The 72,089-nt window shown below is 34.6% G+C and overlaps 1 protein-coding gene across 1 annotated transcript; it reads right to left on the bottom strand.

Moving 5' to 3' along the window:
• Positions 1-24,842: 24,842 nt before the first annotated feature.
• On the bottom strand, positions 24,843-52,543 carry LOC149538856 (putative ADP-ribosylation factor GTPase-activating protein AGD6). The gene is made up of 4 exons (XM_089800197.1): positions 52,097-52,543; positions 51,427-51,929; positions 40,067-40,156; positions 24,843-25,852 (listed from the first exon to the last, which is right to left on the bottom strand). The coding sequence occupies exons 1-4, from the start codon at positions 52,410-52,412 to the stop codon at positions 25,217-25,219; spliced, it is 1,545 nt and encodes a 514-aa protein (XP_089656323.1). The 5' UTR covers positions 52,413-52,543; the 3' UTR covers positions 24,843-25,216.
• Between the last annotated feature and the right edge of the window lie 19,546 nt (positions 52,544-72,089).

The raw sequence follows: 72,089 nt of genomic DNA, 5'->3' as shown, positions 1-72,089 counted from the left end.
ATGCTCTGCAAATCAGCCTGAGACATTCTGAGCATATATTCAACTTGCAAAAAACATTTCAGAACCAAACTCTAAGCGTTTTAAAAGATATGATCAAATCTTTAAACCAACTAAGTTTTTGGCCTTCAAACCAATTTACTTATGGCTTGGCCTTAAAACCAAAGTGATAATTCTACAAAAGCATTTGATTAAACCCAATATGCTTCTGTAAAAAACCAGAGATAAGAAATGAAAGCAAATGGAGCTGAAATTTTGATTCAAGCCCCACGGTGGGCGCCAAAAATGTACACTCAAAAGTGTCCCACTCTAAACCCTTCTATCCAAACGATTCCATGAGTTGGAATGTTCAGATGCCGGCTTAGAGCTCCCTATCCATGGAGTGCAAGAGAGTATATTTCAAGAATAAGAAAGCTCTCAGATGAGCCTTAGAGATACTCTTCTGGCTAGTAAACCATGCAATGGGAGGTTCCAAAGACAAGATGCAAGAATGCAAATGTCTCAAGGAGTTCCTCAAGAATGCAATGCAACTAAAGATTAAGCTAAAATGAATATGAAAAGTGCAGCTATTCTAAGAATGGATGAGAGTGTTACTATCCAACTATTAGACTATGTGAGATTAAGCTACATGTAAAAATGAAAGCTAAGCTAAGATGCTATGGTATGAGAGAATGTAGACAAGAAATAGAAGTTCTCCACAAAGCTCCAAAGAAACCTGTTAGAAAACCTGCAGCATAACAATGTTCAAAAGATGGATGGATGCTTTGAGGGGGAAAGCTCTCTCCCTTTTAAAGATGTATGGACAGTAGAGATCAAGATGAAGATGGTGGATAATCAACGGTGGAATTTGAAAATAGGAGTGATCCATGTGCACACACAAGTCAACCAATAGAATATAAGTTGACTTGTCATATAAGACAAAAGTCACAAAGCCTTTTCTTTTAATTGCAAAATAGAAAAAGGACTTTATGTGTGCACTTTAAGTGGGTTAGAAGAATGTGGTCTTTTATTTAATTAAAAGGGGACATGTTCTTTTAATCAAATAATGAACTTAGGATAGCATAGTCAAACTATAGGTTATAATCAAATAAATTGATTATTAGCAATTTGGTCTAGGTAAATGATTAAATTAATTTAGCCAAAATGCTGAGAAGGGGGCTAATAGTCTAGATGACCATTTTTAGGTGATTACAGCAACTACTAGTTTAAAAAAAATTATGCATATGATTCTTTCTCTTCGTTCAAATTTTAAGCAAAATTTAGGGCACTTCTAAGTGACGGTGATGAACATTGATGACTTGTTGGATGTACACTCAAGACAAGATCACTCGCAATCTTGAGAACTCTTGAACTTAGACTTTACCAAGTCAATTTTTTCTAAGTACAAATTTGTGAGACATGGAAATAGTAGACAATGCATGGCTCACGAAAGGAAATATTAATCACAAGGACAAGATAGTTTCTTGGAACAACCTCAAAATATAAATCCGAAACACAAGAAAATACCATTCATTATACAATGCTAAAAAAGTTTATGCAAACTTTGAAATATAAATCCTAAACATGAGAAAATACCATTCATTATACAATGTTGAAAAAGTTTAAGCAACATTGATGGGTTGTAGAGATGTACAACTGAGACAAGAGACCTTTCAAACTTTTGAACTTGACTTTCCTAAATGGATATTATTAATTTCAGCTTTGTGTTCAATTTTTGTAACATGTTGATAAGAAAACATTATTATATAATAACTAGAACTTGCATTCAAAGAAGATGCAAGAGTTACACCGATAGACACTCAATGGTGAAGTCATCTTATTTTTATGATCATTCTATGGCCATTAATTCTTGAGGTCAATCAATTTCTCCTTACCATCCTTTTCCCTTCTTACCGTAATGAGTTGGATTGACCCTATACAACTCTTAATTTCCTACCTCTTGACCTTCATTAAATTTAATAAACTTGTAATTATATTACATTATATTTTATAAGAACTTTTTTAATATTTTAATTTTATTTTTATTTATCATTAAAGTCTACTTTATAGACTTTTTTATAGACCTTGAATTTCTTGTCATATCTTATTCTAGCATAAGAAATATTTCTTGGAGGTATTGCATTACCACATGCTAGGCCTCTCACTTATCCAAAAAGTTCTTGTTGTGATATAAATTTGATTCATGAATTAATGTGAAGTCCACAAATTAATTCATCAAAATAGATCACATCTTCTCACGCCAATTGTTTCTTTGATCCAATCCCTAAATTCTGTCTCTTATAGCAAGCAAAATGAATGCAAGTTCTCACATGAATTATTTGAGAGTTATCATGAATATGTAATATGTAAAGAAGCAATGACTATAAGCAAGAACTTAAACAATAATAAGAATATAAAACATCAATATAATCAAATAAAACCAAATAGAAAAAAATTCAAAAAAGTGGGGTGTTGTTCCTCCAGAAGACGTTATCTTGTGAACTATTAGAATGGTTTCTTGCCCAAAATGAGACCTTTCATCAAATTCATTGCCCTTGTAAGGAATATAACCCTCCATGATTCATTATTACGCTAATGTCTTAGTCATTTTCCTATAACATCCCTTAAATAATTTGAAACAAATTAAGTTAGCCCATAAATGGGTTTTGATTAATCTCCTCTAATTCTAGTCAACTCCCTATTTTTAGAGGTAATTTTGATAATCAAATTCTTATAATTTAGTTGGCCCTAAGAATAAATTATTGTTTATCTTTCCTAACCCTAGCCAGTCCTTTTTTTGAATGGCCATGGTATTCTATGACTCTCCAAGCATGGAGACTCGTCATCATGGCCACAAGTGGTAGGAACCTTGGACATCCAACATAGGGTGGTCTACCTAGTGGGATGCTTGTATGTGTGTCCCTTATTTGGCCAATTTTTTGAGGTTATTCAAAAAAATATTGTTCTTTATATTTTTTCATTAATTTAAATAATCCTAAAAAGTCTCAAAAATAGATAAATTTAAATGATTTACAATTAAACAAGATAAAAAGATAATTGGTGTAGCCTCCAATGATATGAAGGTAGCCTAAAGAAGTATTAATGTCAAACAAGAATAAAAACAGTAGTTTAATGGCATTGGATTGGTAAGTAATAACAATATCAAATGAAAATGATCATTTTCTTACAAGAGTATGATTGTAAAATTGATTGAGCATAAGAAAGAAAATATTGAGAGCATACCTCAAACCTTTGCAATTAGAGATCCATAATAGAATGCTATTAGCTCTTTCATTTTGAATTTCCTAACTAGCTAGATTTAATGATTTAAATCTATTTGAATGCATGTTAAATAATATTTTATGAAGGTTTATAAAAGTATTAGACATACAAAACAACCTATTAGAATTAATTAAGGATTGCAATCCTATCATGATAAGGCTTGAAGTTAAGAATTAAATAGGATTAGGATAATTGAAGTATTAAAACACAAATTATTAATTATTAAAAAAAATCTTAACTATTAATTTTTTCTTTTCATATAATCACTCAAATCCAAACTTAAATGTAGTTATCGCTCTAAATAAACTTAAAATGGCAACCTACACAAGGTAAACTTTTCAAATTTCTTACATAGATTTTCAAATCATAGATATATAACAAATAGAATAAAAATATAATTATTATTTTTCAAATACATATAATCCTTTTTTTTTTAAATTACAAGATTATAATTACTCATAAATGCATTCATAAAATAGCTCAATATACCTATTAAAAAGTTGTTGGCAATTGAGAGTTTCTCTCAAATTTGACACTCACAAAGACTTAACCCTAGTAGGCTCATTCCACTTCTACTTACTCTCATTTCAACAATGAATAAAATATTTTTCATAATTATAGTTATATTTTTATATTCATAATTTGTGAGCCTCTCATGTGGAAGGTTTGATGCATTTGTATCTTTGAACACTTTCTGATTAGAGCCCAATGATTCGCGATGATCCATGTCAAACTCACAATCCAACTCTAGCATCTTTTATAAATTACCATGATTAACTCCTTTTAAGATTTTTTTTCAATTCAGTGTACAACCATCACTACTTTACTTCAAATATTATGCCACTAAAATTCAAGAATATAAGAAACTAGAAACCCTAAGAATAATTACATACTTCTAAGAATGCTTGATGTGCTATGGATGACAGATTCGAGTCCTAAAATTTATTGAATTTAGATGAAGAATATGTTGTATAGAAAATCTTGATGTACTATGGATGCTAAAATCTGAGAGCTAAATTTGATTGAATTGAGATGAAATATTTCTTATGACACATCATACAGTTTTAAAATGTTATTAGAAAATTGCAAAACAACCATTAAAATTGTTTTTTTTTTTGGATTCTATTGCCTTTCTCTTTCTCTTTCTCTGGAATTTCAGAAGACGGATCTTTTAATCGTTCATTACTATCAAGCAGACAAGTTACCAATCTAGCCTACAGTTGGGGAAAACTTAAGTAGCATAAGACTTGTGGATATTTTGTCTCTTCAAAAAAAGATGGGGAAGAAGTAGAAAACTATAATATACTCTATGATGAAAGGCTCTAGTAGTTGGACTTTTTTGCACCGTATAAAGATGAAGAAAGAAGTAGTTGTTAGTGAAATCGATATCCTCTTGACTGGTAAAGCTCTAGAAGACCTTCAGCTTCTGAAGGAAGTCTATCTAGTCTAGTATCTTGCACCAAATAGGCCTGGCTAGATGACCATTGAAGGGAAGAGATGGCCTACCTCACTATCTCCAACATGGAGAGCCAAGTAATAGAACATAATGAAAGAATCTAAGAGACTGAAATACTAGAGATGGATCAAGAATGGAGTTACATTGTGATTGACTTACAACGTTCCATACACATAATTCTCTTTGTACCCAAATTTTGTTAGAGTTGTTAAGTTTCTATTAAATCCTTTGTTTCGATCAAACTTTTAAACCAATGTAGATCCAATACTGAATATTTAACCTTTTACTGTGATGGAGAAACTCATATATAAATTACAGGATGTACAATGCTTAGAGGAGCAGACTGATGTAATTGTACGTCCTCTAAACTACATTTACAACCTATATATACCCTTTCTAAAGGGTATGTCCCTCAAGATACATAACCCTTGGCACTAACCATATTATTATTAATCCTAAGTCATCGATCTATAACACCCCGCCAAGGGGTCCAAAAGAATTAACCTAAAGTTTTACTAAGTTTGCTAAACATTTTTTTTTTTAAAATAAGAAAGTATAACATACACATCAAACACATAGTAGCGGAAGCAATAACATGTAATCATCAACAAACATACATAACAAGTTACATTCCTTAAGGATCCCAAGACGTTGAGTCACATTTAAATTTAATTAATTTTAAGTCTAACAACTACCACATCCACATGAAAGAATAATAAGAAAGTCCAATGTCCATAATATACATTTGTTTCGAATGCCTCTTGGCAAATTAATTCAGAATGCTCAATCATCCACTGTACATGTCACAAGGTATGAAAGGCTTTAAAAAATATACATATGTAAAAATAAAGATACATCATCCTCAAATCCATGATACAAAGTATAGTAAAATAAATGAAATCCTCCACCATACATGATACATCCATACATCCATAATGATAAAACATTCATCATAAAATCTAACCATCCATCATAATGATCCAAGAACATAGTGAAGGTAAATGCCAAACAAGAAAGCTCCAGCCACGGCGACTATGGACGAATCTCAATGGTAAGAGTAAAAGCACTACCACCCGACCACGTGGAACCTAAATGGTCCACTCCCACTGCACTGAGGAGATAGTCTCAAGTCCCAAACAAGGTATCAAAACACAAAACACAAGTACTCTCTAAGTCTGGGAAATCCTAAAAGTATACTAACTCAAAGGTCCCAACATAGATAGACATCTAGACCCAGAGGCACACAAGACATGTAGGGAACCTACTATGCAAGTAGAAAAGTGTCATCACATGAATCACATTGGAAGTTACCCGAGCAATCCCTCAAGAATCTCGGGTCCCCAGTAATCCTGCGGCCATTAGTATCCTCTCGTACTGATGAGGCATACTATGGAAATGCAAGGTCGCAACCAAGCATTCTCTCTAACCCATCGTAGTCTGTACTAGCACTAAAGGCATGGAAGAGAACATACAGTTATCTTATTAGGTTCATTTAAGTCAGTATTTAGGTGAGATATTTTCACTTATTAAAACAAACAACTTACAATGAGTCATCCCCAGAGCCACTTCGGGTCTCTCGTCCCTCATTGCAAGCCACTTCCTGACACTACACATAGATAACCTACCCTAGGCTCATGAAATCACAAAACACAAAATCACCTTAGTCCTATACAAGCGACTGGAAAGCATCAAAAGATAAACCACAATAGTCACATCAATTCTCCACAAGAAACTCGAAAGCATCAAATAATAATCATAATGACCACAACAGTTCTCTATTAGCAACTGAAGGCATCAATGATAAGTCACAATATCCATCAGTTCTTAGCAAGCAACCGAAAAAACTATCCCAAAATAAAACACAAAACTGATCGAAGACTCCAAAATGGTCAAGTCAAAACATGTCACATCATGACATCATCAAAAATGATCACTTTAAAACACCTCAGCTTCACACAAAGAAATTGGAAATCAGTAATAAACAGTAAAAACATCCATCATAGAGCATATCGACACATCACTATGGTTGGGTTTAGAAAGATCGAGAACAAATAATCATAACGTCACAATTGCATAGCGCCCAAGCCTCTGGTAACGTCCTAAACTGGTCAACATCTGATCAACCCAAAAACCCCAAACATAAATCACATAAAGAAAACAGAACAGTACAGTACAGTTCATAGTTTGGGTTTGTTTTCACAATACACACTAAGGTTTAAGTTGAAATTTTCAGTTTGAGTTTCAATGTACATTTTTTTTAATGGAAAGGTTTCTCACTATTACCCTTATAATTTAACCAAATTATTTAATCATAAATATAAAGTTACTCTTAGATTAAAAGTCAAATTTCCTATATTAATCTAGAATAATCTTTATTTTATTAAGTTATCAAAACTAACCAATAATGATTTTAAATAAAATAACTGCAATGTTAATAAATCAATAACTTAATCCTTTAAAAAAAACTTTCATTATTAATAAATATTATTACATCATATTTAATTGTTGAATTAATTAAAGTTTATTGTGATGGCTAAGTTGTTGCATTGTTATTCTTGCCATCAAGGTTCAAATCTCATGGGGATGAGGTCCCCCGTTTGTGGCCTCACTGGTTCATAGCTCCAAGTCAAAGCGTTTACCCCTCTTTAAGAAAATTAAAGTTTATTTATATATATATTACATTTTTTTATTATTATTATAATAAAATATTAGTTAAATTTAATATAAAAATTAATAATAATATTATTATTATTAATTTAATTTAATTAAAAAATTAATAAAAATTATATTTATGCAACTCAATTTCCACCCAAAAAGGAGGTCATAAACTAAGTTTTTAAAATTAAAAAAAACAAGCAATTTAAATATCGCTACGGCAGTTTACATTACTGTCGGCCTGCAGTTGCAGGGTATTGCTGCTGTCGCAGCAGTACATACTGCGACACGCAATGGTGTAAAGATGGGTAGGGGTGTGGGTCATCGACCACCCCCCCCCCCCCCCCCCCCCCAATATTATTATATTTCCTTTTTTTTAAAAAAAAACACTTTATCATATGTTAAAAAATTTATTTTTTTATTTTTTTAGAAAGAATGATTTATTTAGTTTATAAAATTTATAATTATTTTAAAATTATTAAACAATTTCTTGAATATAGATCTATTTATTTTGTTTCATTTATTATTTATTTTATTTATTATTATTATTTTAAATTGATTACATCTATAATCTTATGGAGAAGACATTATCAATCCTCCAAATTTAAAATTTCATTCTTAGATTCTACCCTTTCCCGATTAAATATTATGTTCTTTAATTTAGAAACTCGAGATTTTTCTGATCCCTTTTCTAATCCCTACGTATACAAAAAATTAATTAACAAGCATCTGTTAATTTTCAATATTAGAATGTTTAAACTTTCATCACAGAGATTCTACAAACACGAAGAAGACAAGAAGTAGAAAAAATGCATAATTAATCAGTGATCACAAGACCCTACCTGATCCTAATGCTAATTCAAAAACTCCGAAAAACTGTGAGAGAATTCACTCCTCTAAATAACTTTCCTCTGAAAACTTTCCTAAAATTCTCCTTCTGAAGTTCGCTGCCAAAAGATGTCTCCAAAATTTTTGTCTCCCCAAAATTCTTTCCCAAATTCGTTGTCCCTCCAAAAATGAATCCCAAAGTTGTGATAAGGAGTTTTCTCCTCAAATTGGGGCACTAATTGTGCATTCACCTGAGAGGACTCTTTGCTCACAAGACTCAACTCAAAATTAACTTTTATTAACCTTTGTTTTTATCTTTTAATGCACCTTAAATGAATTATTAAATAACTTTATTTAATATTCCACTTGACTTCTATTTTAATCTTTATTACTTTTAATCCCATGTGCACTATATGAAATTAAAATAACATTATTATTTTCACTTATTTTATCTTTTAATTTATTTCTTTTATTTTCAACTCAAGCTCACATCATGCGATCTAGAAACTTTAATAATTTAATATCTTTCAACTTTTAATTTATTTTAGAAACTTAATTGATAAAATATTTAATTAATTTAAATAACAATAATATTTAGCATTTATTTAAAAATTAACTCTAAAGATATTATTATTAAATTAAATAAATATTATCATGTTCTAAATTATCCTTAAACTTTTATCTCCAAATTTTAATTCTTTTATTTAATTAATTTCTCAATTAATTAAATATTTAAAGATATCATATTAATTCTCCATTAAATTAAATCATTAATTAATCTTTTTAATTAGACTTAATTAATAGAAAATACATCAAGGACTCATAAAGCAACATACGAAAACCCATCATAGAAAAATACATACTAAATCAAACAAAAGGGTTATAATCACGAAATAACATCATTTGATGCATTTGGAGGGTACTTAACTCAAATACTTGTCCTAATTATCAATTAGGACAATTGGCTAAAGGGTTTAGGATTTGGACTTAAGAGTTTATCTCCCCTCCCTTACCATTGAGATAATGCCATAGGGTACGCTCATCTTGGCAATTCAGGAAAGTCGATACCTGGTACTGCAACCTGCATAAAATCCACGCATGTACACACAATATTCTAAGCTAAACAGACAATGGCAGGAAGTGGTGCATCGTGTAGATTCCAACTAGCAGGTGACTACGACTCCCTTCTTTAACCACATCAGAAACACCATACATAAAGAAAACAAACACACACACCATACACATGCAGTATGGGGTAAGTATCTATAAGAAAGCACATGTGATAATAAACCATCTAACTAATCATCATCGATAACTAAAAACATTGAATAATCATCATACATGCATGAAATATAGAGTACCAAGTAATCTCATCATATAATAAACTGAATGTAAAACAATATCTGATAATCTGAAAGTAATGCTACTAAACATCAAGTATAAAACTAGCCTAAAAGAGTTTGGCAAGGATAACTGAAATGCAACTTAGGGGCAGGCACTACATGATCTAGCAGATACAGATTAGTCATGACTAACTAATTGTTAGTTTAGTCAAACACCAAACAAGGTATCATCCTAGAAATTGTCGGCACCTCTAGAAGAAATATATATGTAAATTAAATGTTAATCATTAGACATATATATTAAGAGAAAGTATGGTCTGTACTATCAGACCTATAGGTTTATCTTGGTTATATTCTTAACACTCCCTCTTAACCTGATAATCCTACAAAGAGATATTATATCTAGCAACACCACTACAGATGTATAAGCAAGAATTAATACTCTATATCTATCTGTCTCTTCTTAGTATGTGGTATCATAGAACACATGATACAAAGTCATATTACAAAACCTGTGATATGAAAAATCACTGCTACTAGTGATAAGACATAGATTGTGACTCATAAAAACTATTATTTCTATATCACAACGAGATCCTAAGTTTAAAATCTACTAGAATACAGGATAAACCCAGAAAATATTAAGATTCTTCCTTTATGCAATTTGTGACCCATGAGCAATGTCAACGTCACAATATGATCTAAAACTCATCTAGATCTAGCCCTCCCTTATACCTAACTCAAGGGGCATGTTCATTGATTGGACAAGTCCATTGAATGGACATTTCCCTCTCTAAGTTGGCCTAATTAACAACATAATTGTTTCCTCAAGATTGGTGCCCATTCCAACAGTTACTAATGGTTAGTAACTAACTAACCACACTAGTAAATAAGAAGACTTATAAAAGCCACAAGGAAGATGTCGATCTGTCTAGAGGGAACAATATGTTCTATTGATCAATACTTTAAGGGAACTCATGCATCTAGATCAGACTGATCTAAAAATTAGAACACTTGTCTTGTCAAAGTTACAAGGAATTAACATACCTTTCTGAATTTCAAGCATGATGTATCATTATACAAATGATACCTGAAAACACATCATATTACAAATCTTGTAATATAAGTTATCACCAAAGCTTGTGATCAAATCACTAAGCATCGTTCGTAATACAAACTATCAAATCACCTAGTCTTGTAACACAGGGTGTTTGACAAGGCTTGTGATATGAAGTATTACCTGAACTTGTGATAAGAGTGTTGCATAGAATGCAATACTCAAGATAAAAACTAGAGAATAACTAAATTCTCCCTTTACCTGAGTTGTGATGTCTAGAGTTTTAGAAATGTCATTGTCACAACATGATCTTGATTTCGTCCAAGATCTAGATTCTACCAGCAATCCATTATTAGAATGCCTTACACAGGATAATATCTGGAGAATCATTAAATTCATCCAAATCTGCCAGTAATTCTCTACTAGTCAAAACATTATCTTAGAGATTGTCACCTCTTATAATGTCTTTATACAAGTGTTTATTATTTCAAAGATCGTCACCTCTTAAATAACAAACACAAATGGTGAAGCCCCATAACAATCAATATCCTAACAATAATATAAATTATCATAAGAATACAAAACAATTCAATCATACCTGGATCTTTCCTGAGATGATCACTCTCAGAGAGGTTTGACAAGAATACCTGTTGGAAATCTAATTGAAAAGATCACTGTGAGAAGAAGATTGAAGATCAAAGAGGGAGATTGTTGCAAAGAAGGAAGTTGGTTGATAAAGAATGTTTTCAATCATTGTTTTGTCATTGATGTCAAACCTGCTATTTGTAGGAATGACAATTTCTTATAAGATTTAGGTACTATCACTTAGTTGACTGATGAAGAGGATTTGATCAACAAGATGTAACAAGAACACCTAAGGGAAAGTTTGAGTTATGATATTGTAATGAAGTGCAAGGATCAGTTAAGACAATGGTTAAATGATGTATTGGTAACATACTTGAAGATATAGAAGTTGGTCACACTAAGAAACACTAAAAGTATAAGTTAAAACAAGGTTGATTGCAAAGCTTAAACTAAGTTCATTAGTGGGTGCCAAGCAAGCTAGTTGAAGCCAAGCAAATTCTCAATTGGAGCTGAGTAAAAGGAAAATCTAGTGTGTGTCGAGTGATCTTTAGGTGTCGAGTGAAGTTCAAGTGCTGAGCAAAGTAACAGGTGTTGAGCATCAAAAAATATTAGTAGGTGTTGAGTGAACTTCAAGGGTCAAGCATCAATAAAAACATAGTTGATGCCGAGTAACACAGTATGTGTTGAGCACTAGTAGTTCAATAGTGCCGAGCTACTGCATTATTTTAAAAATTGAAGATTGCCAAATCTGAGCCATCAAAGTTGTTACCTTGAATTTTGTGAACCAGTTACAGGATAAGGATGATGAGCTGGTGGCACAAAATTCTATGTAAATCGTTTTTGAGTGAATTTCAGAGGATTCTTCATCATGTTTCTAGAAGAAACATACTGTGGGTTAGATACAATGAATCCTACCTAATCCATACGAATTGAAATTAAACGAGGTAAGAATTGAATGGGACAAGGAATTTCAAACCTCTATTTAAGGAGTCACAGACCAAGAAGCAAGAGTTGCTGGAGTGCCAAATTGTGAAGTGGTCAAAAGGGTGTCAAGGAGAAGACATCTAAGAGAAGGAAGAACAAAGAATAGAGGCTCTACTTTGACAAGTGGTCAGAGAGAGATTATTGCACTGGTACATTGAGCATGAAGACTCATGGAGACATAGCTTGAAAGGAGGGCAAGCTGTCAGATTTGTAGAGACTGAAAGCCAGGCAATGGTATGAGTTGAGAAGTGATCTGAAATTTACAAGTTGAGTTGTATTCTGTAATCAGTTCAAAACCCCTAATTGTTACTCTCTAGCAATTGTATCAGTTAAGATAGAAGAAAATCCTATGGACTTAGGTTGGCCTAACAGTCATTTGTAAATCTTTTAATAAGGTGGCATTCCAAGTGAATGTTCTAAAGTCCTCTAACCAGACCCACTTCTAAAATAGTGGTTAAATCTTTTAACCAGGTCACATTTAACAGTGTGTTGTAAGCCTTTAACAGGGCAGTCCTTTTATAGGGCATCACTTCATAAGAGTGAGAATTGAGTAGCATGTTACTGGTGGTTTTTTTCAAATTGGATTTCCACGTAAATCACTGTGTTATGTGTTGATTTTACTTATGTGTTATGCTTGAATGTTGATTCACAGTAACTTGTTGATAAGAAATCTAAAGCTTGGATGAATGATTGGTTGAATGGGCTTACTACACTTAGTGAAAAGTCAAAATTGGACATATGGACCTTGAATAACTTATTCACCCCACACCTCCACCCCTGCCCCTCTCAATTATTCTAAAGCATTTCTAACAATTGGTATCAGAGCCATATGTTGATTTAGTTTCAAGGTACTAGAAGCAAGAAGATCAAGATGTTCAAGACAGAAGTTCTCAAGCTCAACAAAGACAACTTTGTTGCATGGCAGAGTCGGATGAAATTGCACTTTGGATCAATAGGTGATTATGCAAAAACTTCAATTGGAACAGAGTATGTAGGCCTAGCTGGACCTCTTATTACAGTTGATTTGAACAAAAGGAAGGAGCACAATCAGGCAATGTTGGAGATTGCCTCTGCACTCAGTTATGCTAAATTTGATGACATCAAGGAATGTGACACTGCATTCAAGATGTGGAAAGCTCTAACAGATATCTATGGAAGAGATCAGAATGTTCAGAGAGCAAAGAGAGAAAGCCTCAAACGAAATTTTGATGACATGAAAATGGAGGAAGGTGAGAATGTTGCCCAATATGGCTCTAGAATGAAAGAAGTGGTAAGTGCAATAAGAAGTCTAGGTGGTCAATTGGAAGAAGAGACTGTTAATAGCAAATACTTGAAACTCTGCTCCCTATCTATGCTATTAGAGTTTTAGCCATTCAAGAGCTGACATGTGTGTACAAGGAAACACACTAACCTTTGAAGGAATTGTGGGAAGACTTACTGCATTTGAATTGTCAAATTTTGATAACTACAGACCTAAGAACCTTGAATCTTCTTTCAAGGCCGAGCTGACATTGAAAGACACTGAGGATGTGACATCAAACAAGAAGAGAAGAAAAGGAAAATATGCATCAAGTGATAGTAGCACAAATGAAGAAGATGTGGAACAATTGGAAGCACTATTGGCTAGGAGATTTCATAGAGGAAAAGAAAAATTCAAAGGTAAGCTGCCTATCATTTGCTTTAACTATAATGAAGTAGGTCATATTGTTGCAAGGTGTACACAAAAGAAGAACTACAAAGAAGGAAACAAATACAAGAACAAAAAGGAAGATGATAGCAGAGATTACAAGGACAAATGCAAAAGATGCTACATTGTTGAAGAAGATTCTGATGAGAATGATGATGAAGTAGTTTATGTGGCCATGAAGGATGAATCAGATGAAAATGAAGCAACAACATTGGTGACATGTGTGAACAAGAATGATAAGTGGATCATAGACAGTGGTTGCTCGCATCACATGACAGGAGATAAAAGTAAGTTCATTACCTTTACTCAATATGATGGAAATAGTGTTAGATTTGGTAATGATGCTCCATGTCAAATCAAAGGAAAAGGCTCAATTAAACTTACAGAGAAATATCATGTGATAATGCATACTATTTTGAAGGATTGAATTACAATATATTGAGTGTATCACAGTTAGGCAATGTAAGTTGCAAAGTAGAATTTGGAAACAAAACTACCAAGATTTATGACACTAATCGAAATCTGATAGGAAAAGGTGAACAAACAAGAAGTAATTTATTTTACCTAGATATGGGAGATACAACTTGTCTTGTTGTTAGACTTGATGATGTGTGGTTATGGCATAAAAGATTGTGTCATGTTAACTTTGACAATCTAATTAGCATCGGCAAAAAGAAGAAAGTCAGAGGTTTACCTAAACTGAAGAAGCTTGAAAATACAATGTGCAAACAATGTCAACTAGGGAATATGACTAAATCTAATTTCAAAATTAAAACATATACTTCCAAGGAAGTACTAGAGTTAGTCCATACAGACTTATGTGGTCCAATAGAAGTGCAAAGTTACCTAGGAGACAGATACATAATGTTATTTGTAGATGACTATTCCAGGATGATGACTGTTATGTTCTTGAAGCAAAAATCTGATGCATTTCAAATGTTCAAGTGGTATTTGGCCAGAGTTGAGAAAGAAATAGGAAAGAGTCTAAAGTGTCTAAGATCAGACAGAGAAGGTGAATTTACGTCAAAAGAATTTGAGATATTCTGCAATGACAAAGGTATCAAAAGGCAAACATCAACACCAAAAACTTCACCTTAGAATGGTATTGCTGAAAGGAGGAATAAAGCAGTGATAGATTGTGCTAGAACCTTGATGATGGAGAAAAATGTTGCTCTAAAATACTGGAGAGAAGTTGTAAGCACTATTGTTTACACCTTGAATAGAGTCCAAGTCAAGAAAAGTACAAATGCAACACCTTTTTAACTATGGTATGGTCACTCATCTAATGTAAAACATTTCAAAGTCTTTGATTGTAAATGTTATATTCTTAAAGACACTAAAAATGGAAAGTTTGATGCAAAGAGTGATGAAGGCATATTCTATGGATACTCCACTAGAAGTAAGGCACATAAATGTTTGAATACTAACACTAACAAAATTGTGGAGAGTGCAAATGTAAATTTTGATGAGCATGCAGAAGTTCAAGTTGATGAGTCCAAGCAATCAAAAGATTATAGATCATTTGTATGCTTCTATGAAGGAATGACCGTTGAAGATAATGTTGTCAATCAAGTTGGGAATCAGCAACAAATTTTAGTATCAGTCGAGTCATAGCCAGTGAATGTCGAGCTGCATTCAGAAGCAGAGTTGTAAAATGAAGGAAATGCACATTCTGATTTTGAAAATAGTATACATGAAAGAGATGATATAGTACTAGATGAAGAAGAACAAAATGATTGAACCTGAAGGATCAAACATGGAAAGAAGGACAGAACCAAGGTTAGCCAAGTAGGTGAGAAGACATCACCCTGCAGATCAAATCATTGGTGACAAGGATGCAAGACCAATGACAAGGAACAGACTAAGGAATGAATCATGTATGTTGAGAAAAGTTGAGCCTAAAACAATAAAAGATGCACTACAAGATGATGACTAGTATAGAGCTATGAAAGAGGAGATAGATCAGATTGAGAAGAGCAAAACATGGATCCTAGTTCCTAGACCAGCTGATAAGAATGTAATTGGTACCAAATGGGTGTTTAGGAACAAACTTGATGAGAATGGTGAGATAACAAGAAACAAAGCCAGACTAGTTTGCAAAGGATATGCATAAGAAGAAGGATTGGATTATGGGGAAACGTTTGCCCATGTTGCAAGAATGGAAGGAGTAAGAACATTACTTACATATGTTGCTTACAAAGGTTTCAAAGTCTACCAAATGGATGTGAAGTCTACTTTTCTAAATGGTATACTGGAAGAGGAAGTTTACATTGAACAACCAGAGGGATTTGTTGATGACAACAACAAGGATATGGTTTGAAAACTACATAAAACATTTTATGGTCTAAAGCAAGCACCTAGAGCATGGTATGAGATACTACACCAATATCTTGTGAAGATAGGATTTGAGAGAATAGATGACAATAGCAACCTGTACATCAAGACAAAACGAGGTAAAGACATTTTGATATCAGAAATCTTCATTGATGATATAATATTTGGAGGAAAAGATGTTATATGTAAAGATTTTGCTGATCAAATGAAGCATAAATTTGAGATGTCAATGTTTGGAGAAATCAAATTCTTTGTTGGATTGCAAGTACATCAATTGAAGCATGGCATATTTGTGACCCAATCAAAATACATCAAAGAGATACTCAAAATATTTGAATTAGAAGACTCAAAACCAATTAGCACACCAATGGCAACAGGACACAAGCTATCAAAGAATGATGAGTCAGCTGAAGTGAATCAAACATTGTATAGATCAATGATTGGAAAGTTGCAGTATGTTGTACATGGTAGGTCAGACATTGCATTAGTTGTTGGAATAGTGGCAAGATTTTTTGCAAATCCAAAAGAGAACCATCTGATGGCAGTAAAGAGAAATACTGAGGTACCTAAAAGGAACTGATGACTTTGGTTTGTACTACAAGAAAAGTGAAAAGTTTGAACTAAGAGCCTACACTAATGCAGATTGGAGAGGTAACATTGATGACAAAAAAAGCACCAGTGGAGGATTACTTTTTTTGGGAAAAAGATTGATTACATGGACCAGCAAAAAGCAAAGTTGTACCTCACAGTCAACAACAAAAGCGGAATATGTTGCAGCTGCTATAAATGGAACCAATATTGAATGGATCAAACATTTTTTACAATGTATGAAGGAAAAGATAAATGAGCCTGTGATACTCTATTGTGATAATACAAGTGCTATCAACATGTCAAAGAATCATGTAATGCATGCTAAAACAAAGCATATTGCAATCAAGTACCACTATGTAAGAGAATTGGTGGAAGACAAACAAGTGAAGATGGAATATGTAAGCTCAATCAAAAGCACTACCTAAAGATGCTTTTGAGTATCTTAAAGGTAAGTTAGAGGTGATACCCCTAACCAAGGCTACTTAAGCAAAAGCAAGACTGCCCTACATCAGAGGAATTGATTGTTGAAATATTACACACTGATGCCGAGGATATCTACTTTATGACTCATGCCTAAAGTAATTGAAGTGATGAAGTTCCAAATCAGTCACAAGCAAGGTGACAGAGGGAGAAATTGAAAGAACTTGCAAAAGTTATACTTGCATGATAAGATGTTGAAAAAGTATGTTTTTGGCATTGTTGTCAAAGAGGGAGAAAGAGCAAAAACTAATCAACAGTATTCAATAGCTAAAAGCTCTAATCAACAATAGAGGGAGATAAGTAAGTAAAAATTGATCAACAACTGATGAGAAGATAAAGAATAAAGAGGGAGAAAATGCAGAAACTAATCAAAGTAAAAATTGATCAACAACTGATGAGAAAATAAAGAATGAAGAGGGAGAAAATGCAGAAACTGATCAATTGAAGCTGATCAGAACAGAGAATAGAAAAAGATGAGCAATGCATACAGAGGGAGAAAACAAAGAAAAAGGATACAACAGCTAAAAGGGAGAAATAGAAGTAAAGCAATCAGGGTAGTAGATCAAGAGAGGGAAATGTGAAAACTGATGGTAACATAATTACTTTTTGGCATTTGACTTACTATTCTAACCTAGTTAGCATTTAGTTAAATATTTTAGTCTGATGGTTGATCGGTTTAGTTTGCCATCAATGCCAAAGAGGGAGATTGTTGGAAATCTGATTGAAAAGATCACTGTGAGAAGAAAATTGAAGATGAAAGAGGGAGATTGTTGCAAAGAAGTTGGTTGATAAAGAATGTTTTCAATCATTGTTTTGTCATTGATGTCAAACCTACTATTTGTAAAAATGACAATTGCTTATAAGATCCAAGTACCATCACTTAGTTGATTGATGAAGAGGATTTGATCAACAAAATGTAGCAAGAACACCTAAGGGAAAGGTTGAGTTATGATATTGTAATGAAGTGCAAGGATCGGTTAAGACAATGGTTAAATGATGTATTGGTAACATACTTGAAGATATAGAGGTTGGCCACACTAAAAAACACTAGAAGTATAAGTTAGAACAAGGTTGACTGCAAACCTTAAACTAAGTTCATTAGTGGGTGTCGAGTAAGCTAGTTGAAGCTGAGCAAATTCTCAATTGGAGCCGAGTAAAAGAAAAATCTAGTGTATGCTGAGTGATCTTCAGGTGCCGAGTGAAGTTCAAGTGCCGAGCAAAGTAATAGGTGCCAAGCATCAGAAAATCTTAGTAGGTGTCGAGTGAACTTCAGGTGCCAAGCATTAGTAAAAACGTAGTTGATGTCGAGTAACACATGATGTGTCAAGCACCAGTATTTCAATAGTGCCGAGTTGATGCATTATTTTAAAAGTCAGATTCGCCAAATCTAAGCCGACAAAGTTGTTACCTTGAATTTTGTGAACCAGTTAGAGGATAAGGATGATGAGCTGGTGGCATAGAATTCTATGTAAACCATTTTTGAGCGAATTCCAGAAAATTCTTCATGATATTTTTAGAAGAAACATAATATGGGTTAGATACAATGAATCCTACCTAATCCATACGAATTGAAATTAAAGGAGGGAAGAATCAAGTAGGAAAAGAAATTCCAGACTTCTATGTAAGGAGTCACAGACCAAGAAGCAAGAGTTGTTGGAATGCCAAATTGTGAAGTGGTCAGAAGGGTGTCAAAGAGAAGACATCTAAGAGAAGAAAGAACAGAGCACAGAGGTTCTGCTTTGACAAGTGGTCAGAGAGAGATGATTGCACTGGTACATTGAGCATGAAGACTCATGGAGACAGAGCTTGAAAGAAGGGCAAGTTGTCAGAGTTGCAAAAACTGAAAGCCAAGCAATGGTATGAGCTGAAAAGTGATCTAAAATCTGCAAGTTGAGTTGTATTCTATAATCAGGTCAAAACACTTTATTGTTACTCTCTAGCAATTGTATCAATTAAGATAGAAGAAAATCCTATGGACTTAGGTTGGCCTAATAGCCATTTGTAAATCATTTAATAGGGTGGCATTCCAAGTGAATGTTCTAAAGTCCTCTAACCAAGCCCACTTCTAACAGGGTGGTCAAATCCTTTAACCAGGTCACATTTAACAGTGTGTTGTAAGTCTTTAACAGGGCAGGCCTTTCACAAGGCATCACTTCAAAAGAGTGAGAATTGAGTAGAGCATGTTACTGGTGGTTTTTTTCCAAATTGGGTTTTCACGTAAATCACTGTGTTATGTGTTGATTATGTGTTATGCTTGCATGTTGATTTACAGCAACTTGCTGATAGGAAAGTTAAAGCTTGGATGAATGATCAGTTGAATGCGCTTACTACACTTAGTGTAAAGTCAGAATTGGACATATGGACCTTGAATAACTAAGTAAAATGTTTATCTTAATGATCTATAGTCTCATGATGTAATCTTTATCCATGTACATCTCATCGAGTTATCTTCAATAATGAACTCCCTCTCAAACAAAATAATCAAGTTTGTCTAAGATGATAGAATCATTTGTTCTTATTCCAAGGTTCCCTTTTATAGTGGATCAAACTTATTATGAATGGGAGTTTCCAGCATTCAGCTTACTTGCTATAAATTCTCCAAACGTCTCCATATCTTATGATTAAAAAATTAAAAAAATTAGACTCTAATTCTAAGTCTTGTCGAGTGCCAAGAAAACTTTCTAACTAGATGCCATCTCCCCTTTTAAAAGAACACGTAAGCAATTTCCAGGAACTGACACACAATTCCATATACTACTGATCACAGAATGAAATTCATCAATCAACCTGGTACGTCAATTAATTATTCGCATTACTTTGAATAACAACAATACACGTCCTTTCAAAAATTTTGTGACAAATGAATATATAAGTTCCCCTTTTTACTTCACAATTTCAAATAAGGCTCCTTGGCTTTATGTTAATATTGAAATGTCAATATAAATTCCTTCGAATATTTAGCAAAATATAATGGAGCCTGCCACAAAGAATCGTGGCCATTCATCAACATCAATATATCATCTTTCAGAAATATTATTCCCATCCTTAGCAAAAATTGACTCTTGTACGGATAATTAATAATGTCCTCAACTCAATATTTCATTATATTTTCTGAATATGACAAGGTCCATATCAAATCACTATATGCCTTCAACTTGTAATTCTAATATTTCCACTGAGTCAAGCGTACACCCATTTTGTACGTCAATGTACACCTTGACATACTTGCTCTACAAAAAAACTTGATGAAGATTCACACTGAATTCTACAAGGAAAGATCACAGTCTCTATTATGTCACAAATAGCTTTAAAAAAATCATTCGACAATATCCTCATTGTGTATGTTAGCGTACACCCATCTGCAAGCCGCAAGTTCAACTCTCAATAATACCAGTCACATAACAGGAGTGAAACTGGCAGACATCAAATCTTGTTACGATAATGACTTCCTACTTTGACTTTATTTTCTCTATCAATGGTAAGTTCTACTTAAATGTTCTTCCCATAAATCATTGTCTTGCCCATCTAAGATCAATGTATTTATCTGATGACTCACTCCGAATAATTTTTGCAACTATTCACAAATTATACAGAAATGACTTCTTTGGTAACGGTTAAGGCTTCTGCCAATTGTACTCTTGGCAACTGTTGTTTGCAAAAGCTCTTCATAGAGTGGTAATAATCTTGCCCAAATACGCAAAATGTGATTCAATTCTTTCAACTGCTACTCGACCCTTCCAACTACGAATTCACCAGATGGGCTCTATAAAGTGTCGAGAATTAAACAAATAACTCATCTTTCTTTTATTATATATGTATGCAAAGAGGCTATCCTGCAATACCACAATTTACACTGCCTGTGAAAATGGACCACCAATATTAAATATTTCTCATACTAAGGTCTGATATTTGTGTCGTTGTGCATAACTTGTAACTCGAATATTCCCTAAATATCCACAGCCATGCACAAATGACGTAATACTTGACAATGATTTCCTTCTCAAACTTATTTCTTCAGATCTACCTTCTAGTTTGTAATACTAGTCTGAAAGAACATGGCTCTGATACCATGTTAAGTTTCTGTTAAATCCTTTGTTTTACTCAAGACTTTTAAACCAATGCAGATCCAATATTGAATATTTAACCTTTTTATTGTGATGGAGAAACTCAGATATAAATTGCAGTATGTACAATGCTGAGCAGACTGCTGTAACTGTACGTCCTCTAAACTACATTTACAACCTATATATATACCCTTTCTAAAGGGTATGTTCCTCAAGAGACATAACCCTTGGCACTAATCATATTATTATTAATCCTAAGTCAGCGATCTAGCAGATACAGATTAGTCATGACTAACTAATTGTTAGTTTAGTCAAACACCAAACAAGGCATCATCCTAGAAATTGCCGACACCTCTAGGAGAAATATATATGTAAATTAAATGCCAATCATTAGAGATATATATATTAAGAGAAAGTACGGTCTGTACTGTCAGACCTGTAGGTTTATCTTGGTTATATTCTTAACAAGAGCAATTACACAGAGGGTTATTTGTGATCCAAGTGCTTCACCAAGGGCGCCATAATTGATTTCTCAAGAAAAAAAAGTCCATTTAAGGCACTCAACACTAAATCGCCTTGATACATTCTATTAGGAGCTTCTCAACATCTGTTCTACCAATACCTTGGCAGCAGGGAAATTGGGCTTGAATGCGACTCTTATGAGTTGGCTCTTCTGCTCTGTAACCACTGTGATTTCCATGATGACAATGGCTGAATTATCCTGCAAAGCCCCTTCCCCCTTCTCTGGTATATAATTGCAAAAAAAGAGCAAAGCCTAGAACTCTGTAATGGTAACGAAATTCTGTCGGTGATGATTCTTGACAATGTTAGCCTCTATGAAAATCAAATCCGAGTTCCCAAATGTGAAGATGTAATTTTTTATTCTGATCTACATTTCATTTTCATCACTAAAAGATTTAATTTTACAAATATCAGTGGGAGATTTGATTTTGCAAAGATATAATTTTTGGGCCAAAAGATCTGATTTCTATTAATGATTTTTGTGAATCCTATTTCTTGGAAAAAAACAATATTCCCACTACCTATATTTTTTGAGGAATAATTGTGGCAAACACACAAGGGATTCTTAGAAAGGTGAGAATAAGTAGATTTAGAATCACACGGGCAACAACAAATGCAAGCATAGCCTGTAGCAAAAATTGTCATCCACTTACAAGATTTGTGCAGACGTTCTCCCTTTACTTCTCTGGTAGGAAGTGATCGTATGACAATTTCATGGATTACAAATGATTTTGATGTGCCTTTTTCAGGTTAAGTACTGAACATCTTCAAGACAATATACATCCTTTGCAACAGGGGAAAGCACTTCCTACTCCTTTTTACTATATTGATCAGTTAAAATTCGTCATACTGTAAGTGGGCCTCTGGAAGCAAATACAGTCTACTATTACTGTTGCAGTGGAATTGTGGCGGAGTATAATTTCATAACCCCTCCGTCAAATTCATAACAGGAATAATAATTACAATAAGCAGCTTTGATTTTCCTTTTCTAAATGTGTTCCATGATTTGCTTGGGAGAACTTGTACTTAGGTGATCCGGGAAAAAAAGATTATACAAAGTCCACCTTGGACCATGTTAGAAATACATTGAGCATGATGTTTTCCACATGCTAGGAGAAATTTCGATTGCAGATACACACCAGCCTCTGGGACTCTTTTGGTGACTTGGTTGTGAGCCTCTGGCGAGCCGCAGGCCATGGATGATCACAGAAGGAAACCAGGAGATTGAGACGATTCCCATCATAATGAACCGTGCATTCAGAGTGTATAATGCTAGATGGAGAATGTCATATGAATAGAGTGGCTCAAGTTTGAATCTCTGCATTTGGTTGTGTAGACATTCTACCTCTATTTCTCTCTGCTTCTTTTGCCACGATCTGATCACTATGCTTAATTTGATGGTAAAAACATTATTTGATTCCAGGAAGATTTTATTTTATCCCATTTCATTTATTTTCTTGATGACTTAAAATATTTGTTGACAATTGAAAACCACCGACCAACTTACCACCACTTGGATTTCCAGTGAATTTCAGGCGTGAGACAGGTATTGGTGAAAAGCCAATACAAAATAGCCAATAATAACAATAAAAGAGGTGATATATAGCTACTAAAAATATACTGTAATCTAGATCTGTCAAATGCTTTCAAAATAGCCATGTCTATTTTTGTGTTTTCAAGTTCACATGGTGTAGTTACAATATGACAAACATTTGATTCAGGTCCAATATTAGCTTCTGTTGACACATACTTCAACTCAAAGTGGATCTCAAGGAAACTTTTGGCATAAATGAGTGGGACCCTGGGGAAAGGCCGGGATGTTGGGATTCGTGACACCGAAGCAAGTGCACGAGAACCCCTAGTGCCCAAGAGCTTAACAGTCCCACCACATAGAAAAAATTAAGACACTTCAAAGAGACTGTAAATTGGTATTTTGAGGGGATACACCAAGAAGTCCCCCATAGTTCTACCAACTTTTGGACTAGAATATTTTTAGTGGATTCTTGACTGTTCAAATTTTTGAAAAATATGGGGACTTGTTAGACACAACATGGAAGGCACTACAAATGACAAGAGCGAGAGAATTAAAACTGTGAGTATGCATCCTAATCATGAGAAACATCATTACATAAAACTTGGAAAAGGAGATAGAACGCTACTGCAAAAACATTGCAACTCAGATCTACGAAAGCACCAAAAGACTCAAGATGTAATCTCTGTGTTTTTGTTCTCACATGTATGGTTTTTTGGGAAATATGTTAAATATTAAATCAGGCCTGTTTTCACCTTCAGCTGACTCAAACTTTAACTCGGGAGGATTGGCCAGCTAATCTCACATGTGTAGAGTAAACCCATCCCATGCACAGCTTTGATATACCAAATGAACCCTACCAAAGACAAAACCCCATCCAAGACTGATACAACCAATTTAAGCCTACAAATTCAAGATATGAAACCATAACTTAGTATGGATCTAGGAAATCCATAAGATACTGATGAGTTAAACATTGTAATAAAGAATGCTCAAAAAATTGAGTCAAATGTATTTACACCCTTCATCATTTATAAATAAGGTACAAAGTAATAACCAGTCAAAAGTTGATGGAACTAATGTATTCAATTGTAAAAACGCAGAGAGATTGCAGAAACATATAATTGCATCTAATAAGTAACTAAAATTCATTTTTCCAGCATAACATACACAAGTGACATATTTATATAAATATTTCAATCTCAACCGAGACAAATAAGCTCACTCAGGCTTGCTTAATTGAATCCCTTGAAAAAGTAGGACTTGAATTCATCCTGAACCTGATGGCTGGACATTGACGACATCAAAATAAACTTACACAGCAACATCTGGCTGAACAGTTAAAATATAAACCAGGCCTGGAGATTAAAAACCATGGGTAAAATGAAAACATATGTACCTGTCACTGATCCGTACTAGAAAACATTTCAAAGGCCTATCTTATGAAAAATAGAGTTAATGCCACCATTATAAACAATTTGAACTGCCATCAAATAGAATTCAAACCCAAAAAGAACAATTGAACTTCTAGGGTACAAAAATATAAGGGTGTCAGTCTCTTAAAGAATTCCAAGGACTGTCATTTGTGATGTTACAAATATCTACTTTGACATAATCAATGAATAATCTATCCTTCCAAAAATTAAAGACCGTCTCCAATCCCTTTGTCTTCTCCATATTTCTAATTTTATTTGTACTCCAGAACTTGAAACAGGGAGAAGTAGGATGGAATGAAGCGGTATCAGAGTAACAGCCTTAAATAAACCCATCATACCTTTACACTAATGTGCCTATGAGAATATGCAAGAAACCATGAAGAATGTAGCTATACCTATAATGAACTATTTGAAACCAGCATCTGACCAAAAGGATCCTGCATCTCCATTCTTGTCAGAATGTCTACCTGTTGATCCCTGAAAAAAGTCATCCTTGTCATTATCCTGAACATCATCCCATCCAGCCCAATTATCACTTCCTGCCCCAGATGTGTCACCCTTTGATACTTTTACAGGGTAAACTGCTTGCTCCTTAATAGCAGTCTTTCTTGTAAATGAATCATTTTGATTCTCCACTTTAGGACTGTCACCCCAATCATCCCAGCCTTTAAAACTGCTATTGCCACTGCCCCAATTATCAGAATACTGTTTACCTGAGCTCTTATCACCACCATCCCTGAAGTCCTGTGAATTCTGTTGCTTATTCTTAGTATTTCCCCAAGGATCTGAGGAACTTCCACGCCCGACCTCCCGATAATCTCCTCCATCTGCATCATTCATAAAGCCATTTTGGTTTTGCCTTTGGTAATCTCCTATAGTCCAATTCACTCCTCCTTCTTTTGCATAAGCTTCTACTTTTTGGGAAGCCATCGCAACAACTCCCTTCATTATTCCCCATGTCTTGGAACCAATCTCTGTAGTCTTTGCAGCTACAACAGAGACTGTTTCATTAACCTTTTGATCATATCCTCCTTCCCGAACCTATGCACAACAACAAGAAACAAAATTATTATATAAAGAATGATTGCAATTTTGCACTTTTCTGTAAATTTAGACAAGACATATATCAGAAATCCTCTTTGCACACTCGTCTATTTAGGCAGCTATTACATAAAAGCTAGTAGCTTGACATCAGCTTATAAAAGATAAGATAGCCTGCCACATAATTTTTATTAAATGTACATATTTGTAGTCAGCCAATGAGCAATAGGCCTAAGGCTACAGGCAAGAGTTTAAAAAAATGAAATTGCTCTTTTACATCATCTATTCACACAATAAAAACAAATCTAGAATCTAGACCGTGTTTTGCTTGACAAGATTCACTTTTTTAGAAAACAATTTGTATGACATTTAATTGAACTTAAAGTAGCTTGATGTCAACTTATAAAAGATAATTTAAAGATAGCCTGTAAGAAATATTGTAGTTCAGTTTACATATTTATTCATATTTGCAGGAAGCCAATGAGCAATAGACCTAAGGCACACACGGGCAAGAGTCTTCCCAAAAGAAATTGCTCTTTTGCAACATCTATCCACAGAAAGAAAAGAAATCTAGAATCAAGACCATGGTTTTCTTGAAAAGATTCACTTGCTTAATAGACAATTTAAATGACATAAATTCGATCTTAACGTAGATTGATATCAACTTAGAAAAGATGAATTTAAAATAGCCTTCAAAAAAAAATTTAATTTAGTTTACATGTTTATCCGCATTTGTGGTCAGCCAATGAGTACTGGGCCTAAGACAGAGATAGGCTCTACCTAAAAAGATATTGCTCTTTTGCATCATGTATTCACACAATGAAAAGAAATCCAGAATCTAGACCATGTTTTGCTTGACAAGATTCACTTTTTAATAAAACAAATTATATGACGTTCCCCAAGGATTATAATCAAAATTAACTACAGAAAGGTTACTGTGATTAGATGTTTTTTTCCTTGTTGAACTCACCTTAACATCCTGTGTAATGGCTATCTTCTATTTAAGCAAAAACCAAAACTTTTTCCTAACTTGTCAACCAGTGATTAAAAACAAAAATAACACATATAAGATAAGCACAATGCAATGCATTGTACGAAGAAAAGAATGCCATTTTCTATTTAAATAGTACATCATATCTATAGGAAACAAAAGGGGAGGAAAACAATTCAGATTGGATCTTTGGACCCTTTCGAAACTGCATCAAAATCAAATGAAAAGGAGACTAAACAGACTAATGCATTTTGATAATACATCTAAGAGGTGAATACCTGTATTCAGAAGTGTTCTGATTTCAGAAAGCAGATGCCACATTTTGTACCTTAAAAGAAAAAATCAATTTGACCACTATTACAACAATAACAAAGAAATTATTTAATACATCTAAGAGGTGAATACCTGTATTCAGAAGTGTTCTGATTTCAGAAAGCAGATGCCACATTTTGTACCTTAAAAGAAAAAATCAATTTGACCACTATTACAACAATAACAAAGAAATTATTTGGGTGCCTGTATCAGGCACCTCTGCAAAGAGGAATGCCAAAACTTGAATTTTGATCTAAAAATGTACAACCATTAAGGTTGCAAGAGCAAGACAACCTAGGTACCGAACAAATGAAAAGTTGAACTGAAATCTTATGGTGCAACTGAGGATTTATACATGGGATGAACACAACAATAGTACTCAAAACCACAGTTACAATGTTTGATCTTGAATCAACATGGGTTTACAGAGATGTTTTCATTTTTTTAAATTAAACGTTAAAAGTAAAGTCAATGAGAACCTGACAGGAACTAATACAAACCACTTTCTCCCATCAAAAATATCCAGATCATGGTAACCTAACCAGATCCGGTAAGATCTGTTAAGTATGCTGAAGACCCAAAGAGTGGACATGCTTTGACTAACCCATGTTAAAACTTAAACAAGAAGCCAGAATGCTTGCTGAACAATTACTGTGATTCACCAATCAGTTCAGCAAAGAGAATGATTAGGTTGATTTGCAATTGTTAAGTCCAACAGACAGGATGAAACGACACACAAGACATTTTCTCAGTGACATACTATTATTTCCGGGACAAGAAAATCTACTTCCAGAGGAACTAGAATCACGAAATCTCATTAACAGTAATGGTTAAAGGTATATAAAGAAAAACAAATTTCTATTAATTTGTACTACCTATGAGAAGTCATTTAACAGTCTATTAAATGGAAAACTACTGCATAGCACCTCTCATGGATGTGGATACCCAACAGATTCTATAATTAAACGGCTGAACCTGCAAACTTATAACAAAGCTGTTATCAATGAGCTCAACCCCAAAACATCCAGCCGGTGTGATGTTTTGATAGACTGTTTTGAATATAAAATACAAATATACATGTATTTATTTTATCTATTTGATATCTCATCCCAATAGATAAAACAAATGATCATCTCCCATTAATGATGAAATAAGAAGGTGAAATAGAACTTGGATGCCCTACAAATATCTGAAAATACACACCTGAACCTGCTCTAAACTCATCACTAACTATTAGCTAATCTGTAATAGCACTGAGCTCAAACTCTAAATATCTAGCCCATGTAACCTCTTAGGAGACATACGTGTGTGTAGTTATATGCACACACACATAAATACAAATATACACATTATATATATATATATATATATATATAAAGTTACCAATGCTAGTTCAGGTTGAATGGTTCAATTTGCAGATTTGGTCTGAGTTTCTTTAAAATAAAAACATATATATGCACACATACTTCTAATTCAATCCAAACTCCCATTATATTCTCTAAATGTCTACATTTAAAAAATTTTAACAATAAGAAACCTTTACTAAATAAATAGCTTGTCTCTATTTAATACTTTAATATTTGTAGTTCATTCCTTAATAAATAAACAAAAAATGTAAACTTCTAAATTGCCAGTACAGGTACCAGCACAAGAGCCCAGTACATGGGTACGAGCAGAAAAAATCTGCCCATGGGTGCATGGATTTGGGTATGTCCATGTGTGTGTGTGCATATTATATCCAAAAAATTTAAAGAAATATACAGAATTGTAAAACTAAACACATATGATAGTATGATACCTCATCATTGACCAATGCAAATGCCAATTGATAGCTCGGAATTTCAATACTATGTCATATCATATCATGCCATTTTAGGGTTTTTGACAAAAAGGTGTAAAATTGTTTTTTTAATTATATCGTGCACTTCTGTAAGTGCCTGGGTGTGGGTTTGCCACAAGTACCCCTGAATGCACCCAGGGTGCCCCAAGCACCACAGGTACACTGGGTACATAGCGCACGCACAGCATACCTGGCGCACCTGACGCATACAGTGGTCATACCTGTACTCTGAGCACACCCAGGAAAACCCGGCATGGCTGCACAGGGTCGCAGGTGTCAAAACAGTAACTAAGATTTACTTGAATAGTTTACAATTTTAAATATGTATCGTACTTTTACATAGACACTGCTGACGCTTCAAACAGAGATAAGCTTCTTTGTAAATTTAAAAGTGTTATTTTTGAAAGGATCATTTCTGCAAATGAATTTAAACTGCCATTGTTATAGGTGTGTTTCAAATGCAGATCCCTATCTTTTAAAAATATAAGAATAGCAGACATGTCTCACTATGATTAATCATTATTAGTTAATAAATTAACAATATAAATCACAATACAACATATGTATTATATATAGTATATATATGTATAATCTAATATAATATAATAGATATAATATTATATATTTATAATATTATATATATAATATATTATATCAACATTGTATGTTAAGATCAAATCAATCCGACTATAACTATAATCTTAACACTCCCTCTTAGTTAGACAGGTGTGATATAGAACACATTATGCTCTTAATGTATATGAAGGGATATCATCTCAATATGATATTCCTGGAATGGTATATTTAAGGATATCAATATAAATCCATCAACACACACATATATATATTAACATATATTACAAATGGAATTTGCTTCAATTCACTACGAGGCTAAATTTCTCAACACTCCCTCTTTAGCAAAGAGAGAATTAAAGCAATTATAATACAAGATTTGATCACCACCTTAAGTGTGGTCTATGATAGATTAAAGTTATGGTGTCCAGCAAGATCCGGCCCGAAGAACCATAAAAATTGATTTTCATGGTGTCCGGCAAAATCCGGCCCGAAGAACCATGACGAATTGGTTATCGAGGTGTCCGGCAAAATCTAATTCAAAGAACCATGATAACACTTGCTCCTACACATGTTGGTGTTAGGAGATAGATTAACTATTGATAAGGTTGTCACCTTACAATGGTTACCTTTTGGTTTATACATTCGTTATCATGACTTCCAGCTCTCTAGGACAACTTAATGAAGTTTGTCATGATAACAGGTCTACCATTTATAAGATCATCACCTTACAATGGTTACTTTCTATTTATATATATCAATGAAAGATCATCACCTTACAACAGCTACCTTCTATTTATATATGTCAAAGAAAGATCGTCACCTTTCATTACATATCATATGTGGAATAGTAACCACCATGAACCCAGCTAGAGGGTGGTACAAAGGTTTTCACCTTAATTTTCTCTCACAGAAGAGAATGCATTACAAGGAGTTTCAGTTAGAACTTCTCCTCATAGAGAAGATATCATTCAAAAAAGATTGCACCTTAAAAATTCTCCCTCTGAACAATGATCCTGGGAAGTCAGGTCCGATAGTTACTCCCTTAGAGGCTCTCTTCCCCCAAGGATTCTTGTCAGACTCACTCTAAATTTGATATCAATCTTCTGATTTTCTAGTGATAAGTCAATAATTCCTCATGATGCACTCAAGAGTAGGCCCATCAAAATCATGCAGTCACACATATGTATTTCTACACTCCCTCTGAGTATTAATCCTCTAAGCTCCTGTGTTGCCTTCAAAGAAGTGTTATACTCCCTCTTAATGTAAAAAGGTACTCATAATCTCAATCATCAAAGATATTTGCTTCAAGAACCTCAGTTTATCCAGCCTGATCACAACTTCTTTTAAGCTATTGTCATAAGTTGTCTAATGTATCATTCTTATTTTCCTACAAGATCAACTTCAAATACAAAGGAAAAGCTCAAGGCAAATAACTCTTTGGGCCCGTTTGGTTGCTGGAATACGATTTAGGAATGGGAATCTGGAACCCTTGATTTGGGATTGTGGAACTTGAAATCTAGATTACGGTTTCCAGATATACGTTGGGACTGTTTGGTTCAAATTAAGAATTCTGAGTTAGTGTGCTTTCCTTACTATATGTTCTGTGACTGGAAAGCGAATTTGTATGGAAAAAATATATGATGAATGCCTTAATTTGGAGCATCCTTAATATTTCCTGTTTGGCATTACTGTTCTGCAACATTGGAAGACTGTATTTAGTGTCTGGCATTACTGATTTGTGGTAAGGGATTACAGGTTTCTCACGCCAATATTGCCCATTGTTTAGCATGGGTTTGAAACTGCAATTTGACTCTTCGTAGTACCTGCCTGGGCATTATTTCTCATGCCATGTTTTGGCATCAGCATTTCCACTTGTAATGCTTGCAGCAGCTGACTGTTGGTGTGGGAGGAACTCTGATTTTGTGTGTTCATCTGGACCAGGTTGTGGCTGGAGAATATAAGTGTAAACTGCTAGGAAAGTGCCAACCATTTGGGCATTTACACCTGCTGCTGTTGTGATGATACTCTTGATCAATTGAATGTTTCCCCCCTACATCTGTCAGTGTGGTATTTTTCCAGGGCCTGCTGTTATCGCAAACAGATCTGCATTTGTTACTGAGGCCATTGGAGGCTTTCCACAGTCACCTACAAGTTCATCTATTTGACTGTAATTTCTTAATAGCTGAAGCAAATAAATTGCAAATATTTGATATTCAAAAATGGGTATGTGGATGTCAAACCAATTAAATTTCACTTTATTTTGAATCATCATTTTCAAAACAAATGGGATTTAAAATGGGAATCCCAAATAACATGTATTTTGGAGGAAATATGGAATTCTTGTTTTGGGGTTCAAATAGGGATACCAAATCCACATTTGCCTAAATTCCAATTCTCATTTTGCAACCCAAACAGTGGATTAAATTTTTTTAAGAATTTCAAATTCTAATTCCTGCTCAAATCCATGATCCAAACGAGCCCTTATAGTATGTGAAGAATTACAAATAAGAGAGAGACTACAGTAAGCAAGTAAATATAATAATAAATAATTATCTGCACATTAATGTTCTTGATACAAGTTGCTCCAATGAAGGTCCATATGCATCAAATAAGATGATGTCTTTGTATAAACATTTGTCAACCAATGGGAATGAAACATGGGCTATTATCCCCCACAATGTAAGATTCCCACTCATTCCATCAACATTGTTGGGTGATAGTATTTATTTAGTGATAATTAGTTCTCATGAGCGATAATTTCGTTCTATGCAATTTGTATCTTGAGGAATGTATTCAAGTTCTACTTCCATGAATGATCCATTGTTGCTATTATTCCTCATATCATCATCTCTTTGGTGTGAGTATGTAATGTTCCCTCAATACAGTTACTTTGATTCTATCTGATTTGCCAATTTCAACAGGGTCCTTGTAGTTTCCTTGTAGAATATTTCTCACTTTTCACTTTGATATGTAGTAGGGTTTGCCTTAGTTTTAAGGAGATCGTATATGTTTTACTCTTCAAAATACATGTTTTCTCTACTTTCTCCCTCTCTTTCAAGGTTGCATCTAATGACAATGTCAAGCTCTCTCCGAATCTCAATCTCCATTTTTTTTTCTCTGCAAGAACATTATCGGAGGAAAAGATCAAGGTATATTGCACTTGGTTGTATAAATATGAATGTTAGTAATTTAACGCATGATCATAACATCTCTTTATTTTTCAATAATAGAACTAAGATAACTTAATGTTCAAATTTTATCTTACATACTCCCATAATGATTCTCTTTATGCTTAACAAATATTCTATCAAATTTGTCAAATATCATTCTTATATGTGAACATAATGTCATTCTTATCAACACCAATTAATGTATATAAATATAAATTTATATAGTGTTAACTAATAACCACAACACCCAATTACATTTATAAAATATACCTTTGTAAATTATACCTTTTCCTTTCACGGTGATGGGTCTGTTAGAATCTGATAAGATTAATAACCCAGAAAACTAGTGCAAAGAATAAATATCTAAACTATGAATGCAAATGATACAAAATCAAAATAGCATCATAGAGTTAGTCTCCAAGAGAGTAATACAAATGCTGGAAGCAAAATAGCATTAAGAGGATGCAAAAACAAGAGATACAAATACAAGCCAAGTAGCATGCTTATATAAGCTAGGAAGAGGGAGGAAGTGACAACACCAACCAATGAGGAGCAACCATCTATCGGACTAAAGATAGCAAAGTATCTTCCCAAGATAGCTAATGGTTGCTCACATGTAGGAAGGTGACACCTCACAACCATTCACCTAATAAGACATGCTTTATTAACTTAAGCGAGATTATTAAAAGTGTAGAAAAAACCTAGCAAAATAAAAAAAATAAAAAACTACACTAACACCCCCCCATAAGCGAAGCTTAGGTGGATGCTAACCTAGCAAAGCTATGAAAGCAGGAAAATGGGTCCCGGCAACAAGGCCTGATCAGGTACCCAATACAAGAAAAAGAACTAGATGAAGGAAACTAAGCCTCCAATCTAGGAAATGTCCCAAAGAGAGGAACAAAAAAAGAGCATGAAGCATCTCCGAAGCATGAAGCTGCAAACACTGTCAGAAGAAACTGCTGGAACCCCCACTGAAATAGTGCATGACCAGGTTGAGAAGACAAAGTCTAAAGAGCTGATCAATCGAAGAGGTGACCTCCAAAGGTAGGAATGAATGAGTGTCTATATAGTAGATGAACCATCTCACCGAAATGCATAGGTGCCTAGCCATAGCATCCGCCTAGTACATAGGAACAAAAACTGAATACGTAGATCACTCAACCGAACCAAGGAAGCAATAGAGCCAACAGGTGAACCCCCCCATAATGCTGAACAGGGAGAGGGGTGACAGGAACACTGAAATGCAATGCCAAAAACATCTGCAAGAAGAAGAATCAGGAACACCAATAGTGCAATAGAAGTACAAGCACAGGATAAAGGGCGGTGTCACCGACACACTGCATGGGCTAATGTCGTGGAAGAAAAATTCACTTGACAAAGGTGGATGAGCACAAAATGGCAAAACATCATAAACCCCCCATGGCACTTTATAACTAAGTGCGAGTACAAACAAACAAAAGGTGTACAAGATCCCAGATATGCAAAAGCATGCACTTTATCTCAGTGCGTTTACAAAAAAAGGAATGCAACAGAATAGAAGCATACAATGCTCAGAAGTCAAAAAGAAGAGTGAGCCAAAAGAACAGAAGAAGAGATTTCAGGACCTGTAGAATCCAAGTAATCCACCAGAGTGCGAAAGTGCAAAACTCGAAGGAGAAAGAACCTAGAGTAGAATCTGAATAAAAGACCTCTGCAACTGAATAACTCATAGAACTAGCTTTCCAACGATATCTGGCGAGCCCAGAAAAGAGTCTGAATGAGCGAGATATGGCTCCCGAAAGGCAAAATAGAACATCTAGCTTTGACTGCCAAAACAGGCAACCAGACTGTAGCAAAAATCAAAAAAACCTGTACCATCATCTTCGTCTCAGAACCAGCTTTCTGATGCATTTTTCGGATTGGAAAAATACGTTCGTATGCTCAAGTTATGGAAGAAAAACCGACAGGGCCTCCTCATGAAGAGCATATGCTAAAAGTGAAACTTGGGCACAATAATCAAGGAAACAAATAGCACCACTGCGATCTACTCAAAAAATCATGCACTTTCAAAAAAAGAATCGCCTCGATACGAGGTCGTATGAGAAAGTTATGATCCTCCGAAGTTTTCAAAACGAGAACTGTGCACAGTCACGGCTGAGAATCTGCAATTTCTGAAGAATTCATGCATGAAAATCAAAAAACAACTCCACTAGTGGATAGAGCACAAAAAAATAGCCAAGTTCATAACAAGAATCATCAAAATCGGAGTCCGTATGAGTAAGAATGAGACATTTGAAAACTGCGTTCAAATCTGCGACTGCCAATGGAAAAGGGTATGGCTGTAGCTTTGCATGCTCGATTCTGCAAAATATACAGCTTGCATGCAAAATCTAAAAGATACCCAGATGGTTTTTCGAGGCTGCGAACAAAACCCAGAAAGCATTTTCCTTGCTGATGTACAGAAGATGTTGCTGTAGTGTAAATCAGACGCCTTTAACAGTAAAAAACGGCTCCAAAAATTAAAAAACGACCCCAGCAACCAGAATATGACATGCAAATGTTGGAGCAGCTTCTTAAGTCCATCAATGGCATGCTGGAACCTGCAAAACTGATTGAAAACTCCAAATATGCAAGTTGGTTATCAGATTTGAGATTGAAATCCCAGAAAAAAATTGTTTTTGTCAAAACTTTTCTAATTCTCAGGATCATCCAAAGATGCAAGAGAGGAGCATACTTCGTTTTTCAAAAAACTACAATAAAGTTTATTTGCCCCCACCCAATCTCTCAAATAAGGAAACTAAAATCTACTCTTGCACATAGAAAAGCTCTGATACCATGTTAGAATCTGATAAGATTAATAACCCAGAAAACTAGTGCAAAGAATAAATATCTAAACTATGAATGCAAATTATACAAAATCAAAATAGCATCATAGAGTTAGTCTCCAAAAAAGTAATGCAAATGCTGGAAGCAAAATAGCATTAAGAGGATGCAAAAACAAGAGATACAAATACAAGCCAGGTAGCATGCTTATATAGGCTAGGAAGAGGGAGGAGGTGACAACACCAACCAATGAGGAGCAACCATCTATCGGACTAAAGTTAGCAAAGTATCTTCCCAAGATAGCTAATGGATGCTCACATGCAGGAAGGTGACACCTCACAACCATTCACCTAATAAGACATGCTTTATTAACCTAAGCGAGATTATTAAAAGTGTAGGAAAAACCTAGCAAAATAGAAAAAATAAAAAACTACACTAATAGGGTCCACATCTTGCCTGTTGCCTTGGTTACTTATACCAACCCTTCATTCCATTTAATAGTGCCAACCCCTAAGAACAATCTAATATATATGTCTTTGTCTTGCATAGCTCTCACAATAGGTTTGGCTAATAATATACCCTTCACAAATTGCTAGTTGTTTAATAGCATCATCGACATCTATGCTTGGAGTAGTCTGCCACCACATACTCTATGTTGATACCATATCAATTAGATGTAGGTGAATGAATGATATAGGGGCTTAATCTGACACTAAGACAAGGTTTTGTGATTTTGAAAATGTCACTTGATATGAAAAGCCACATGTAAGCGATGCTACTCCAACACAGTAAATTCAATCAAGACGCTACTTCCATCACTCAATTTTATATCATGTTATTACAGGCATACACCATTAGTCAAGAATATGAAGATGGATATGTAATCTCCTCTTTCCTATGCTTAAAAATTATGCTTTTCACTTATATAATATAATTTATGATATGATAACCTTCAATGAAGTTGTTCTCTAAAGTCTTCATCCCAATATTTGCTAACCTTGGAACTAGGTTATGTAGATTATATTTATTTATGGCACAGAGTTGATAAGCTAAATCATCGCGTAGATAAACATGGTGATAATAGGCCCACAAATGGAGATGATTATATTTATGATGATTGATGGAGGGCAGCCAAATAATTGTCTTCATGATGATGTGAGTCCTTCGGCAATGCCCTCCATTATTATTACATTCTTCTTCATCGAATCATCACCAAAAGAAGCAGAAACATAATAACCAAAATCTTTGCGTACTTTGTTGAGCCCATTTGAAATTGATTATGAGGATCTTGGTAGTTTTCTGAGTATATATTGTTTATTACTAAAACATATTTGATGCCTTCCAGAAATCTCTAATGAACCATTTACACGGTGTGCTCGAAATTCTCTCATGCGAATGACCAAAATATTACTTCTGCCTAGCAATAAGACTTCATTTTATTCCCTCGTATCGAACACTAGATGTTCTTTCATGTACACATACATCTCTATAGATATGTTGATTTGATATTATTCTCCTCTATTGTAACTACTCTGGTGCAAGGCTCAATACCAAATGTTATCAAGGACTGTATTGTACCACTATCAATGTCATATATATTCATTTTCTTCAAACTCGAATTATAGGATTGAGATGGAAACAGGTCATCTGCCAGACTGGGTTTTCCCATTAAAAAACTAACACAAATAAAAGAGCTCAGTGTTAAATGAGCCCTGGGTGATCCCTATTCAATGAAAACAATGCAAATCTCTTAAAGATGATGCAAATGCAAATGTTATTTAAGCCAGTGATTTGTGCTTAACAGAAGCGGTCATGCTCCATACAATACCAAAGGAATCCTTCATCTTTTTATATAATTGTCCCCGTGGCTTCTTAGATATCAGCTCTGTCACCGTTGCTATTGCCTCCACTATCTTCTCAAACTCACCCTCTACATCATCAATCTTGAAGTTAAATATTGGAGACATTCCTTTCAGATTAAGTGGTGACTTCACCCTGTCATGTGTAGTTGATTCAAAGCAATTAGCATGACCAGTAAGATCGGCATGCTCTTGAGCTTTCTAGTGTCTCATGTCTTCATGTATATTTCTTTACTAAGTTCAACCATAGACTCTGGTCTATGATTAAGTGTAGTTTGGCGACAACCTCTTCAATGACATGGATGACATGAATGATGTTGAATATATCCTTTCAATTTCTACGAGTAATTTATTCTTTCTGGTTCAATAATGTTACTTCTTTACGTTTGCAGCCCAGCTCTTATACCATGTTAATTTTGTAACGATCGTTTCTGCAAATGTATTTACACTGCCATTGTTATAAGTGTATTCCAAATACAAATCCCAATCTTTTATAAATATAAGAGTAGGAGACATGTGGGGGCGGGGGCCCTAGCTCGGTTGGCTAAATCTTCCCTATTGCAGGGGGATGGTCACGGGTTCTAGTCTCCCCCGTCCCCGTGGTACCGGTGGGCATGTCGTGCCAGCGCTACCGGTCACGTTAAAAAGTTTACCTGGCGAACTGCAGTTTATGGGGGGGGCCATGCTGCACCCAATTCCTGCAGTCTAATCAATTAAAAAAAAAGAGTAGGAGACATGTCGCATGAAGAATGTCTCTATGATTAATCATTATTAGTTAATATATTAACAATATAAATCACAATATAACATATGTATTTTATATATATATATATATAATATATTTTAAATATTATATATATTATATATTATATCAACATTGTATGTTAAGATTAAATCAATCCGACTGTAGCTATAATCTTAACAAAAAGTTCTACATAATAATAAATATATTACTTCCGATTTTTAAATATATATGTTAGTTCTATATTGACAATCTTTAAACATGGGTATAGTGTATAATTATAAAATATACACATCATATCCATTTCTCAAGCTCAAAAGGTGCAGATTTCAATGAGCTTCAAATGCAATTCAACAAGCTCTGAGAGCGTGTACATCACCATATGAATATTCTGGCAATGAATTTGTTAATGTTTAGCGTCAGAAGAAGCAAAACATGAATCTTTTGTGTTACCACTGTTTGCTATGCATCACAGAGATATAAGCATCTGTATTATGTTACTGCTATATGCTATGCATCACAGAGATATAAGCATCAGAATTATGCTACCACTGTCTGCTATGCACCACACAGATATAAGTATACGTACATATATCCATATTAATGTATGCATACATATACATATGCTTACACCTGTGTCATGCATCAGGATTATTGACAGTAAAGAAAAGCATATTGTTGACCAACTTATATTGGTCGGGCTTCATGTTATCAGCAACTTTAACGTCTTGCTTGTATTGGGTTTCATACCCCGTGCTTTGCCTTTATCATGTGTTGATTACTATCGAGCTCTTGATGTATTATCGGGCGATGGATTATAAACTTGTTTTGGGCAGTTATTAGTAACTAACATGCCTCCGAAGAGGCATGTCCCTACATGGCTCTTGGGCCACGTAGGGACATTACTCTTTGGAGTCATGTCCTTCACTGCCTATATATATACTTGCTCACTGCTGCAGGGAAAAGCATCAATCCAAGGCATCCGAGTACCTGCAGAGAAATATCAGTATTATTTAATATTATTGTTATCAGCTTCATCTCTGTTGTTATACAGCGATCCAGTACATTAATCATTGCTGAAGGAGGAAGACTGTCAAAGATTTTTGCTGCAAATCACAGTTAGAGATAAGTACTTATATTCTGCATAATTTAATTCAGAACTTATCTCCAAGCATTATTTTGTAATTGTTTATCCATCAGAGATCCACTATATTTAACAGAATTAAACAGCTTTTACCTATTAAAACACTCTGCCCAAATAAGGATTGAAAGGAAAACTAAACACAATATCCAGGGTCTATAAAGAGGACTGAAATGACCAGCCATGGATAGGAATCAGGAAAAACCATTTGCCAGTATAAAGGATTAATTATAAATTTTTGAAGACAAATAACCTAATTGCCACAAGTTTTACTGCAAAATCCTTCATTTTTTGTTGGATGAGTGGGTTCACCCAGGTTTGTCTAGGGCAAACGCACAGTGCAAAAACTGCATGCTGATTGTAACTCCTGCCAGACCACCAGGAACCAAACTACAAACAGATCGTAACCAGATCCAGGGTGTCTCAAGTAAAAACCAGTAACATAGATATAGATGAATTAAATGTAAATAGTTCAATATGTTAAGAAACAATCATCTCCAGAACTGCAAAATGTTTTATTTTGGATTTGTTTACTTCAAAAGATGACAGGAAAGTGTTTTGTCCTAAAATTGAAACTATGAACTCATTCTTTGTTTTCATGTTCTTTATGGTTGTAATCTCAAAATTGGACTACTTTCATTTGTTTACAAACATTTTTTTCAATTCATTAGTTTGAATACATTGAACCTCTTAGAAATTTCAAATGAAACAGGAATTCAATTTTGCTAAAATCAAGTATTCAACTACTTTTCAAAAATGCAATAAAGTGTGGAAGCTTTGCCTTCGAGGATATGTCCTTGGTACTTGCTTGGACCACATTCGCAGCAGACTGTGCAGCTGCTGCAGCAACTACCGACAAACGACCAATTCCCTGAATAAATAGGAAAACACATCAGAGATACTCAGAACTTAACCATTATTAAAGATCATGAAATGAAGGCATGAAAGATAAAATAAAGGAATATCAACTCAAACAAAAAACAAAAGCAAGAAACAGAAAATACCAAAGGATTTATTTTCATGCAATATATTAAGGATGAGGTCTATATTTGCTGGGTGAAATGTAGGATTCTTTTGTTTTTTGTTTTTTTTTTTTTTCTGTTTAACAGGTATATCCAAAAGTGTTCTCGGATAATGCTTGTGTGTGTGTATGTGTGTGTGCATTTGTGTGTGTGAGACAGAGAGAGATAGAGAAGATGGCTTGGCATGATACTTGCTTCCCTTGCTTTGTTTGTTCACATCACACCACTTTCAAATATTATTGAAGAAGCTCTAAGGGTTTCTGACCCTTAAAGCAGTTAGCTGTCTTTTAACGGTGCTCACACCTTTCCCTTCAGCTATTAATGCTGATGCAGTACAAATTACAAGGAGTACCAGCACCACCTGTAAAGAAGTCTTGCAAGTTTGTTCCAAGTGTTCCACAAGGCATGCACTCTGAAAAGTGTTCCAGATTTTGATAATGTCTGCAAGTTGTTAGAGCAGTTTAATATTGTATGAGCTTTTTTGCAGGCCTAAGGCCACATTCCATCTGAAAGCATGCAACATGACTAGATTAATAAAGCTTGGTTCCCCCATTGCAATAAATTGGATACCATGTAGAATTTAACTAAAGGAATTTCTCTCTTCCACTCTCTGGAAGGTACCCATGCACAGACTGCCCTCAAACATGGCCTTTGCTATGTAGAGATCTTTGTGGCGTCTAACTACTAGGCTGTTAAGATGCCAGTGTGGGTTCAATCCCAAGTTTTCCTTTTAACCAGTTTACAGCAATGTTGCTGTCTCCTCAATGGACACAATAAAGGCTCTCAATCCAAACATGCCAAGGCCTGGACTCCACAGTCCATTCTCAATGTAATGCCACTAACAAAGACAACTAAATGGTGCAACACAACCAGATACCACCAAATCCCCTAACAAAGATTCCAAACATTAGAAAGCCCCGTCATTAATGTAAGGGACTCCTAGCACACCCCAAACGCATGCAAAAAACACAAATTTGCAAGAAACAACTTGCCTTTTGTTTCTCAATAAAATGAAATACAAATTCATCAAGTATATTAGCCCCTCAGGCTTTACAACTCCACATGCTGGAGCTACAAGCTAATCTTCCATGCCCCTTAGCTGCTATCTTTTTCTCTAAAGAAAAGAACTCAACAAGGAATCATTAAACACCGTCCCAAGCCTCCCTTATATAGCATTCTTGTGCTTCTTGGAAATCACACGCCCCCTCTTGGAGAGCAACACATAGCAATCAAGAAATGCAACACATAGCCAATAGATGACTCGTCAACTTCCCTCGGATGGCACCTAAGGTGGTGTCTCTTCAATTTTCCAAAGTGCCACCTAAAGAGATGTTTTTCCCCAATTTCTTTGTAACCACCAATACATGAGAATGCATGACTCTTCCCCTTCTTGAAATCCACACCAAGATGGGGATTTTCTTTATTTTACATTAGAAATAATAGAAAATGTGCCCACTCATAAAATTTACATTTGCCTTTAGACATAGGCCACAAATGTATACAATTTCAACCTCCTATGTCCTCTTGCACACTTTCATAGGTACATGGAGACCTATAGATGCTTGCACTTAATTTTAACCAGCTAACCTTGACAAAATTAATAATAAACTTTATTTTTGGATGATGCAGTAATGCCAACACCCCTGGATGCTCCAACATCAGTCATTTTATAATTCCACTCTACGAGTGTTTTATCCTCTACAAAGGGGTGCTTCAAACTGCTGCTCTACCATAGGGTGCAACCTGTTCATGCAACCCTATTTGTGAGGTTACAAAAGGGGAATATGTCTCTAGAAAGCAGCACATGCAATTTGGAGAGTTTTCTCAACAAAATTAGAGCTGATTTATACAGAAAAAAATATTTGCATTGCAATGGTTGGACTCCAAATAGATGCCCCTGGGCCAAGACCATTATTCTTCAGGAACTATGCATCTTGGAATGTCAGAAGTCTAACAGACCCACACCACAAACTCTTTGAGTCGTCAAGGTTGTTGGTTTTCTCATATCAACTATGTGACATGTTGGACTGCAAGGAGACATCCCTAAACCATCCATATTCATGAACTATCTTTTGAAATGTTAGGAGTCTAAAAACCCCACATCATAAACTCGTTGGGCAAGTTTTTCAACAAAGATTTTCTCTTAAACATTCTTGCTCTTCAAGAGATCAAGGTTGTTGGTTTGCGTGTATCAACTATATGTCATGTTGGACTCTAAGGAGATGTCCTTGGGCCATTATTCTTCATGATCTGTCTCTTGGAATGTCAAGAATCCAACAAACCCACACCACAAACCCATTGTGCTACTTCTTTTACAAAGAGGTGCTCTTTAGCACTCATTGTCTTCAAGAGGTCAAGATTGTCTTCTCGTATCAACTACAGGTCGTGACATATGGCTATGTGTTGTTTGCTTCAAATTTTCAAAAGTAATCATGAGCAAGGACATGGATGTAACATAACTCTAGTGATACCATGTGGCACTCACTAGTTTATACATGGCTACAACTCATTTAACAAGGCTTTATGAAATCTTTACAGCATTTAACAAGCTTTAATATCTATGCATGAAATGCTGCAATTGAACAGACTTTGCTTAGGTGTTGGCTTGAGAAATAACTGCCTAGTCCCAATGGGTCTTTAAAGGTCTTTAAAGGCAACTTCAATATGGTTGGGGTAGCATTTGACAAGCCAGACCATTTGCCAATGAGATGGAAAAATGGTGAAAGATATGTGATTGTATTTGTGCAATGAATGAGGCCTTTACAAACCCAATATTATCCCCCCAAAACAGATCTCCTATTTGGTACAAATGGTCCAGCTTGCATAATGGTTTTGAAAAGAGTCATATCGTGCTTTGTCTGTGCTACGATGTTGGGTAAACTTGCCAGCTATTATTCTCAATAGGTTGAACAGCTTCCAAATGTGTGCTTTCTAGCCATTTTCTCTTTCATTTCTAGTTGCAAAGGGATTTTCAAAACGAAAGATAGAAAGCCACAACTCTTTATAAATGTGTCTCTTCTTCATCATTAGTTCATGTTAGTCCACATCCAACATGTCTAGAACCTTTTGCCATTATGGTGATATAAATGGGATAACTTGGTGAACTAATGCCATCCCATTTCTTAAGATTATCTAGTTACCAACTAGCAAGGATTCATCACAAGGTTTACGTATGTGCGCCCTCAAACCACAACCCACTTTGTGCTTATTTTGCAATGGTCCTTTTCATTAACCATTGCAAGTTCAATGTCCAAATAGTAACATTAGTTGCAAGTAAATGATGCCTTAATCTCCTAGGCGTTCAAGGGAATTTTTTAAGCATTGCATGTTGTACCATCCTAAATTGAAAGAGCACTCAATTAGTCTACAATTTCAAGAATATTTAGCACCCACTTTAGTGTATTTCCTATAATGGAATCTCATATGGCAATTAATGGACACCTAAATTCAAATATTGGGCCTTTCTCCTTCCAATCTTGTTTAAAATCGAAGTACATCATTATTTCTAAGTGTGCTCTATTTTCCCCCAATCCAATACTTTATTTGGTCACCTAGGTCAAACCACAACCCACTTTGCACTTGGGTTGCAATGGTACCTTTTCACTAACCATTGCAAGTTCAAGTGTCCAAATAGTACCATTAGTCACAAGTAGATGATGCCTTAATCTCCCAGGTCTTCAAGGGAATTTTTCAAGCATTGCATGTTGTACCATCCTAAATTGTAAGCACTCAATTAGTGTACGATTTCAAGAATATTTAGCACCCACTTTAGTGTATTTCCTATAATAGGATCTCATATGGAGCTAAATGGACACTTGATTAAAATATTAGTCCTTTCTCCTTCCAATCTTGATTAAAATTGAAGCATGTCATTATTTCTTAGTGTGCTCCTCTATTTTTCCCCCAATCCAATAATTTATTTGGTCACCTAGGTCCTCTGCCACCATTTATGGCATGCGCTCCTTTTTGACCTCGACATTAGTTGTGCTTCATAATCTCGCATCTACGTTATCATCTCGACACCCAGTTCAAATTTGGACTTATTTTTCCTAGGAACATAACATTTCCCACCCAAAATGGCTCAAATTTGACACAAAGCCCTGTACTAGTGTTTTGCTAAGCAATTGGGTCTTGGGGTTGGCCTCGCTTAATTTTGAATCTTGAAATGTAGTGAGAGGTATATATAAGTAGCATATCTCTCCTAATTTGATCATCAATCAACCATTATCAAGCAAGAAATCAAGCAATTGGATTTCAAGATCTTTTGTACAATTTGGCATCTACGCATTCTCAAGGTCTTCAAGTAAAGTCTTCAAAGCATTCTTCTTCTTCAAGCATTGTGACAAACTACAACATCCATTACACAAGGCTTATCTTCATGATTTTTTTTTGGGTTTTTGTGGAGTTCAGGCTATTTCATTAACATTTGTGATCACATCTAAAGAGGCATTGCACCATCAAGGTATATAGCAATTCACAATTCAGATCTAGCTTTTATTTCATATCATTGATCTTTCCTGAATGCAATTCTATTTCATTTTCAAGGTTGATAACTAGACCTTTCCATTACATTTTCCCCATTTTTCTGTGTATGTACATGTGGCGTAGCTGTTGGAACTATTCCAAGAAGTACAGGATCTAACAGGAAGACTGCAAATATTTTCAAGCAAAATCAGTGGAAACAAAATGTTTGAAAAATTACGTCCCCAAGAACATAACAGTAGAAATCTTTTGTTCCCTCCAAAATCAATTCAAATTCAGATCACAAGCAAGTATCACTTGGGATATCCCATATTAGTAAGTACAGGTGTCTGTGAGGTCCAAACTGTTGGAAATTCAGATTTGTAGCAACATACTTCCTATTTTATTTCCAAGTGCACAGAAATCCTCTTCTACATCCATCTTTATTTTTTTTATAGCTTCAGCAAGTTCATAATTAAACGTTTTGCATTCTAGCTTTATCTCTCTTCCTTCATTCCAAGTAGCAAAAGGAACTGAAACCTTCAAAGCATAGATATTGTATTGGCATATCATATTTGCCTTGAGGAGATTTCATATTCCTAACATTCAATAGGAGATCCGATTAGCCCCCTTGATCGCCATTTCTTATTGTACACATGCACAAAGCCTACCCAAAAAATCCAAACCATCAAAGAAGCTAGCAGATGTATTTCTTGACTGAAAATATCTCTGTCAAAATCGGCTATGAGAAAGTGTACGATACAATTGAGTGGACCTGCACTCCTAGCAATACTTAGTAATCTTAACTTTCCCTCCAACTTTCTTCAATCGGTTCAAAGGCTTGTTGAAGGAGCTTCTCCTTGTCTTATGGTTAAGTACATTCAAACTAATCAGTTTGGCCATTTTAGGTCTGTTTAGAAAAATTGTGTAATGTTCCCTAATTGGCCTCAACTAAGACCACAAGTGAGAGGAAAGAGTCCATCCAACAAAGGGCGGTCCACTTAGAAGGGGAATCCATATTTTCTCCCTTACTTGTATTTCCTTACTAACCTCTACATGAGTGTTTGAAGGAGAATAAGTAAATTTAATAAACAAATAAAGCATCTAAATTGATTAGCATTTCACATCATTAATTATACCAAATTCATAAGAAGATATTAAGTTAAACAACATCTCCATCATGCATACCACAATATTTGCTCTAGCACAAGATTGTTGTATTCTGAAATGCAGATAACTTGTATTCAATCCAGATCTGATCCAATTCCTTGATTGGCAATTTGAGGTAGTGATGATAACGATATCATAAATCAAATGATTGATAAGTGAGGATGTACAGAATGTTTGGTTTGATATATCAATGAATGGTGATTAAATGTATGCTGATTTGATTGCCAAATTGTTTGTTTTCTTGATCTCAAGCTAAAGTGATGATTGATGTGGATTTGATGATTGTTTGTGTGATCTTGTTGGTTGAGTGTTTTCTTGTTTTCAAGAGGGATTAATGATTGATGGATGAAGAATTTGTTTTCATGGAGTCATGATTGATGATTGATAAGTGATCCTTCAATGCTTGGAATGAATTCTCCTTTGTACTTTAATGGTGAGATGGTCACCACCTTTCACAAGAATCAAATCACCAATTTTCATTATTACCTTTGAGAATAATATATTATTCCCCAAATTGATCTCCCTTGGGTGTCCTCCTCAAAAGAAACCTTCTCCTCTTTATATCTTCCAATGTGAGGTAGAGTCACACCTCTTCATCATGTCTACCCTTTGCAATGGTCTCAACCTTTCAAAATTACCATCCTCCAAAAGGATCACAACTCTTCATCATTTCTTCCCTTTGACAAAGTCACAATATTTCATTATAATCACCCTTTAAAAGAGTCACAAGACTTATCATTGCTGCCCTAAAAGAGAGTCACAACCTTTCCTTATTATATGATCCTTTGAAGGCATCACAACCCTTCGTCATTGCTGCCTTCGAAGGAGTCAATTCCTTATTGTCTTCCCAATTATTTCTTCTTCCACTAATCTTTCCTTAATTCCTATGCCTCATTCTTTCTTCCTTCCTCCATATCCCCTTTCAAATAAAGTTCTCCTCCCCCTTTTATATCTCATGTTTGAAGGAAAGTTTTAACTAGATTTTAACTACACTATTTTTATTTTAAATTTTAATATTATTCTTTTATATTTTAATTTTATTACTATTATTTATCATTAAAACCTATTTCAAAATAGGGGACATCAGAGCTTGCTCTCTTGGTCCCTCACTATATGTTTTGGCTGCTAAAGGCTATGGCTATCTACTTGACAATGTCACCTTCCATCAACAAGTTAAAGAAATCTCCCTTCCTAGCAACAATTTAGAACAATTAGTTAAAGATCATTTTGTCAACAACTTGTTCTGCATGTTGCTTGAGAGCGAAGATAATATTGAGAAGGCTTTAATTTGTTTGCCTTCTTATTCAAACATGCAATTGAACAAAATGCAATTGTACAGGCAATTCTTTTCTCCACCTTCACATTGACTAAACTCTTTCGGTTGAAAGTATATTATTATCCATGGAGAGATTCTCCACTTTTTGAGAATCCACTTTGTTATCCATGTTTGCCAATCTACATTGTGAGGTATGTCATTACTGGAGTTGAAAACTAGCTAGTATACTAGACTACCAAGCTTCTTTAAATGGCTGGTAAGTTTCAAATATGTTCTCAAATGCGTGTGTATTGCCACACATGCCAATCACTTTTCATGCTAGGTCCCCACCAAGTTTTCATAACAATCTACCACATTTTCTATGGGCCAATTCAATCTGTATCTAAGACTTTCACAAAGTTGCATGAGATAACCAATGCCTTCCTATTGACTTTACATGCTTAGATTTTATTGATATTAATAGAAAGGAATTCCATTAGGATTGACCTTTGTGATAAATGGGTTGTTAAAGCTTGTGATGATGATAAAGTCTGGCAATATTAACATGCAACTGTATTATGTTTAGTCCTCTGTATCAAAGTTTCCTTGTGATTCCTCTCATTCCTACTTAAAAAAAAGGCAGTTTTGTTACCAAAAGTATATGGTAGGCTAGGATGCCATGAAGTCATGTCTTATGTGGAACAGGAACACATTTTGTACTTCAAGTTTTACCCATCCAACAACAATCTATATAGTGGTCTCCCACCATTTTTTTCAAAATAAGATTTTGGCTGAGAGATTTTCTTGGTCGCACTCTCTAAAAAATTTTAGAAAAGGAGCTAGGCATATCCAAGATTTATATCCCAAGGTGAATTCCACCTGGCTCTCTTGGCTATAAGCCAGGATTGAGTTTGATTTGAACCATGCAAACAATGAAACCTTCCAGATGACAATTCAAGTAACATATAGTTGCTCGAACTCTATGTTATTCTAAACTTTCTGTTATTCTAAACAAATTAGGAAACACTGTATGTGGCATATGGATATGCCCTTCCAGAATTATACCTTTGGAAAACAATACAGATGGCTTTTGCTGAATCTACCCTAGAAACTTATTTACATATTTTCTCTTAATCTTCCATCTTTTATATGGGACAAAAATTGTGAAGCCCAAGGTCACTAATTTTGCCTAAGGTTGGCAACCATCTTACCCATCTTTCTGTTGATAATCCCATAAGCCCATCTAGGCAACCTGAAACTCTGTTGCACCCTTTTTGGTTCTGTGCTCATGCACAAATAGCACAGCAACAGATTCATGCCTTTTTACATCCCCTTTATCCTTATGCCTTCTACTTGGCACAATGTTGAGTTGGACAATAAGCAGTGTTACCTGGGGAGGTGTTCCCAGCATAATTTGACCTGTCTCGTCAACTTGGAAACTTCCGGAAACCTGCCCCCTAGCTGCCTATAAAAGAATGCTTGAATTTATTGACTTGTTCGATCTCCACTCTAATGTGAACTCTCAATTTAAAGTATTTAACACAAACGTTATACATTAAGGTTCTATCTGTATAAAAACATGCTTCATCCATGTTTTCATATGAACATTAGAAATTTACCTATATATTTTAAATTTGCTAGATCTTTTAAATTTTCCCTGTTTTTTATATAGCTGTCTCGTTGCCATCCCCTGATGCAGGAAAAAAATTCCATCGTGGACACCTGTTTTCCCATCCCCTGTTCTGAAAGCCCTGGGGTAACATAGGCGATAAGGCCAATTTTCAACCAAATTATCCCTACTCGGGGTCTGCTTCCAAACTGGGAATTCTCGTCTGCATCTAGAAAGAGAGAAATTCTCCTATTTTTACTAAATCCAAAGTTGATTCCAATTTTTTTTCACTCCAAAGTATTGATGGGTGCTAATGTTCTCAGGCAGATTCAAATTCAGGTCAATAAAGTGGCTCTTGAAGTTGAGCATCTTCAAACTTGGTTGGATCACCAACAGAATGCTCCTGTAGTGCTGTGAATGCTCTGCACTCTTCACCCTTTCCATGCAAATCCCCACCAAGGTCAACAGAATGGTCATTCTGAAATCATTCAGCACCATTCTGGAAAGAGGCTTTTCTCTGCTGCCAGTTGGGCAACCTTCTCCCAGTTGATCTTGGCCTACTGGCTTCCATGGTGGACGGTCATTGCTTGCTTAACACTCTCTTACATCCTCTCGAGTCTCAGCTATTAGGGTGACTCCCCCAGGAGCCAGAGCAAAACTCTCCACCTTGTGGTTTTCATTTTGCCTCCAACAAGTGTTCAGATTCTGCCTGATACTTAGTTAGGATTCACAGCCGCAAGATAGCCTCAAGAAGAGAGAAAATACACCTCTCACAAGTAGATGGGTGATCCTGATGATAAGGACCCCCTTCCTGTGCTTGATTTTCTAGCATCACTTGTTTAATTTTGAGTTTTCTATGAAACTTTATGTTAATCTCAGAGTGTTGGTTTAAACAGTTGTTTCCTTTTTTGGCATCAAGTTTTGTACAAACATGGAGGTCACATCATACTTAATGCTTTGTTTCCAGGCTAGGCAGGTTTGGATGGTTTTGGGGATGTGAATTCTGCCTGCACTTTAATGAGGATTGACTGGACAATTTTAATATGGTATTAAAATATAGCTCTAATTCATTAAAAAAATGTTTTAAGCAAACATGAATGTCTGTAAAGATTAAGGACAACAATAATGTCCAATTAACACCATAATACATGAACACAAAAGTACTGACATAATCCTGATTCCTAGTTAACAATTAAACTTCAAATCATAATAATAAACAACACCAATTGGAGTAGTTGCCAAGATATCAACCAAAAGCCTAAGTCACCTGATTCGTATTCATGTTCAGATCCGGTGAGAATTATAACTGGAAGTTCCACAGAGGATCAAAAGCCAAGAGAAAAATGTGATATGTTCAAAAAACGCTGTGACCATTAACTTCACGCAACTAAGAAATTTTCACAAAAAATGATTAGTTCCTTATGAATCACTTACAACCATAGTAACACAGAGGCATGTCCCCCCTCTTTTTGCCCCATGTCCGGAGACTTGGACGCACCGGAGACTTGGGGACTCCGTTCCCCCATCTCCAACGGTGCCACCAGATTCCACGACCTCCACCAAGGATAGGGGACATCTCGGTGTTGACTATCTGTTGATTTGACTATTTATGTTCAATGTTCAATGATCTAATTCAATGCAATGTTCAAGTATTTACTCTTTTACATCTTTACATCTTAAATTACAAAACATCTTTTCGTAACTAGCATTTTAAGTACTATATGTATAGTATACACAACCCCCTCTCGGTCCCCCACCACCATTCCCCGGCCATCCCCCAACCATCCCCAATTTAAGGCACCTTTGTCCCCCTGTTCTGGAAACTTCCCTCCCTGTTCCACCGTCCCCCAGTCCCCTAGGGCGGTGTAACTATGCTTACAACTAAAATCTCAACAACCAATGATGTCTCAACACAGACTGTGGGTATCACTTTTGATAAATTCCTTTCAAATCACTTATTCAATGACTAGGCTGAACAACACATGATGTCCCAACAAATATTCTATGTATACCCAGTTATAGGGCAATAACTCAGCTCAGAGTGTATACATGCAACAAATCCACAATGGTAGTCCAAGAATGAGATCAAAAGGAAGATTCGCATTCATAATCTTTAAAATCTTAACATGAGATCTGAAACTATACAACTCTTCTCACACACATATTGGATCATAAGTAGACTAAAAATTCAATCAATATTCACGTGGGCCAGAAGAAGGAAGTAATTCAAGAAACTGACACCCTCAATTTGAGGCCAACAAGGCGAGGGAAAAAGGCGAGGAAGCACTGGATTCCTTAAAGCTTAATTCGTAGTGCAGAAACAAACTCTAAGGTAAAAGAAAGAAAGAAAAGTTGGCGGAACTTCAATCATATGTCCTTGAACTTGTTGGTTAGCAGTCATTCCTCGGTTACAGAAAAATCAGAAACTTGATGTTACAATATGTTGCGGCTACCTTTAAGTTATCTCCGGCTATTAGCTAGTCTAGTATCGGTAGACCTATAACATTGTCGGTTGTATTCAATAAAAGTTATTTTCTTGTTACATAGAGAAATAAACTCTGGACAGTGAAAAGTGCAATGATGCATCAGACAACAATCAATAATAACAATTTTGTGAGACTGACCTGAGAGACTACAGAAACAGTGTCTTTCAGAACATCATTTTGATTTGCCCTAGATGGAGGAGGGCAGCTGCCAGCAGATCCAAACCCAACATACTTGCCACCCTGAGATGGGGGAAGCCCATCAGGCCTAGACTCATTTTCCGCCCTCTTTCGAGCAAAAAAATCCTCTTTGTTTGCAGCGGAGGCCTCCAATTGTGACCTCGTGTAAATATTGTCTGAAGATCTGGATCGGATCGGCCCTCCGTTGCCTGAACCGTTATCTCTAAGGCTTTGAGCAGACTGATTTCTCCTTATATCACCTCCTCCCGAACTTGAATTATCATCTCCATCCCAACTATCCCAGCCGCCCGAGCCCTGCCACCGAGATCCAGAATTTCCTCCACTCCTTGGTTGGGTATCCTTTCCATGACCCAATGGAGGTTTTCCGATAGTTTCTTTCTCTACAGGAGGATCCTTCCACGGCCGCCCTTCTGCCAAGGCCTGAATCTTCTCCCTGTAAATCCCTGTCGATAATGATAATGATCCAGTGTTTACAGATGGTCAATTTAGTATTCGATCATTTCGAATCACAAAAACCACTAATTGAGTGGTTTAGCTAAGAAAATAGCACATTCATCTGGCCTCGTCTCTTAAAAGCAATGGAAGAGATAGAAGAAATCGGTATACATACCTGCAGCTTTAGTGTTATACTTAGAAACAATGTCAGTTTCCTTTGAAATACCATACTGGGCAAGAAAGGAATTGAGGGGCTGATTACCACCTGCCTCCATCTTCTTGATCTGGATCTCAGACCACGAATCCATTGTCACTGATCTCACAAAGCTTATGTGGACGCCGAGGCCCCTGTGCTTCCCTGAGCATTCCAAGCACATGAAGATGCCATAGGACACCGACGCCCATTGGGGATTCTTTTGTGAACAATCCACACACGTCCTGTTGCCTGCTTGAGATTGGAGTTCCCTCAGCCTTCTTGCTGAAGAAGCCATTATAAGGCTATATTTACAGTGGATCCTCCTCCCTAATAAAGAGCCTCCTCAGATGGCGAAATTGGCAACGACGATATCGCCTACCCGAGGAGCCCAGAGAGGATATTTCTGCATCCAGCTTTTCATGTCATGAGAGGAAAGTACTTGATATTCGTGCCCTTTTACGCATAGTGCGAACCAGCAGATCCCTTTTCTTTAAAAAAATTTTAAAATATCATTTTCCTTTTTCCCATATTTTATTGGAGTTAAAGAAAAGATGTGTACAAAAATTTAAAAAATTCCTTGGGCAGAGTTTGGGACTTGGGAAGTTAAAATGGGCGACTCTCTTCGGAAAGAATGAATGAATTTATTTAACAAGAGATGCAATGCGTCATAGTTCCTGCCTAACGCATAATGGTTGTAGAAGTGTAGATGAGTGAGAATCTAAATTAACATTGTGAATGCATTAATTTTTGCCTAGAAATGCATTTGTGATCTGATAGGATTGCTCATATTTTGTTGTTAAATTCTCGTCCTAGAAATGCACTTGTGATTTGGTATGATGGGTCATATTTTGTTATTAAGTTCTCATGCTATATTATTATATCTTTGGGCATTTAAGCCCAACAATAAGAGGCCAAAGTCCCCAATATGGCACTAAGTACTTAATATCATATTACGATCAATACATATGCTTTAGACAAATTTGCACCTTCTACATTGACAACTTAAATTATGTGCAATGAGAAAAGATACCCATACCAATATTTGAATTATAAAACTTGAAGAAGTGATGAGGCATTTGGAGTATAACATTATATGTTTAAGCATATCATCTATGCTACTAGAGAACCATAAGTAGTTGGAATAACTTCCCCAACTGTGTATTATTCTCATCTTGATTATCAAATGGAACTCACACTATTTTTAATCATTAACACTAGACAAAAATTAGGATAGAGATAAATAGTAGTATACAACAATAACAACATAAACATAAATGTAGAGGAAAAAAAAAAGATAGATAATATAGAGGAGGAAGAGGAAGATATATAAAATAGTAAGATAGCGTGATAACAACATAAGTTTTGTGTGTGTGAGAAAGAGATAATTAAATATAATTTTTTTTTAATAAAAAAAATAGTCAAAATAAAATCATGGTTATAATAAAATATTAAAATATATTATATTTTAATTAATGAAACTAAGAATTTAATTTTTATATTAAAACTCACATTTTTATAAGAAAAAATGTGATGTATTGAAATATAAAAATATTTTATAAGTAAAACTATTTGTTTAATTTTACACAATTAGAGAAGGTTTACTATTTAATGTTTTGTATTTCCAAATTTTTCATAAAATTAAGTAGTTTTTAATTATAAAATAATATCTATATAATTTAATATGTACATTTTTTTATATATTATAAATCAAGAGTTCAAAAGAGTACATCAAAAAGGAGGGAGGCAGAGCCTCAACCAGCTAGAAGGAGAGTAGCAATGAAAGAGAACAACTACCCGAAATACATATACAATCGAGAAGCAACAGAGTACAAAAGAACCGGAAGAGCAGCCAAAAAAAGGATTAGGCCTGCGGGTAAACATCCTCAAATTTGTTGACCCAAGATGTCCAACCAAGGGGTCCCTCCATCCAGATAGCCTTTTTCTTGTTCCAGCAATTGATGAAAGTACATTTGTAAATAATAAATACATGTAATACATATAAATTTGATGTTGTTGAATAAATATGATGTAATAAATAAGAAATAAAATATAACTATTTAATTTTAATACATAGTTTATATAAAAATAATAATAATTTATGTATCTTTTAGAATTGAATTATTTCTTTTTTGTGATTATTTCTTTAGTATGTTTTTTTATATGAAATGTAATTATTAATTTAATATTAAAATATATATTTAAGTTTTAAATGTATTTAAACTAAATAATAAATTGTTTAAATAAAAAATATTAATAATAATAAATGATATAATTTATAAATTGCAACACTTATCAATTATATATATTACAAACACTATTATAAAATATAATTAAAAAATAATGTTGTTTAATTTATTTTTATAATAGTAATAATTTAACTACTTTTATTATAAAAGCAAAATTTTAAAAAAAATTAGAAATTCAAATACAAAGATATAACATATTGAAATTATATATATATATATATATATAAAATTTGAACTTATGCATTACATGAAATTTTAAGAACAAGTTATATCAAATAGTCAAAAATAAACATCAATGTAAAACTAATAATAAATATATTTAAAATAAGAAATTAAAAAAATTTAATAGATTGTGATAATATTGATTAGACATGTTGTGTGAGGTGGAAGATAAAATGATTTAAAAAATAAAATCTCATCAACTTGTCACAAATGTGGAAAAGATAAAGTTGTAATTAATACATTCATTAATGCAAGATAAAGTTGTTAGAAAATTTATTTATTTTTGTTGAAGAAAATTAATTTTCTCCCCCACCAAAAATAATAATGACCAATAGAATGGATAAAAAATGCGATTTATAAAATAATTAAAAATTAGAAAAAGATATAAACATTTGAAATCTCATATAATCTTTTAAATTCTTTGATTTGATTGGTTAGTTTTAATGTCATATTTGCATTGACATGAATGCATAAGTATTCCTGCCTTGGCAGGAACTAATAATGTTTATGCAATTTTAAAATATAAAGAATGTTTTTGATATTAGAAGTAGCAAAATAAGGGGTATTCTTGTAGAACGAAGTTCAAAGATGAAATATTGTTGGCACATTAATAACACACATTTCTAATATTTAAAATAGTTACAATAACTTTCACATAGTTTCGAGTAATAGGGTATTTGTTATTATTATGATTGTCTTTCTTATTGTTATCATCATCAATTACATTAATCAGACTATTTTTTTTAACATGATTAATCATACTAATAAAAGAGTGGACCTCAAAAAGAGTGAGCCTTGGGACCTCCCTGTTACCTTCAATTCCCTCCTTGGTTCTTCATTGTGTGCACAATCCACACACCCATTTGATCTCAAATGATCATATGTGCAATATGAATACTAAGTATTTGTACTGAGTACTACAATCCCTTCCATTTCATACCTTCACAGTTTCTTTCTACTTACATGCCCATTTCATTTCATATGATCATCTGAAAATTGTGTCAATTTAAGCTCTCAACTATGTGCTCTCATTTGATCATCTCAAAACTTGTCTTTGCAGGCTTGCACCCACATATCCTTGTGCATAAATTATGCCTGGATAATCTCACATATTGATTTCTTCTCGTGGTGTCATATATATTTGTGTGTATACACTACCTCCTACCCTTGTTTGATACAAAAATTGTGTCAGCGTATCTCAGACACCAATTTCTTATCATATCATCATCTATATTGTCTGTATATACTACAACCCTTCTTGGATGCACAAATAGTGGTTGTGTAATCTTGTGCACACAATTTTATTCATTATCATATATATTGTGTGTATATACTTATATTATATACTATAGTATAACGTTGGTTTGATACATAAATTGTATGCATGATCTTAACCCACCTATTTTATTTCATATTGTCGTATTGATATATATTGTGTGTATAAAGAATAATTCAACTCTTGTTTATTGCAGTATGAATCATTTATTCTATCAACACCTCCCCTCCTCCTCCTTTAATGATAATAATATATACACATACTCCTTCGACACCAAGCAAGCATGTCTATGGTGATGCTTTTCTTACACATGTACACACTAGGCTGAGGGAATCCATTTCAGAATGGCAATAGGATAAATCTATACTCATGTCTTTGATATGTGCTTCTCCACACATCCCATTTTCCTGTCCCATTTTCTCATCTCTCTTCTCACCCATATAAGAAATCAACACAATAATCATGATAAGGGTGATGCACAACTGCCTCATGGATTCAAGTTTCATCCCACTGATGAAGAGCTCATTACACATTATCTCATGAGAAAGGTTTTAGACAACAGTTTCACAGGAAGGGTCATTGTTGAAGTGGACCTCAACAAGTGTGGGCCTTGCAACCTCTGTGTTATGTTCATTTCCCTCCTTTATTGTTCATTATGTGTATAATCCCACACACTCATTTGATCTCGAATGATGATATGTGCACACTGAATGTTCAGTGTTTGTATTGACTACTCCAAAATCATCCATTTATACCTTCATTTGTGCATAATGTCTTTCTAGTTTCTTTCTACTCACGCAGCCATTTCATTTCATATGATCATCTGAAAATTGTGTCAATCTAAGCTCTCAAATGCTTCCTCTAGTTTGATCATCTCATAACTGCTAATTGGTGATTATTGCAAAGTAGTTCCAAATATTAAGAATATTAATGATTTAGACCTATTAGGTTGAAATGCTAAATGATTATTATTGTAGAGTTGTTCCAAATGCTAATGGAAGTTATTTGAGAGTGGTCTTGGGGCCTTCCCCTTAGGGCCTTTGACCAACGTTGACTCATTGACTTGACCCTTGGTCCACATGACCTTATTGGGTCCAAAAAAAAATATATATCAAACAATATGATGAGCATAAACACATCAAACAACTTGTTTGGTGCTACTTATGTTTGTAGAAGTATGATAACATCATTCACATTTATGTTTTTTTGGTTATAGATTGTTGTCTATAACATAGTTTATCTAAGGTTAATGATATGAGATTTCTTAATTCAAAATATAAATAAATTTGATGTTATTTCTAGATTTTTTAATATATCATATATAGGTTGTTGGAACTTGTAAAAAAATGAAATTGTGCATTTCTAGATGCACAAATCTAGATTTGATAGGATTATGTTAGTTGGAGAGGAAGACTTCCACCATTAAACATTATGCACAATTCCATTTGTTTACAAGTTTGAACAACTTATATTTAATATATTCATTTACTTCATAATCCAAAGACATACCCTCCCTACCATGGAACGAGTGTGTTGTATAGATGGGCCAAGGGTTGTGTTTGTGTTGCATCTTAGTGTTGGAGATGAAGACTTTCACCATTTGTTAGGAAACAAACATAATATATCTTCTTAATTATCACTTTAAAAAGCATGTTGTAATATTGGATGTTAGTGACTCATCTAACGGTCAATATTGGTGTTGGGTTATTCATTCACAAAATGCTTTGAAGAGATGTCATCTCATGAAAAACCATGATTGTGGGATATACAGTAAATGGTATAGGTTGTTCAAACTTGTAAATGAATGGAATTGGTGATGGTAGCTATCTAAGAAGTATTTTGCAACATTTTTAGCATGTTTCTTACCTGTGTTAAAATGGGAGCTTGGTAATAGGGTATGTACATCAAGCAAAGCATAGTGATTAATGGTGGACGTCTTCCTCTCCAACCAACAAAACCCTATCATTCCTGACAGTTACTGTCATCAATTCCATTTGTTTACAAGTTTGAACATAAAGGTGGACATCAAGAAGTTACATTGTGTTTGTTTCCTATCAAATGGTGGCAAATTGGAATCATACTTTAGTTCATACATTGAACTAGAGAATAGTTCATAATAATCTAAATTATACATTTGGCTAAACCTTTATTAGTTCATAACAAAATTAGGCAGAACTAGTATAATTAGAATAGTTCATAATAATTGAACTATAAAAAAAGACAAAGACAAAATCTTTTTCACAGTGGACCACGTGTAAAAGGCATAATTCGGCTAGTGTGAGGTTTCAGTGCCAAATTCCATGTGAGTCACTCAATGTTGCAAGTTCACATATCACCAACACTACTTCGGTAAAGATACATACTGCTTCAAGTTTATGTGATTTGAACTACCATATCATCTAATTATACATTAGCCTAAATTTTTTTAGTCCATAACAAAATTAGGCTAAACTCATATAATTAGAATATTTCATAATAATTGAACTATTCTTAGTATGATTTCCAACCTTTAACTCTTCCAATTATGAACTGATATTTCATAACAAAATTGCAATGTATGAACTGAAGTATGATTGTTAGCCTTTAAGTATTCCAATTATGTGAAGGATTTGAGCAAATAAGCCAATCAAATCCACAAAGCCTTCGAATCCCTGCATGCAAAAACCTGTCACAGAAGAAAAAGACAAGAGGAGGCAAAGGGTTTTGCTCTGAAAAATATGCTAATGTATTTTCATAAATGGAAAAGATAATTGAATACAAAGGAGATCAATCCTTGTAAAAGGAGATCAAAAACCCTAAAAAGGGTAACCTAAAGCCTAAAAAAGCTAGGTTGCACAATATAATTAATAAAATATTAATTATATGCACCTACAAAATAGCTTAAGCAAACTAGAGTAATAGGCAACTTAATTAATTAAATCAAAGTGATTTAATTAATAAGTGCAAACAAATAATTACTCTAACACCCCCCCTTAAGCGAAGCTCAGGAGGTAAGCTAACCTAGCACAGATATGAAAGTAGAATTGGGTCCCGGCAACAAGGCCTGATCAGGTACCCAATTACAACAAAATCTCTATAAAGAGGAGAAATAGAGAAAACCACATGGGAAAAACCCTACTCCAAAAAGAGATAGCAAAGAATGTTCCAAACGAAGGAACAAAGAGATCAGAAGAGAATCATTGAAGCATGAAGAACCGCAAAACTCTGTCAAAATATTGATCTGTAGAACCTCCATGGAAATAGAAGGCACGAATCGAGCGTGTCTATATGGTAGATGATCCATCTCACTGAAATGCATAGGTAGCCAGCCACTGCAATCGCCTAGTATGTAGGATCGGGTACTAAATACATAGGTCACACCAACGAACCATCAACCAAAGAAGCATAGAGCAACAATATAACCTCTTGTTAATGTAGGTGAGGTGACAGGCAGCTGAAAAGATGGGCCAAAAAAAAATCTCCTACAACACAGGAACCAGACACATCGAGAGTGAGGTACAGACACCAATAAAGGCACATGTCATCAACACTGCATGAGAAAAAAGAGAAAGAGGGCCTATAAGCGGCAAACAACTATCCCCCCATGGCACTTTATATAATAGTGCGAGTACAACAAATCACAATGATGAAAAGGATCTCGAAATGCAAGAGTGGCACTTTATCTCAGTGCGTTGCATAAAAATGCTTACAATGAATATCAACAATGATCAAAAAAGACATAAGGCTGAAACAACATAAGGTAGAGCCCAAAACAAAGCAACTGAAGCAACAAAATCGATCCCCGGACCTGAAACAATCAGGATATCCACCAGAATGCTAAAATGCAAAAGACTGAATAGGATGTGCCTGGAACACAATCTGGAACAACAACAAGCATGACTAGAAAGATCACAGAAAGAGCTTTCCAGTGATATAAAGAAGTCCAAAATCAAAGATCGGAAGCTCAAGATACGCCTCCCGGAGTGCAAAATAGAATATATGGCTTTGACTACCAAAACAAGAAACCAAACTACATCAAAACTCAAAAACACCTATACCAGCATCTCTGTCTTGGAACCATCTTTCCGGCACATTTTTTGGATTGAAAAAATACGTCTGTATGCTCAAGTTATGGAGAAAAAACAAACAGGGCCTCTAAAAATGCATGAAAAATTATTTTTTTTAATAAAAAAATAATAAAAAAATAAAAAAACTTCATTAAAAAAAAAAAAGCACTGCCACTGGATGGAGGCGGAGCTGAGGAAGGTGGCAGAGCCGCTGGTGGCCGCGGTGGTGGGTGGGCGGCGCCACCGGCGGCGGAGGCTGCAGAGCGACAGCGGTTGCCGGGAGCCGCTGTGGTCAGCGGACCGCCGGCGGTTACCACTAACTGCTAGCGGTCTCGGTGACCGCAGGCGGTTTTTTTAACCGCCGCGGAAAAAAGTACCGCATTTTATTTTATTTTTGCAATTTCTCGCGTCTCGGATTGCGTGCAGAGGCCGTACGGCCCTGTACGGCAAAAAAATTTGCCTCCCAGATCAATGTTGTCCAAATCGGACAAATTTTATATCAAAACAAGGGTTTTGACGTCTTTTGAATCCATCCGTGAGGTCTGTTTGGCCTCAAACTACTCTGAAATCAGTGACCCCCTTGTTTTCTCAGAAAAAGCCCAAAAAAACACTAGATCTGATCCGCCAAACCCTTATTCTCCCTTTTTCTTGAAACACTGAACAAGCTATAGAAGATCTGGCTCTGATACCATGAAGGATTTGAGCAAATAAGCCAATCAAATCCACAAAGCCTTCGAATCCCTACATGCAAAAACCTATCACAGAAGAAAAAGACAAGAGGAGGCAAAGGGTTTTGCTCTGAAAAATATGCTAATGTATTTTCAGAAATGGAAAAGATAATTGAATACAAAGGAGATCAATCCTTATAAAAGGAGATCAAAAACCCTAAAAAGGGTAACCTAAAGCCTAAAAAAGCTAGGTTGCACAATATAATTAATAAAATATTAATTATATGCACCTATAAGATAGCTTAAGCAAACTAGAGTAATAGGCAACTTAATTAATTAAATCAAAGTGATTTAATTAATAAGTGCAAACAAATAATTACTCTAACATTATGAACTAATAGTTCATAAGAAAATTTTGTTATGAACATAATGTAATTTGTTTGAACTTTATTATGAACTATTCTAATCATACTTCAGTTTATACATTGCAACATTATTATGAACTATTCTAATAGTCAACCTCACAGAATTGAGATTATATTATCTTAGAATTGAACTACAAAACATTAATGTTCTTTGAAGATCTTCTATTGCACATGCATCTTCTTCACTTTTTTGCTTCTTCTATAACTTGAAATCCTTAATTTAGATTACATAAGGATATAAATAGGTTATTATGTTTTTTTTTTTAATGTTTTATTCTTCAATGTATTGGACTAAGTTTGATAGTTTTACTAATATTTTTGTCACAAATAGATGGCCAGGATAAGGGAAAGGAACCTACACCTATCCTTGAGGAGATCTCTGATGAGGAGGATTATGACACTATTATGGTAGAATTCGCTAACCCAATAAGTAATAACAAAATCTTTATTATAAAAAAGGTCGATGATGAATTTTTTTAATACTCTTTTGTGTCATTAACTAAAATATGGACGTGTTGTTTTTACATACTTTTTGTGTAATCATGAGCCTTGTCACCTTGATTAGAGTATTACAGGTGGTCCAGGTGATGCACATGTTCTATCTCCCACTTGTGTTTTCCACTAAATATATGGGAATGAATGTTAGATGTTAACGGGGAATTTAGAGTTTGTTTGTTTTTTCTGGTGGTGGGGGAGGGGGAGGTGGGGCACTTAAGTAGAGAATAGTAAACTATTCTTGAAAAAAAATGGAGCTTGATACCCAATCACCTCCTCAAACTATGATTATACCATAAATCCTTCATATTCAAGAGCCCTATCAATGGTCAAACTCCACCTTAGGATCCAATACTCTCCAAATATCACTTAACTTCATACTTCCCTTTGTGATCATTTGATTTAACAACTTTGATCAACTTCTCAACTTCTGACATGTATATTGTCTCCTTCTCCCAAAGGATTCTATTGTGCTCTGATACCACTTGATGTAGAGCAATATGGGGTTTCCCTAGTTTTAATGACAAAATGCTCAAAAGGGTGTACTTTCCCATGATTTTCCCAATACAAACTCAAGATTTAAGTAACCCAAACCAAGTGCCTAATCTTTCCAGTAACCTATTATAAATTCAAGTGTATTGAATCCATCAAATCAACCCATATAGTCAATCCACCAAGTCTCAAGTGCATATTCCCAAGGCAAAACTACATAACTCTATTTACTCTCAAGTGCCTATTCCCAATGCAAAACTAAATAAATTGTAGATCCAAATAGTCATTTGGATTCTCTATGGCATACTAATAGATCACTCCTTATTTTTTTGGACAAAACCCCTCAACTAGGTTGTTGTACCAGTTTTTAAGCCCAAAATGAGGTGCATTTACAAAGGAACCCCTATGGATTCTCCTCCCCAAACCTTGTCACTTTGGACATAATGTTAAAATTGTTGACATTAAGGTCAATTTGTCTATTAGTGATTTAACACTTAGTCATTTGATTTAATTGCTACCAAGATCGAAAGTTGTTACTGAGCTTATCATTCTTCTAGTAGTGTTAACCAAGTGTTTTAGTTGCTATCGAGCTAAATAGTCAATTTGCAGTTCATGTCGAGCTTTATAGTATCTATCAAGCATCAAAGACAATTTACAGTATTGCTTGAGTTTAGTAGAGTCTACCAAGCTTTCTAGTAGAAGTGATGAAGATCTTAGTGTTAACCAAGCTCTGTAGTGTTAACCAAGTATATTAGTGTCTACCAAGCTCACAATGTTAACAAAGAGATTTCAGTGTTGACCAAACATTGTAGTGTCAACCAAGCATTTTAGTTTCTACCGAATTTCTCAATGTTTATCGAGTGATACAGTGCTAATCGAGTTCCTGCTACTCGAAGTGATCAGTATGGACCAAGATTCAATGTCAACTAAGTGGTAGAGTATGTTGAGTGTTAACAATGCTTGTCAAGTTTCAGAACATCACTAAGTTGTCTTCAAAACTCGAGTTACATCAATAAGCCAAGTTTGTGAATTATGATGAATTTGGTATTGTAGTCAACTCTGGTAAGTAATTAAGTGGCTTGATATATATGTAATGTATCTTATCATATCCAAATGCAATCAAGATGTATATAAAGAAGTAAGAAGCAAATGAGTGTGAATTGAAGAAGGCTACAAGCAGTGTAAGGTATAGTTGAAACTTATCTATCACAGTTAGGTGATCATTGCAATTCAAGAAATCTCATTCAATAAATCAAAGTTGCAGATTAGAGATTAGTCATTGATTCATCCTAACATGCACATTAGTCAAATCCTTTAACTGGGTGGACTTAATAATCTTTTGCTAAATCTCCTAATAGAGTGCATACTTCATTATATGTTTGTAAATCCTTTAACAAGGTGGACCTAACAGTCCTTATTGCTCCTAACAGGGCATATCACCAAAAGTGGTCAATTGTAAGCCCTAATAGGCCAACTTTAAACTGTAGTACTAAAGCTTGTGGGTATCATCCCCACCCCAATTTTACTTTCTACTTGGAAGGTTTTTGGGTCACCATATCTTGTGTCAAAGTGTTATGAAGGTTTTATTGCTTTCATTCTTTCATGCATGCAACTAGATCAGATTATGTGATGATGATTTCATTGGTGAATTGATTTTAAAGTTTTATTGGTTCCTGATTCACCCCTCCCCTCTCAGTAACTTAGCCTACCTCATATTTCCAACAAAAATGCCTCCAGTTAGAGAATTCTTCAACTAATCCAACAAATTTTTCCTATTCTTCCTGCAAAATCATGTTATCCAACTTTCCCAACCAATCAAAATTGATTTTAGGACACTAATAATGTGTTTAAGGGCCACAATAGTTTCCTCTAATTCCATGGTTCTCTTTGTAAAATTACCAAATTGAAGTTTAAAAATTAATTACATTTATGTACATCTTTTTCAAGTTTGATATTTCTCTGTTGCCTGGCTCATAGTCCACTAATAAATTTTTAAAACACACTCCCACTAGTTGGAGATTGAACCAAAAAATTATATGAATGATTGTGCCAAGAGCGTAAAAATCACTAGTGCACAACCATCATCTTTTTGTTCTCTTTTTGGCACAATTGTTCTTGCACTTTATGATTTATGGTGAGATCAAAATTCCAAACTAATCTGGTAGCTGATCCAAAATTGGTTGTAATTAGTTGAGGTATGTTTAAATACCTTATTTCACATGTTATTGAATGTTATGTGTTTATGTGCTACTATTAATGAATGTTAAAGAATGAATGAATGTTACATGTTAGCTTCAGAATGTTCCATTTTAAAAAGGATTATGTAATCTTGATTGATAAGGTGAAAGATTAATCCAAACTTGATTTTGTATATATTATTTCCTGCTCTTCATTTTGATAACTCATTTGTTATGGAACTTTCATCAGTTTAACGTATGTTTCTCTCCTCATTATTGATATTTTACATCTCTTTATTATGCATTTTAGACTTTCTTGGTTTATCATTTAATGAAATTGATCTTTTGTATGGATGACTATCATAAAGTAGAGATTTTTTTGGCTTCAACATTTGCACTATTCTAGTCAATCAACTTTTTGTATCTATTATTTGTGCACCCATAATCAAAGGTATGCAACTTTATCACTTGTAACTATAATTTGCAAACACTAGAAATGAGAAGTTTCCACAATCTTTTGTTTTAATTTTGTGCTTCTCTTATAATATGAAATGAGAAGTGTAGTTACTCAATTATTCAACCAATGATATTATGATTTTAAAACATATTCATCTGTAAGTCTTATGAAATGTTGTTGTTCTTATTAAATTAGCAAACATGTAGTGTTGAAAGATGTATTTCATGGGTTCAAGAATCAATGCATTATCCAACATGGGAAATGAAGTCACATAAATAGGAGGCAACAAAAGACCGACATGAGAAACACTCTCACACACCAAAAATATGGGAGAAACAAAGATAATTAGACAAATACCACACACACACACACACACACACACATACATATACATATACATATATAGACACACACATAAATACATGGAGGATAATGCGTTTAGAAGGGATTGAGTGCTGATGGTAATGAAATTATAAATGGTGGACTAGTTTAATTTACCTATTGTAATTTGTCTCATCAAATCAGGTCTTCAAGTTGTACATAAAAAGAAAGGTGCTTCCAATATATGCCATTCAAATGAAGGGTTGATGGAGATACCTATGAATAGAGAAGAAAGTACAAATTTATCTTGTAGTTCTCACATGTCACTTGTCAACTTCGAGAAGAAAGTTTAAAACTTGTATAAGAAATCACTATTTTGTAGGGATTCTCATTCCCATCTTGTTGTTCAATCTTTTGCAAATTTTGAAGCAAACATGGGCATACTTTTGTACGATCAAATATCCTATTACCATAAAAGCTTTTCAAAAGCTCAACTTGCTTGGGATCATCCAGATCTTTGTTTTCTTGAAGAGAAATTGTAATAGAAGGGACATCATTATTTTTTTTGATTGTCAATTTATTAAAATGGTCATAAAAAAAGAATTGGTTCTTTCCTCCATCTCTTTCTTCAATATTTCTCAATGTTTGAAGGAGAGAATGATGGATCTCTTCTAGATCTGGCCTTCGTCCACCATAGAAACTTGTCAAGAAGCTTATTTGTTTAAGATCAATGATAATATAATTTTGTTGAGCAATAGGTGTAGGTGTTGGACTACTTTCCTGGTTATTATTACCTATTACCAATTTAGATGAAAGACATCTTTCAACAAGGCCTTCCTTATCATCCATAATGTGCATTCATATATTATTTATTATTCTATATTTTTGGAACTTTGCAAAACACATTAGTTTTCTTTGTTAGACATTTGATAACCTACGCATAATATAATTGTGTTAGGCAAATAATTTAGAAACCAACAATCTTCATGTTGGTAGTGGTATAGTATTCTCTTGTTGTAAACGCGTTTTTTAAGATTTGACTTAAAAACTATAGGAAAGTTCTAGAATAACATGCAAATAATTAGATGAGAAATATTGTCTATATAAGTGGAAAATATCCAACTTAGAGTCACATTGTTGGAATGAGAATATACTTAGAGACATTTACACAAGATATTGATGCAATCTCTTGCATAAATGTCTTTAAGTTGATTCTCATTCCAATAATATGACTTTAAGATAGATATATGGCACTTGTACAATCAACACCCTCATCTAATTATTTGTGTGTTATTTTATAAATTTTACTTAGTTTTAAGTTAGACCTGCCTATTCAACAACATTTGGTTTAGTTTAGTGTCTGACAAAATTACATTGGATAAAGCAATGAATTGTTGTTAGAAATTGGTACAAAATGTAGTAGTCAATGCCCTATCTCATGTGTTTGGTAAAAACCAACGAAAAGGAAAACAAATATGAAGGCTCCACTAAATCAATTGAAATATTTGACAAACTAGAGAAATACTAACACAAATCCAATGAGTGTTTCCTCGTAAAACTTTGACAACCGAGTCAAACAAAATGTGTAAAAAATGATTTTATCCAAGAAGGTTTTGGAGCAAAATCTTCCAATTGCCAAACATAAAATGAGAAGTGAGAGTTAAAACTCACTTATTACCTAATATAAACACTTTTATTAAAGTAATTTATGAATTACAATATCAAATCACTTAATAGACTAATTGGCCCCTTTCCCAAATTAATAAATTGAATCTAGATATTTGGAATTCAAGTATGAAAAATTAGCTTGCAATTAACATAAATAAAATCAAATTCTTAAAATCTCCTAAAACAATTAAATTAACATTTTAATCAATTTTTTTGTGACAATAAAATAATATTAATTATGCATATATTAATTAGATAACTAAGATCTTGGAGGTGTTTCAAACTTTTCAATTCCAATTAAACTTCATAAACATCAAAACAAGTAACTCGGTGATCTCATCCAACTTCACAATTCAATCTTAGAATCAATTTACTCCAAACTGCTAACTCAGTATTTCTATTATTACTAAGTATAAAAAATGTAACTTTATTGTTACCTAGTTGTTATTCAACATTTGCCTAGTATTTACCAAGTTGCAGTATAAAGTAAATATCATGAAATTCAACCTGCAATACAACAACATGCACACATTCGACACCATGATTTAACGTGGAAACCCTATAAAGGGAAAAACCACCTGGGTTCCACAACCCAAATAATTTCCACTCTTATGAAGTGAACTCTTCTAGGAGCCAACCTTGTTAAAGGTTACATGCACATTTCTACCGTGACTTGGTTAGAGGGATTTTAACATAAATATCATATAGACCTTATCACTCATTTATCCTATCTAAAGGGTGGCTTGCTCTAAAGGACTTACAAACATCACTAATCGATGTTACCATATAGGATTTCATAGACTTGTTAGGTCTACTCAATTAAGAGATTTTTCTGCTACAATGGTAAGAAACTAACAGTCAAATGATCACTAAGATTAGCGCTACCTTGTGTATCATCTTATAATGGAAGCACTTCCATGTTAATAGTGTTTAGCCCTTTAAGTAAGTGGTCTGGGATCATGCAAAGTGCCTTGAATGGGTTTTTGCATGGATTTGGATGTTTACCCCTTGCTCTCTCTCTCTCTCTCTCTCTCTCTCTCTCTCTCTCTCTCTCTCTCTCTCTCTCTCTCTCTCTCTCTCTCTCTCTCTCTCTCTCTCCCCATCCTATTTTTGAAAAAATGCTCTATAAAAATGAGAACTTTGGCCTCTGGTTCAAGGATGACCTTCTAGGTCAAGGTTGACCTTGACCCTCACCTAGGTCACAGACGATCTCGACCCTGACCCCAAGTCCCATTTTTTATTTTTAGGAGTTTCGACATCTTAGGCTTTAGAAAGTTTCTTTTCTTGCTTCTAGGTCAACTGTTTCAGGTTTTAGAATGGTAGACTCTTAAATTACATTTAATCTAGGTCTATTCCTAGGGGTTAAGGTTATATGAGATTTAATGCTCCTATGTCAGCCTTCTCTAGGAGTTTGCGCCCTAGATCTCTATATAAGGAATCCTTCTTCCCTCATTTTGACATCCACTTATTATGCAAGAAAAGAACCTAAGAGTGCATACAAATGATTACTATCTATGAGAAACTACCTACTTTTCAAGATTAAGCAAGCATTCTATCATTCAAGCATTCAAGTTCTCCATTGAAGATCAAGGATTGAAGTACTCAAGCCTTTGAAGGGATTTGGTTCAAGCATTTAAGATTCATCATTCGAAACCCTAGATCTAGCCATCATGATGGTGTGATCTTCCTTCAAGATCCTTTGTTCATCTTTAAGATCTATTCATACTTCTTTCAGGGTGGATTCTAAGCATATAATCATGGAGGTTTTGATTTACATTTGTTAATGTTATGTTCAAGCTTTCATATCAATATAATTGTTTACATTTCAAATACAATTGCATATCTATTGAATATCATAGCTTTGTTGTTAGATTTACTTCTACTACTTGCTAGCATTCTCTACTTCAATTCCATTATTAAAGTTGATTCCAAAATGGGGTTTGACAAGGCAAACCACTCTTTCAAACAACAAAACCTTCTCTCTCTTTTTGTAGATATAGGTGTGGAACAACGAATTGGAGAGTAGATTTGGATACCCTTTTCATCGAACTTGTGAGATCCACAAACAAATTTTTTGTCAAAGTAGTACAAGTCAAGGTCAACTTTTTGGGGGTACAATTGTGCCTTGGGGTAAGATTGTGCCCCACCAATAGGGTCAAGGTCGACCTCCCTTCAAATTATACAAAATAATTCTAGGTTTTCTCTATCTCAACATTTCTAGTCCATAATAGGTTGCAGATTTTCCAGAAACTACATATAGACATAAGAAATCAACATTTTCTAGATTCAAGGTTAGTATTTGTCTTTTATCTATTTTAGGATTTAAGGACATACTCCCCCACAATAGAAAGATCACATAACCCCCTCTTTCTCCCTATTTTCGATCACTTGATCCATTTATGTATTGAATACCTTCTTGTGTTTAATCAATTTGGATCATTCCCATTGAAAATTAGGGTTGTGAAGAGAGTTTCTATTTTATTTCTATTCATTTTGGTCAACTCGACACACTTACCCCCTCTCTTTTGTGGAATTAGACACCCTATTTTGTTTTGTGGTGTTATATTTCATTCATTAGGTCTTTTCTTGCATTAAGATTATTAGTGTAAATAATTATTATTTTACACTTTACTAAAGTTTACTTAGGATATATGCATTATTTTATTATTTATTAGGTTAGACATCTAGGAGTTTGCGTACTCATATGAGTTGTGTTGTTGACAACACAGGAATAAGCAACTCTAATTTAGCACATGGTGTCTATAACATTGGAGTTTGCATAATTAACTGAGTTGTCGTGTAGACAACACAGTTATTCACACTCTTAATTAAGGGCATGGTGTCTACAACATAATTTTACGTGACACACCTTTGTAGGCTTATCCTCTCATCATCGCACTAACTCCTATGCTTAATGGAGGAGAAGCCACTCCTAGGGACATGTACTTGATTGTAAGACTTATTAGTGTGCTGGCTCCTAAACATTCTAGAAGCATTCTAAAGGCCTTTATATACAGGCACTCCTAGTATACTTGTACATTAATTAAATATCATATTGTTATTCTTATCATACTCTATTGGTCTATTTTGTGCTAGTTGTTGAGCTTCTTGGTCTTGGGTGATTTTTCCCTAAGGCAAATTCTTACAAGGTATCAGAGTCATAGGAGCATCATTTCATCGCCATTGGAGACCATTCTTGCTTCACCTCTCTGAGGACACCTCGATTCAGATCCAGAGTATCAACAGCTATTGGGAGTGTCTAGAGCCAAAGCAAACTTCACCATTATGTCTGGAGCATTGATTCAGTGAAATTTGACTACAAATTTGCCTATATTGGGTAATAGTCAAATTTGAGGCAATTTTTTTTTGCAAATTGGCACTCGAAGACTCGATTTGCAAATTCAGTTGGATTTACTAGATTTGTGCATTTATTTTGTTTCAGATCTACATTTTATTTTCTCTGCCATTTCCATCTACAATTTTTCAAATTTTTGGAATTTGTATTTTCTAAAAAAAATTTAGGCCATCAGGCTTGTAGAGAATTTTTTTTTGCAGGAACCGAGTGGTCCAATCCCGACCCTTCGTAGAATATTCTATCAATTGAGGCATATTCCATCAGTGAATATTCCTGCACAACCGATCCTAGAGGCATTCATACATTCTAGTGGCATTCTACCCAATGGTTTAACCAACTCACATCAATCATTTAACAATACATCGGCAACATTATTTCATTTTAGTCCTATGGCCTTGTGTTTTTTAAACACTTACTGTAACGAGCCACCAAGGGATCCAAAAGAATTAACCTAAAGTTTCACTAAGTTTGGTAGCATTTTTTTTTTGAAACATAAAAGTTAAACTATTCACAACATACACCTAGTAACGAAAGCAATAACAACATTCAATTGAAAGTATACATAAACATACATAATAGGTTACATTCCTTAAGGATCCCTTAACATTGAATCACCATTAAATTAACTAATATTAATTCCATCTAATACCACATCCACATGAAATAATAATGAAAAGTCCAACATTCTTAAACAATATACTTTGTTCGAAATGTCCCATAGTAAATTACATTTCAGAATGCTCAATCATCCACTATACATGCCGTAGGGTATGAAAGGCATAAAAGAATATACATATGTGAAAATAAATTACATCATCCTATTCTAATCCATGATGCAAGTGCAGTAAAGTAAATGAAACCACATCTCATACATGATACATCATCATAAAAGATATAAACATCCATTGTGACAGATAACCAAAAATCACAACACATAATTATCTAAGTGCATGGTTCCTCCCAACCATAAATAGCATCATTAGACCATCGTGGGTCCTAGCTATCCCTCCGTGCGTAACATCCCAAGTCATCGAAGAGATCATCGATATTATCATAGTAGGAATGTCACTCCTAAAACATACTACATCATTTGTAGAAACAAAGCTAACATGCTACAACATATACATAAGAAATCTAATCATGCAAATTAAAACATAAGATAAGTAAATAACAACAACTATCATATGTTAATCATTAATATAAAGATATGTGTCCATCATCATAATCCAAGAACAAAATGCCATCAAAGAATGCTCCAGCCACGGTGTCTTAGACGGATCACAAATGGTTAAGAGTGAAAAAGCACTACCACCCGACCGTGTGGAACCTAAATGGTCCACTCCCACCGCACTGAGGAGATAATCTCAAGTCCCAAATAGATAATCAAATCACATAGCACAAGTACTTTCTAAGTCCAGGAATCCTAAAAGTATACTAACTCAAAGGTTCCAACACAAATCAACATCTAATCCTAGAGGCACACCAGACATGTAGGAACCTACTATGTAAGTGGGAAAGTGTCATCACACGAATCATGCTAGAGTTATCCTGGTAGTCTCTCAGTAGACCCCTGCCCCCTAGTGATCCCTATGCAGCCACTAGTATCCTCTTGTACTGACGAGGCATACTACAGAATGCAAGGCCACAACCAAGCGTTCTCTCTACTCCTATCCTAGTTTGTACTAGCACTTGAGGCATGGGTGAGAAAAAGCAATTATCTTATTAGGTTCATTTAATTCAGTATTAGGTGTAATGTTTTCACTTATTAAACAACTTACAATGAGTTACCCTGGCAGCCACTTAGGGCCTCGACCCCCATTGCAAGCCACTTCTCGACACTACAAGTAGATAACCTACCCTAAGCTCATGGAATCATAAATCACAAAATCACTACAGTCCTATACAAGTGACTGTAAAAAAAAAATACCAAAAGATTATCCACAATAAGAGCATTAAATCTCCATGAGCAACTGAAAAGCATCCATTGATAATCATGACCACAATAGTTCTCTATTGGCAACTGAAGGTATCAATGAAAATCACAATATCCATTAGTTCTCAACAAGCAACCAAAAAGGCATATCAAGCAAATAATACTGATTGAAGACTCCAAAATGGTTGAGG

The sequence above is a fragment of the Cupressus sempervirens genome, chromosome 9 (genome assembly GCF_028749045.1).
Source record: "Cupressus sempervirens isolate cs-2001-9-10 chromosome 9, ASM2874904v1, whole genome shotgun sequence".
In the NCBI taxonomy this organism is placed as follows: domain Eukaryota; kingdom Viridiplantae; phylum Streptophyta; class Pinopsida; order Cupressales; family Cupressaceae; genus Cupressus; species Cupressus sempervirens.
The sequence above is the reverse complement of the archived record's forward strand: the minus strand, read 5'-3'. Positions and strand labels throughout refer to the sequence as shown.

Excerpts from the sequence above, each read along its gene's own strand:
- LOC149538856 (XM_089800197.1), bottom strand. The coding sequence starts at position 52,412 with ATGGCTTCTTCAGCAAGAAGGCTGAGGGAACTCCAATCTCAAGCAGGC. Across the intron at positions 51,930-52,096 it reads GTATAACACTAAAGCTGCAG|GGATTTACAGGGAGAAGATT; the intron begins GTATGTATACCG and ends CATTATCGACAG. Across the intron at positions 40,157-51,426 it reads CTGTTTCTGTAGTCTCTCAG|GGAATTGGTCGTTTGTCGGT; the intron begins GTCAGTCTCACA and ends CTATTTATTCAG.